The sequence below is a fragment of the Hyperoodon ampullatus genome (genome assembly GCF_949752795.1).
Source record: "Hyperoodon ampullatus genome assembly, chromosome: 14".
NCBI lineage: Eukaryota > Metazoa > Chordata > Mammalia > Artiodactyla > Ziphiidae > Hyperoodon > Hyperoodon ampullatus.
Genome location: NC_136927.1, coordinates 43,849,467 through 43,918,327, shown reverse-complemented (window position 1 = coordinate 43,918,327; position 68,861 = coordinate 43,849,467). Strand labels below are relative to the sequence as shown.

Genomic DNA, 68,861 nt, shown 5'->3' with positions numbered 1-68,861 from the left:
AATAAGTGAACTAATTTTAAAAGATGTGGAATTGTCACAAGTTCTATGAGGAAAATAACACAAGGTGATGAGAAAGAAGGTAACAGAGGGAGAAGGCTTTTCTGAGGAGGTGACATCTGAGCTGAGACCTGAGTAACAGCCAGCCATGGGAAGGATGCGGGGAAGAGCGTTCAAGGCAGAGGGAGCAGTAAGTGCAAAGGCCCTGTGACAGTTTGGCCTGTTTGCAAGGCAGAAAAGGCCAGAGTGGCTTTAGGTGGGGAGTCAGAGGGAGCATGGTGGATAATGACACTGGAAGAAGCAGGAGTCAGTTCATGCAGGACCTGGAGGGCATGGTAGGAGTTTGGATGTTATTCTAAGCACACTTGGGGGAGGTTTAAGCAGGGGAGGGACAAAATGTAATTTGTGCTTTTAAAAGATGGTGCAGGGTAAGAGTAGAAGATGAGTTAGAGGCTTCTGCAGTGGTCCAGGTCTAAGGTTTAGTCTGGGGTGGCAGTGGCTAAGGCCGGCAGGGGAGGAGTAGAATTGTGTCTCGATAAGTAAAATGTCCTTTTGGCTACTCCTTGGCTCAGATAGGGACACAGAGGTCTGGGTGAATCATCTGATGGGGTCTCTTCCCCACCATGAAGATTCCAGGGCCTAGCTGGGTTGACTTGTCTTTGGAGGAACTTCCTAGGAGGTGGGAGTTCATTGCTGCAAGGCCTGGGGTGTGCCCCTAAGAGAGGTGGAACCCATTGTCCTAGCTAGCATCTATGTGTGTGTGCCTGTCTTTGTGTCCTGTCCCCAGTCAGTGGAAGCCAGATGAGGAGCCTGGGCCCCAAGCCTGGCCCCCCAGGGAACGAGCAGCCCTTCAAGAGGAGCTCAGTGACGTCCTCATCTACCTGGTAGCATTGGCAGCCCGCTGCCGTGTAGATCTGCCCCGAGCAGTTCTCTCCAAGATGGACACCAACCGGCGACGCTACCCAGTGCATCTGTCCCGCGGCTCTGCCCGCAAGTACACAGACTTGCCCCATGGGGCCACCTCTGAAAACCAGGCTGTGGGGCCTGCAGACCTTGCCTGTGAGTCCACAGGTCAGGCCTCAACCTAGAAACATGGGCACAGAACCTGCAACTCAGCATGGCATCTGAGGAGCAGAGGGTGCTCCAGCCATGCTACCTCATTCTAGTCCTTTCCTAACAGATCATGGGCCTGGGGGCTACCCTTCTTGAGGTCTGAGGCCCAAGAACCTCCAGTAGGTAGCCTCCTGGTTTTTCCTCTCTCAATAAAAGTTTTGGTTAGCAACTTCTGGATTCTTCCTGGGGCAGCTGGGGAGGCTGTCTGTCTCAGCACATGCTGGAGAGGGGTACCAGGGATACCAGGGATACCTGTGAGCCCAAAGCCCATGTTTCTCTATTATACTTCCCAACTGCAGAGCAGAGAGATCTGATTTCTAGTAAGTTCTCTGTCTGACCTCATGCAAGTAAGTCCCTTCCCCTTCTCTAAACAAGACTGGAGGCTTTATTTAGTGTTGGATGAGAGCCCAGATTCTGGAGCCAGGCTGTCTAGGTTCAAATGCCATCTTTGATACTGGATGATGTTCTGGATTATATTGTCATCTTTCTGTACCTCCATTTCCTCATCTAAAATGAAAATAAGGGACTTCCCTGGTGGTCCAGTGGTTAAGACTCTGCGCTTCCACTGCAGGGGGCATGGGTTCCATCCCTGGTCGGGGAACTAAGATCCCACATGCCACGCAGCCAAAAATAAATTAATTAATTAATTTAATTAAATGAAAATAATGTTATCTACCTAATAGGGTTGTAAGGTTTAAGTAAGTTATTCTAAGTAGAGTGCTTAGGACAGTGTAAGTTTGCAGTTGTCATTATCTGTTTGCTTTTTCAACTCAAAACTTTCAGGGGCCCAGAGCAGGAAATTTCAACAGTTAAGGCAGGCATGGGCCTTGTCCATCAGGACCCCATCCCTGTGAGAGCTCTCTGCCCCTCTCCCTTGGCGCCCAGCACAAATCAGGGTCAGGTCTGTCTGATATGAAGCAGAACAGGGCTTCCTCTCTTTTGGGGCTTGGACCCCTTAGCCCCCTCCTTCTCTCCCAAGGCCAATTTGCTTGTTCCACTTCTACACCTAAAGATAGTGTTGGGTGTGTATGATTCACCCGATGTGTGACCCCAGGCACATCACTTTCTTTTCAGAGCTACCCAGGGAACTAGCAGCCTGCTTCCTTCACAGGGTGAAACCTGATTCCACATCAGTAAAATAAAGCATTTCCCTTTACTGGCCTCACTCCTCTTATTAATGACGTCACTTCCTCTTACCCAGTGACCTCTCTTACTTCCTAGGTAAAAGAGAATCCATCAGATTGGAACTGCTTTAGCTTTATCTTCCCAAACCCTCCTTTCCTCTGCCCACCAGTGATAGCAGGAGCCTTATCTTATTGATCTCTTATTTCATCCTGTCTCCTTGATCAATTATCTCCTCTCTCCTCCATATAATCCAAGTCTTTTCCTTTCCATTAGCCCTTCCCATTAGCACATAAAGCATACTTGAGGGCCTCCCTGGTGGTGCAGTGGTTGAGGGTCTGCCTGCCGATGCAGGGGACATGGGTTCGTGCCCCGGTCCGGGAGGATCCCACATGCCACAGAGCCGCTGGGCCCGTGAGCCATGGCTGCTGAGCCTGTGCGTCCGGAGCCTGTGCTCCGCAACGGGAGAGGCCACAGCAGTGAGAAGCCCTCGTACCGCAAAAAGAAAAAAAAAAAAAAAAAAAAGCATACTTGAGTCTCTTTCCTATTGACAAGACAAAACCAACAGAACTCCAGCTACTTCCCTCATGCTTTTCACAGCCAAACCTCTTGAAATGGAGCTACACCGATCCACTCTGCTTCTTCTCTCATTTCTACCCTAACCCACTCAACGCTGGCTTTCACCCCCCACCCCTCCACTGAAACTGTTCTCATCACTTTCCCTGAATTCATACACAGTGGACACCACAGCAGCATCTGACTGAGCTAAGTTTCCTCCATAAAACACTTTCCTCTAGATTTCCCAGACAAGACACTTCTGCTTTTCGACCTCTGGCTATTCTGTCACAGACTCAAGTTCTCTACTACCCTCTTCTGGATGTGGTGCCATGCCCTCCAGACCTGATATCCCCAAGGCGTTACTTCCAATTACCTCCCTGACCCGTCCACATTTACTTCACACTCAGTGTGTCCAGATTGGGGTGTAACAATTGTTGCCACTTCAACTCTGGTCCTGCTCCTCATCCTGTGTCCCCATCTCAATGACACTGCCTACGGTCACCCAAGCTGAGAAATGAAATAAGCCCCATCTCTCCTTTCCCCACGTCCACTTTAACTCCTATTAATTCTAGCTCAATAATATGCCATATGCCTCCCTCTCCTCTAATCACTCAAGGCTTCTTTGTGGCCTTGGAACCTTTAACCTGGCTTCCAGGGTCCTTAGTGGTCTGTCTCCTGCCAACGTCCTTGCTTGTTGTCCCTGCCTTCCACCCCAGAGGACACCTGCAAGCTCTAACAACTCTGGCATGCAGGTTCAGGGGTTCTCTCCATACGTCCCCAACCCCAACTCTCTTGACCTTAAGACCAGCTTAAATGCCACCTCTGAGAAGAGCCTCTCTAAACTCCAAGATTGCACTGAAGACCTCTCCTATCCAGCAACTTCCCCATCAGAGTTCCAATGACAAGGGACTGCATTTGCCTGTGTACTTGTCCCCACTGTGCCATTCACTGGCTGTCAGTACCTATTTACTCATCTGCAGAAATGGAGGTAAAAGAGTTACCTCACTTTGGGATGCTTTGAGGATGGAAATGAACTAATAATAATGTAGCACTGAAGTTCTTTAACCTAGTGCTAAAGTTTCCACTATTGCTTCTCTTTACTAGACCAAGTTCCATGAGGTTCATGCCGGCTCACTCAAAGCTCTGCAGAATGCAGTGCCTGTTGATCACAAATGCGCTAAATTTATGGACCCTTCTAGGTATGAGGTCATGAAGACATAACCAAGGGCCAAGCGTGGAATGACTCCACACACACACAAAACCAGTTCCTGTGACACTTTTGGGCTTATAGCCCCTCTTGACTCCATGACAATTCACCTAAATCACCTAAGCCTGGAGAGACCCCCAACTTTCCTCCTAAGTCACACCCCACCCACCTCATTCACAGGCACGGGTGGGGTGAGGATATAATACTTTATTCACTCTAACACGGGCCGAGAGGATGTAATGAGGAGGAGGTGGGCGCGTTTCCAGGAACCCCGGTAGGGGATCCTCCCTGTCTCCCAGTTCCAGGGCAACCAGGCCCGCCGTCCCACCCTATCTGAGACGCAGGTGGCGGGGCGGGGAGTTGTCCAGGTTAACGCAGCCCCAGGTCGGGATACTAGCGTGCCCCTCCCCAGCTCGCACCCCGCGGAGACAAGAATGGCGGTTCAACTGCCCTCACAATCTGGGCAGCGCTCAGTGGCAGTGGCTCCGGCGGGTAGCTTGAAGTCCCGGCCGCAGCCCGCGCAGATATAGAGACGGCGCCGCATGTGCGCGCGACGGTGGCGGATGAAGTGCGAGCTGAGGCGGAAGCGCCGGCCGCACTCGGCACATGGGTAGGGCCGCTCGCCTGTGTGCGTGCGCGCATGCTCCGCCAGGTTGGAGCGGTGGCCGAAGCCGCGGCCGCACACGGCGCAGCGATGCGGCTTCTCGCCCGTGTGCACGCGCCGGTGCTTGGCCAGCGCCGAGCTCTGAGCGAAGCGCGTGCCGCAGTCGGCGCATGCGTACGGCCGCTCGCCCGTGTGCGTGCGTCGGTGGCGCGCCAGACACGAACTGCCGCCGAAGGCGCGTCCGCAGTCCGGGCACGAGTACGGCTTCTCGCCCGTGTGCACGCGCAGGTGCTGTGCGTAGTTGGAGCTCTGCGCGAAGCGGCGGCCGCATTGTGCGCATGCGTAAGGCTTCTCGCCCGTGTGGCGCCGCCGGTGCTGCCGCAGGTTCGAGGCGGCCGAGAAGCGCTTGTCGCATTCTGGGCATTCGTAAGGCCTCTCGCCCGTATGCGTGCGGCTGTGTTTGGTCAGCGCCGACTTCTGCGAGAAGCGCCGGCCGCACTCGGTGCACGCAAAGGGCCGCTCGCCCGTGTGTATGCGGACGTGCTTGGCCAATGTGGAGCGGCGCGCAAAGGCACGGCCGCAGTCCCGGCACGCGTGTGGGCGCGCCGGGTCCGCCGACGGCGCTGGCGCCTCGCTCGGGACCTGCGGGGAGAGGGGGGACAGGGGAAAGGTCAGCCCTGACCGAGAGGCTCGGGAGCCAGAGATCTGGGGCTCTGCCGGCTGCAGCCTCTACGTCCCCCGTTTGTACAGTAGGAAAAGCCACGGGGTGCGCCTCTCAGGACGGTTGTGCGCGTTAAATGAGATTAACATAAACGCACATATCACAATGCCTAGTGTAATTCTAACTATTCTTTATTAATTCATCCAGTATTTATTGAACGCGTACAATGTGCCAGACTCTGTTCTAGGAACTGGGGATTCAACATTAAATTTTTTTAAAAATTCCTAGTTTCAGGAAGAATGGATAAGGAGTGCTGGTATTGGGGGGGGGGTGCTGCAAATTTAAATAGGGTTGAGGAACCTCGCTGATGTCACATGAGCGAAGACCTAAGGAGGTGAGACAGCAGGTTCCAGAGGGAAAAGCAAGACCCTGAGGCAGGAGTTTTCCTGTTATAGGAATGGCCAGAAAAGAGTAATCCATGGAGTCGTCCTGAAGGGGATATCTTAGCATAGGGCCTTGCATGTGAATGAGGTGAGGACTCAAGAGAGATGTTAGACGGTTTTGAGCAAGGAGGGGAACAGATTAGACTCATATTTAAAAAGGTTTCAGGGGCTTCCCTGGTGGTGCAGTGGTTCAGAATCCGCCTGCCAATGCAGGGGACACGGGTTCAAGCCCTGGTCCGGGAAGATTCCACAAGCTGCAGAGCAGTTAAGCCTGTGAGCCACAGCTACTGAGCCCACATGCCTGGAGCCCGTGCTCCGCAACAAGAGAAGCCCACGCATCACAACAAACAGTAGCCCCCGCGCAGCAACGGAGAACCAACGCAGCCAAAAAAAAAAAAAAAAAAAAAAGAATGACGGGGGGGGGAGGGGGAGGGGGAGGGGGGAGGGGGAGGGGGAGGGGGGAGGGGGAGGGGGAGGGGGGAGGGGGAGGGGGAGGGGGAGGGGGGAGGGGGGAGGGGGCAGGAACCCAGTGAGGAGGCTACTGTACTGCAAGCCAGAGAAGACAGTGGCTTGGACCCAGGTGACAAAGTTGGGAAGTGAAGGTGGTGAGAAGTGGTCTGCTTCTGGATATATTCTGCAGTTTGAGACAGCAAATTTGATAGTAGATTAGACATGAGGTGTAAAGAAAGGAGTAAAAATGACTCCAAGGATTTTGAGCTTAGCAACTGCACAGGTGAAGTTGCCATCTACAGAGCTGAGGGTGGAGGGAGGCACAAGTTGGTACCTACTATCCGTTTCTGATCTTATCTGCAGTTCTTGACACATCTGGAGCTCAGGAGAGAGGCCCAGGCTGGAGATGTTAATTGGGAAGACATCAGCGTGGAGGTCGTTTTTAAAGCATTGAGACTGGATGAGTTCGCCCAAGGAATAGGCAGAGAGAAATGGGGGTGGCAAGACGAAAAGCAGCCAGCAAAGGAGACTGAGCAGAAGCAGCCAGTGAGGTAAGAGACCAAGGAGAGCACGGTGTCTTAGAAACCAGGCCACCATCAAGTCCAGGCTCTCTAATAAACTTTCAAGAGCAAGCACCTATCATTTTTTAAGCTGCAAAAAAGGCAGCCAGGGTGAAACCCAAATACTATTCTGAGGCCTGAAATGAAAAAAATTCAAAAATAAGCCAGTTTCATGAGGTCTGGGTCTCTGGAGATAAAATCAGAAAAAGAAATGCTTTATAAGAGGCAGATGAAGGGAAAACAGTTTGTACTAACAGTAAAGAGGAATACTGAGGAAACATTGCTTCCTTCTTAGAAAAGAGAAGGCTCATCCTAGCAAAAGTGGGGTTGAATCTCTACTATGGACTAAGCAAATAGGATATTAATTCATGACCAAATGAAAAACCAGGCACATATTAAGGATAAGACAGTGTTAGCTTCTTTCTCCCCATATTCCATCTCCACCAAGTGATTATCACTATTCTTCTTTTATAGATAAGGAAACAGGTTAAGAGAGGGTAAGTGACAACTAGGGAGTAGCGAGGCCTCTTCTTTCTGAAGTTGTAAGGAGGGCACCTTCAGGGCCTTCAAGATCCTTTGTTAAAAAGACAGTAGCTTTTTGGTAACCACCTCAGAAATTGGAAAACAAGGCAGTTTGGGAAACTGGTCACCAGCCAAGGGAACTCTGGCTTAAATACTATTATCACGATAATGATAATAGTGATAACATTACAGTGTAAAGATTTGGCAGCACTGTGTTATGTACATTATTGTATTAAATCTTCCTGTCATGCTCCCTTGAGCCAGGCGTTATCTTTTGAGAAAACTGAGCTCAGAGAGATTAAATTCACATAGCCAGAGGGAGTCAGGACTGACCTTAGAGCTCTCACCCTTAACCAGTAGGCTACACTGCTTCCCTGCACACACAGCACGAAGATGTGACAGCGGCTGGACTCCAAGTGCCTGGCACTCTCCAAGAGGGATTCAAGGTTAAAATACAACTTGATACTTTAAATCAAGAAACTCCCCACAGCAAATTCGGCACAGTCTGAATTCAAGGTCACACTTTCCAGTCTTGCCCTGGTTTTGACATCTATTGGGTTTATTTCATCACGTCAGCCATCGTGGAGAGATTTTCTCATTATATCTATATTTTTCTGGCCCGTTTTTCTTTGGCACCCTTCTTTAAGGTGACTTTGACCAGCCTGAGGACTTCCTTATGCTGGATTCACTATCTTGTGAAAAAGAAATTCTTCACACAAGTACCTTTGGTATCTCCAGCTCCAGGAGGAGGGGCCTTGGGTGCCCTAGGAAGAATCTTGGTAAGAGGGGCTGAGTCTAGCTCATTAAGACCCCAGGCAAGTCCCTCCCTTCCCCTGCCTCACTGAACCAAGGAAGGCAAGGTAGGCTAGGTGAGATCAATATTTCCCGACTTGAGGTATGCACATCACAGAATGCAAGAGGATTCTAAGTGTTATGTAGGCTAACTCTTATCTTACTATGATCATTATGTATTTATTTTCATGGATATTAGAAAAACAACAGATCACATGAAACCCACAATTTCATCAGTATTATTGCTCAGATGAGGGTAAATTTATTTAACAAAACAATGTGAATCTATCTAAAGAAGAGCATTAAATAAATGAGCAAACAGGTAAGTGACTGAAGCTTGGCAAATACCAGACTTACATGCCTTTTAAATTCTACAGCTGTTAGATTTAAAAATTAGAATACAGGGTATCTGCACTATAACATGAGGGTACTAGGGGGATACATGTAGCATAAGAATATGATAATCCAAGTATTTAAAGTTAGTGATTTTGGGACTTCCCTGGTGGCGCAGTGGTTAAGAATCTGCCTGCCAATGCAGGGGACACAGGTTTGAGCCCTGGTCCGGGAAGATCCCACATGCCATGGAGCAACTAAGCCCGTGCACCACAACTACTGAGCCAGCGCTCTAGAGCCCAGAAGCCACAACTACTGAGCCCACGTGCCACAACTATTGAAGCCCGCGTGCCTAGAGCCCGTGCTCCGCAACAAGGAAGCCACCGCAATGAGAAGCCCGTGCACTGCAACGAAGAGTAGCCCCGCTCACCACAACTAGAGAAAGCCTGAGTGCAGCAACAAAGACCCAATGCAGCCAAAAAATAAATAAAATAAATAAATAAATTTATTTTAAAAATAAAAAATAAAGTTAGTGATTTTGTCTTCCTGCTTAAGGTGTTTTTGTTTTTGTCTTAAACCAGAGCAAACATTCCAGGTTTTTCCTCAGCCATTACTTTTCTAATTAATAACAATAACTACCATTTACTGAGCACTCACTATGCCAGGAAGTGTGGTAAGTGCTTTCCACCCATGTTCTTATTTTAAATTCTCACAACCCTTTGGGTTAGGCTGTATTAGCACCATTTTAAAATAAGGATATAAGACTCAGAAGTAAGTGATACCAAGGTCCTACAGCTAATCCATCGGCAGGGTCAGGGTTTACACTGGAAGTCTGTCATTGTCTAAAACACCTCTTCTCTCATAGAATGATGCAATTCTATCTCACTGACACGTTTAAGGTTACCTACACAGTTTGTCTCCCTCACCCAGACTTTTTTAGCTGTCAGAATCTCCCTTCTTTTGAGTACAGAGTATAAAATACAATCCCTATCCTCTCCCTCATTGCTAAAGGAAGTGTGGTCCACAGACCAGCAGCATCAGCATCACTGGAAACCTGTTAGAAATACAGAATCTCAAGTCCCCCCCATACCTACTGGATCAAACTTCAGTTTAACAAGATCCCCAAGTGATATGGACACATGTTAAAAATGAAGAAACCTGATCTAGGAGATGCACTACTCCCAGGGAAAGCAGGTGGGAAAGGTGAAGAGGGTTTTACAGGCTGAAAGACCACATGGGCAAAGTCTTCGAGGTGAGAAGGGTCAGGTGTGTTTGAAGCTGGGGCATGGGATGGGTGCTGAGTGACTAGAGATGAAGCCATGAGGTCAGACGATGAAGACCTTTGAATGCCAGGCGCAGGAGCTGAGGGAAACAGAATACCACTCAAGGTTCAATTTTAAGCAGGGAGAGACAGGACTGGATGTACATAGAGCCCTCTGAGAAAACCCGTCTATTCATTAAAGATAGTTTGGATTTTAATAGGCAGTGAGAGAATACTCCAGCTACTGAGTGCAGCATAATTAAGGCCTGTTCTGGACAATGACCTGCCATGGGACTGGGTGAGAGCTAAGAGTCACAGAATGTTGACACTAGAAGGAGCTTTGGAGACCACTATTTCATAGAAACCGAGACTCAGGGAGACCACACAGCAAGTTGATGAGCTATCTTGTGGGCACAGTGCTAAATCTTTGTGGGATGTGTGTGTGTAACTCTCATTTCCACCCTCCTCCAAATCCAATGATACTTAGACTGGATTTCAAGGATCTTACTTTCATTATCTCATTTTATAGATGAAAAAGCTGTCGAGGCAAAACTGGTAAATAGTGGTTAGGATTTGAGCCAATGCTTTTAACCGCTACATGATACCATTTAGAGTCTAGCTCTACAGCCTTCTCATGACTAGCCATGCCTACACCCACCCTTCCCATCCTTAGCTCCATCCAGTCCAATCAATGTTCCCCAAAACCCCCTTATTTCCATCTTCTCTCCCCTGCTGCCACTACCTTAGAGCAGGCTACCAGCCATACCTGACCTGGTCTCCCCGCAGCAGCCCACGATTCTTCTAAATAGAAAATCTGATCATGTCTCTCCTCTGATTTGAGGCTTCTGATGGTACCGCATAACCTAACAGAGTATGTCCAAATTCCTAACCTGGCTTTCAACACCTTTTACTCTCTGGCCCTGCCTACTTCTCTGGCCTTATCTTCTCTGAGCATTTGCTTTTGTTGTTTCCTCATCCTGGAATGCCCTTCCTCCTCCTCCATTTGCCAAATTCCCACTAAGTTTTCAAGGCCCACGTCAAAGTCATTTCCATGAAGCCTTCCCCACTGCCTTGAGTTATTTGCCCTCAATTCTCTGTCTAGGCCTCCACGTTCTAGGTTTCCCTGTTCACTCCCAGCCTCAGGATTCAGCCCAGAAAGGCCCTGATAAAGATGAGTAGAAAAATCTCCAGAAGGATGACCTAGCCCAGGGTCCTGAACTTTAGGGAGAAGAATGAATAATAGCAGCAAATACTTACATAGTGTTTATTGTGTGCCAGACACAGTTCTAACTCTTTACATGTATTAACTCATTTAATCCTCCCAACCCCAAGAAGTAGGTGCTATTATGATTTCCCTTGTACCAGGGAGGAAACTGAGGCACAAAGAGGTTAAACTTGCCTAAGGTGACACAGCTGGTAAGTGATAGAGTTGGAAGTCTACCCTAAACTCTGGAGTCTGAGTTCTTAACTTATAGGCCAAAGGTGGAGACCAGGGGATTCACAGGGCCGGAAGAGGCAGGCTGAGCTAGGAGGATGGGCCAAGGAGGCCTGAGAAAACAGAACTAAACGGGCCACGGCAGTGAAAGCGCGCAGTCCTAACCACTGGACCGCCTGGGAATTCCCTAAATAGTTATTTTGACTGGAAGAGGAGGCCACAGCAGCCAGCCCCCTCCCCCTAGGGCCCACCACACCCACTAGGGGGCAGCAGAACTTTCTTTTTCTGGGAACTGGCGCCTGTGCAGGAAGAAATCAGAGGGAGCCTGGGCCCACAAATCTGGCCCAGGAGTCCTCCAGCTGGACTCAGGGCTGCTCTGGCTGTGGGTGGGAGTCCTGTAGGGTTTGGGGAAGTAGAACTATACCTAGTGGCAGTTAGGGTCTCTAATGGGTAAATCTAACTCATATTTTGATCTCCTTAAAACTCCTCTCTTTAAACCTTCAACACCCTTGTCAGTCTAACCCTGCTAGACATCAAGCTCCACGAGGAACCGAGGAGAGCGTTTACTCTCCAGCACCCAGCACAGAGCCTGGCACAGTAGGCGTGACATCTGTATGATGGCAGCATGGACTGTGGGACAGAAGGATGGGTGGCCAACCCTGAGAGTCAAGGGAAAGTAGGGACAGGATCCCTGGATTCTGTCTGAGGGAGGCTGGACCTGCACCAGGTTTAGGGGCGACGGGACCCCAGGGTGTGGGACACGTACCTCCTTGTTGTCCATGGGGATCTTGAGTTTCACCACTTCATACTTCTCTTCACCCTCATCCTCCTCACCCTTCACCAGCAGCACCATCTCTTCTTGCATCTCCTCCTCCTCCTCCTCCTCTGTCTGCTGTTCACCGGGCATCTTGGTGTCCTGGGGCAGGGAGCTGAGTCAGAAGCTCAGGACCCGCCCCCCCACCATGGCCCACACAAGGCGGTGCAGCCGTGGCTTCTCCTGTGATCTTTGTGTCTGACCTTCTTCCCTCTATCCCAGCCCGGCCCTAGGCCCCAGCCCTATCCCGGGACCAGCTCGGAAGACTCTCGTTCACCCCTCATCCCGGCATTCAAGGCCCTGAACACTTCGAATCTCTAGCCCCAGTGAGTCACCACCCTCCCCGCGCTGAGTCACTCCCCGGTGCCTGGGTCCGCGGCCCGGAGCTCTAGGGCACGGGCTGGAGGCAGTATCGGGGCGGAGACCCTGAGGGGGTGCGCACTCACCAGCCGCAGGTTCAGGCGCTCGCGCTGCCCCAGGCCAGGGCGCCGGGCGGTTGGGCACTCTGCGACGCCGCGACTCCGGGGGCGGGGCGTAGGCGGGGCCTCGGTGACGACTGGCCATTGGTCAGAATACCTAACCCCGCCCCCTAGGGGAGGGGCCAGAGGACCCAGGCGTCCGGCCCAAACTGCCCCGGGAGGGTGGCGAGCCCACACCCAGTGTCTTCCACTCAACCCCGACTCCCAAAGACCCCGGGCTGCACTACTCGGTGTTCAAGGTCCTCACAGTCCAGTAGTGACCTACCTTAAATGCTCGTCTCCTGCGGCCGGCTCGGAGATCTCAGCTGCGGCCAAGCGCGTCTGCTCCGCCCGAAATAGGCCACGTGCGCTCCCGCCCCTGCCTGGGCCTCTCGCTGGCGCCCCGCCTGGAGGGCGGACCCTGTTGCCTCCTCACCTCTTCTCTTTCCTCTTTTTGCCTCTTCTCCCATCTTTTCTCCTTTCGCAGCGTCGCCTTCACGGTCTCCTGGTCTCTGGGATATCTTGCTCCTTGAATACATACTTAACCAACAGCCACCCAAGCAACCGCTGCTGTTTGTTGCGTGGTGTGCCTCTTATGCGCCATCGTTATGCTAAGCCTTTTGCACAGTCTGATCTCGATCCGCACAAAGGTGGGTCCATTTCACAGATGAGCTAATTGAAATTTACAGATGAGCTAATTGAAGCTAACTGACTTGCCTCAGTTACACAGTAAGTGTTGTCACAGCATCCCCAGCAACCCAGTAGCCTAGGTGGAAAATTATAGCACACGGACCAGATCCAGTCCACAGAAGTATCTTATTTGGCTCTCAAGTTTAAAAGTTAACTTCAAAAGAAGCACGAGAGGTCTTTTACAAAATTTAATTTCCAACATTTAAAAATTGAGGTATTTCATATAAAGATCTGTATTTTCCCACTTCTCTTGAAAAAGATACCTAATTCTCCCAATTTATGAATGGGGCAACGAAGATTCAGAAATGATGAAAGAGAAATTACATTCAGTAAGTGCTTACAATCCCTAGTTGTCTCTTTAAAACAACCCTGTGGGGATCAGTCATATTACCTTCCTTTGACAAATGAGGGAACTAAAAGCTTAAGTAATTTGCTCAAAGTCACATAGCTGGTAAGTAGCCAATTCCAAACCTCATGCTCTTCCTGTTGCACCAAATTCTCTCTCAGAAATGAGGTTACATGAGGAAATTGGTAGCAGAGCCAGGACTCAAGCCTGATCCTCAGTCTGCAGAGCCCAGAACATAATTTGGATGTTGGGATTACATCTGGTCAAAGTTTTGCTCTTCCTCAGAGCTGGGAAAAGGGGGTAAATGAGTGTGATACTCACCCTCAGGATCCCGAAAACCACTTTGATTGTGTTAATTCTCTCATCAAACATTTATTGAACCCTACTATGTGCCTGGCACTATTCTAGATATTGGAGATGCAGTAGTGAACAAAAGAGACAAAAATCTTAGCTACCATGGCACTTCTCAAGGTGTAAAAAATGTCAACAAGTAAATAAGATAATTTCAGGTAAGGATAGGTGTAAGAAGGAAATAGGGCCAGATGATGCAACAGGGAGTGGCTATGGTTGGGAGCTTCTTTAATGTGGGCAGGGAAGGCATCTCTTAGGATATAATATATGAGATGAAACTTGAATGATGAGAAAAAGCCATTTGAAAATCTAGATGAAGAATGTTCTAGACAGAACTACAGAGACTTTAAGGTGAGATTAAGCTTGGCATGTTTGAGGAAAAGAAAGAAGGCTTGTATGGCTGGAGCCAAGTGAGTTAATGGAAATGTAGTGTGGGAGCTGGAGAAGAGGCAGGCAGGGCCAGATTATGGCAGGAACTCCAGCGAAAGGCAAGGCATGCTTCCCCTAATTCAGAGAATCAGTGAGGAGACTCAGCTGGGAGCAGCGAAAGTCCCTCCTGGAAGGTCGTCCTACTGTGGGAGGACTTTGGAACAGATGCTTGCAAAAGGGAACGTGTACAAGTATCTATCTGGAATCAGAGCTAGTTCTTGTTCTTGAGAATCTCACAGTCTAGCAAAGAAGGTGATTTAAAAATATATATGTATATGATATATATATATATCATATACATATGAAAAGGAAACAATAGGTGTTCTGGCAACTCCCTGGAAGGGAGTGGATATTGGGTGCAGGCCTCACCAAAGAGATAAACGTAAAGGACCTTCAAAGAAGAGTGGGAGTTTGCCAGATGGACAAAGAGGTAGCAGTTTGTGGGACTGTAAACTCTCGTGAAGAGCACATCATATTCCAGGGACATCATAGGAGTGGATATTGGGTGCAGGCCTCACCAAAGAGATAAACGTAAAGGACCTTCAAAGAAGAGTGGGAGTTTGCCAGATGGACAAAGAGGTAGCAGTTTGTGGGACTGTAAACTCTCGTGAAGAGCACATCATATTCCAGGGACATCATTCACCAAAGTATTGAGTGAGACTTATTGTGTGCCAGGCCCCTTTTAGGGCTGGGCGGTAGAAAGTTGAATTTGGAAGTCTTTATCTTACTTTTCACTATTCTGCATTTCACTATTTGCCTTCAGCCTCACTAGAAGTTTACCTGAGTTCTTGAATCCCAAGGACTTGGTGCATAGAACATGCCATCCGCCATCCCATCTCCCACCTCATCCTTTCTTGGCTTGTTCCAAATCATTCTTTACGTCTTAACATAATTGCCACTTCTTTGGAGAGGCACTGAATCATGTGGGAGTCTCTCCTGCATGCCTGCTTCCTGCATAGTCTTTACCACGCTTGAAAATATTTGTTCAGTGTCTAGCTTCTGTGTAGAAACTGAGGGCAGAAACTTTGTCTTATTCATCTTTCTATGCCCAGTACCCAGCACACAGTAGGTAATGCTGTTGAGTGTCTCTTTATCCTAAAGAAGCTCTCGATGTGTTAAGGGAGCTTAACACATCAGATGAAGGGGGTTCTAACCCAGGCTGGAGGTTTAGGGAAGGCTTCTGGGAGGAAGTAACACTTGAGGTGTTTGGATAGGTTAACACGTTGGGAAGGGGGGCATTCCAAGTTACGAAAACAGAATATTTAAGAAGCACGGGTCTGAAACCACACAAGTGGAAGGCCTTGAATGCCATCTAGGAGTTAAGTTTTATGGAGAGGACATGTGCATATACGGCAGGGTTTTTAATAGGGGAGTGAAGTGGTCAGATTTTACAAAGTTCACTGCAGACTAGCTTGGAGGCCGACTTGGTAGGGAGGTGAGACACGGCAACCAGCAGGGAGGATCTTACCAAAGCCCCAAAGGCCTCCATTCAGGTCTATGGGTGTTTGTGTGCACTTAAGGACAGAAGCCGCTGAGAACTCCAGGCCTGAACTCAAAATTCTGGGATTTCGAATCTGTTTAACAACTTGGCAGGGGTGGGAGGACTGGGAGGAGCCGCGCTGCAGCAAGCTTTCATTGGTTTCTAAGGAAACCCGGCTGACGGCTAAGATGTCGCGATAACTTCTACCCGGGGACCGTTCCCGCACGCAAATTAGCTGAGATGCCAAGCCAGCGAAGTTGTAGGGAGTCTTGTACTTCATTTCTTAGATGGGTGAACCGCCCTAGTCTTTTTTGTCCCTGGCCAATCAGGTCAGTTCCTTTTTTCCTTTTCCTCCCTATTGGCGCCCTCCTCGGAAAAAGCTAGGAGTTGGAGTCCTGCACCTAATGACGCATAGGTGGCTGGGAAATACGGTTGCCTTTTCTGGGGGATAGAGACATCCCCTTGGCCCTGCCTTTGGGCTATGCAGCCAAATGACCTGTTTCTCGACAAATAAAAAAAGGGTCGCAGGGAGGTGGGGTTTCCCAGAAGGCAGAACATCAGTGTCGGGGTCTTCTGAGCTGGTACCAATTCCTGCCGGCCACGTTCCTCCCGGTACCTGTCGCCATAGCAACAGCGCTCGCAGAACACTCGCCCCCCCCCCACCCCCCACGCTCCCACCGAGTGTTTTTCCTTTTAAGGGTCGCGCTCAAGCCTGTGGCGTAGGTGGCTCCTGTGGGCAGCCAGAACTCAGGTCTGAGGCATCAGCTGACAGGCCTGGTGGCCGTTTTCTTAACCCGTTGTCAGCTAAAAAGCAGCTATGACAACCCAACTTCTTTATTTGACAGGGCTCAAAGAGAGCAAGTTTACAACATGGCTTGTGGGTTTTGCCTGTGGTGACCCTTCGGCACCTTTTTCACCCCTCACCACGCACACACGCACACAAGAGTCCAAGCCTCAGACAAGAAGCAGTTTATTGGCGAGACACATGGAGATGTGGCTGTCAGGCCTTGGTGCTTCCCTGGCTTCTCCTCACCCCTGTACTGCCCTTCTCCCAGTGTATCTCTGCTGCCGTCCACGAGGACCTGAGCTTAGCATCCAGGGCAGATGACTGCCCTTTCTGCTGTCTCTGACCTATTCTGCCGTGTCCAGGTGTCAGGGCAGTTTGGGCTTCTCCAGGGCACATAGGTCTGGTCTCTCCAAGTGTCCTCTTCCTGGCTAAGACCACGTCCAGCAGCCTGAGGCTGGGTACTGCCTGCCTCACAACAATACTCTCACCATCAGTAGGGTGGTCAGGATGGCCTTGCCTCACTCTGTCACCCTAAACCTCAGAAGTCTCATTGTTGCAGCTCATAGGTCTAACAAACCCTGGTTCAGGGTGCTGGTCTCCCAGGGGCAAGGTTGGGAGGGGTCAATTTACAGGTTAAGAGGCAGCAGGAATTTAGAGTTCTTTAAGGGCCCTCAGGCTAAGGTCAGTTTATTCATCAACAAATATTTATTGCCTACTGCATACTAGGCAGTGTTCTAGAAGCTGGGGGTATAAACCACACTGGCAAGGTCCTGACTGAGCCCAGCTAGGAGTTTCCTGAGCTCCAAGGTCATTGTCTCCAAATCTCTATTGCTATCTATCCACTCCTTTCTCCCATTTGTTTCTTCCCCTCCTTCTCCCTCCCACCGCCTCCCAGGCCCTTTCTTCTCTGCTTAAGCGGCAGATACCCCCCCTTTGGTCTCCTGGGCCTCCACCCTCCCTGGACCCCATCATTCCAGTCCCGTTGGTGGCTCCTCTTTGAGGGGCCTTGCCTGACCATCCCCTGTCCCAAAGGGCCTCAAGACCAGGTGCCCACGCTGGTGCTTGATGCGGGCAGAACTGTCACCAAAACCTTTGCCACACTCTGCACACTTGTATGGCTTCTCCCCGGTGTGTGTGCGCCTATGTTTGACTAGATCTGAGCTCCGGGGAAACTCCTTCCCACAGAAGCCACACACGTGGGGCTGGCTGGGCCCAGAGGGCTGAGCCCGGACTCGGGATCGAGGGGCCGTGGGTGCTGGGCCAGGGGGATTGTGTGGCCTCAGGAGAGTGGATGGTGGCGGTGGCCGAGCCCGTTCACCACGGTGGGTGCGGAGGTGCTTGACTCGGGCAGAGCTGTCGGCAAAACCTTTGCCGCATTCAGGGCAGAGGTAGGGTTTTTCCCCCGTGTGTACACGATGGTGTTTCACCAGGTCCGAACTTCGGCGGAAACCCTTGCCACACTCAGGGCACTTGTGGGGCTTGTCACCCGCCAGCGGTGGAGGCGGCTCCCCAGCCTGTGGGCCCCCAGGCTCCGGCTCCAAGCCAGGCAGGCCGAAAGGGCTATCACCCGAGTGCGAAGGGCTTCGAGGCGTCAGCGGGGGGCCGGTGCCGAGGGGAGGTGGGGGTGGGCTTGAGCTGGGGGGTGGGCTGGGGATCAGGGGGGCGAGGGGGTAGCCTGGGAAGCTGAAGTCCTGGGGCTCCGCGTGAGTGAGGCGGTGGCGGAAAAGGGTGGAGCTGAGGCTGAAGGTGCGGGCACACTCCGGACAGGCATGAGGCCTCTCGCCACTGTGGGTGCGGAGGTGCTTGACCCGGGCGGAGCTGTCAGCGAAGCCCTTGCCACACTCGGGGCAGAGGTAAGGCTTCTCTCCTGTGTGCACCCGCAGGTGCTTCACCAGATCTGAGCCCCGGGCAAACTCCTTTCCACACACATCACAGCCAAAAGGTTTGGGCCCCAGGTGACTGCGCTGGTGGCTCAGGAGGCTGCAGCTGAGCACAAATCTTTTGCCACAGTCGGTACAGATATATGGCTTGTCCTGGGCCTTAGGTCCCTGTGCGGCTGCCGTGGCTGCTCGAGATGGCAGCCGTCGGGGCACCACGGGCCGAGGGGGCTGCTCCCCACGGTGTGTCCGCTGGTGCTTTATGCGGGCAGAACTGTCACCAAAGCCCTTGCCACAGACCCCGCACTTGTAGGGCTTCTCGCCCGTGTGTGTCCGCTGGTGTTTCACCAGGTCAGAGCTCTGCCGGAAGCTCTTGCCGCACTCACCGCAGATGGTGGGGCGCTCACCAGCAGGGATCCTGGACCGAGGAATCTTTGGGGGGCCCTGGGCTGGTGGCCGGGCTCTGTAGGGCTTTTCACCACTATGAGTTCGCTGGTGTTTAATACGGGCAGAGCTATCCCCAAAGCCCTTGCCACAGACCCCGCACTTGTAGGGCTTCTCCCCTGTGTGGGTTCGCTGGTGTTTCACCAGATCTGACATCTGCCGAAAGCTCTTGCCACACTCGCTGCACACAGCAGCCCGATCGCTAGCCTGGCCCCAGCGTGGTTCTCCCAGGAGCCGAGGGCCTCTGTCCCGGGCCTGTGGTTTCCCAGGTCCCACTCTCTGGACCCACAAGTCATCCCAGGTCTGAATGCCTTCGGGTTTGAGAGAGGCATTTCCTACTTCATGACCTGAGGCCAAATCTTCCTCTTCCTTGAACCCCAAGTCATCCTCCTGTGGGGCATGTTCAAACTCATCTGGCTGAGAAATCTCCACGTTCTCACTCCCTAGACCTGGGGAAAGAAAAAGGAGTTGTAGACCCTGCCCTTTGGCTCAGCCCCTACCTTTGATAGCAACCTCCCCAGAAAGGCGTCCTTGACCATCTGTGGTTGCAAGGATCTCTCTTGCTCTCTCTCCTCTGAATTTCTGAAGCACTTATTATTGTCTGTGCCTCTCAGTAACAGTAAGTTCCTTTCACCGTGCCCTTCATATGTGCCAATAACTTAACCAAGCATTACTGAATCCTTGCAAACAATCCTATGAGGTAATACTGTTAACTACCCCCATTTTACCAACATGGAGACTCCGAGAATTTAAGTCACTTGCTCAAAGTGAGTTATAAAGTAGCAAAACCAGGTTTCTAACTCAGGTCTGTCTGATACTCAAGCCTGTGTTAAGCCCTACATTATATTGCCTCTATTTGGAAAGCCTGGTATTTGCTAGTTACATTATATCTTTTTTATATTAGCCCAGTCTGTAATTTATTACTTCAATCATCTTGTGCGTACCTGAGAGGACCCAGACACACACCTGTCCCTCAGGATGGGTAGGAGAGATAAGGCACAAAAAATTATAATTGCAGGCTCAGAATAACTGTGCTGTCACGAGAGAGAGGAAATAAAGAGACAGGGCTGGGCTTTCACAGCAGAGAAAAGAGTAAACCATGGAAAGGGATGCTGAGACTAGATTAAGCATGTAAGATCTGGATTGAACACTAGGCTAAGCCTTTTAATTAGTAGCAGAAGGGAGCTAGGGAAGGTTTTTGTGAAGGGAGACAGGATTAGATCTGGACTTAGATCAATGTGGCTGCACAGTGCATCACTGGAGAGAAAAGGGCTGAGGGGAGGCTGCTGCAATTGCCGGGATGAGACAGAATGAGGCCTGAAGTAGGGCAGAGGCAGCAAGCCTGCTGATCACTGTCGGGGACGGGGAGGGAGTCCTTGAAATGATGCCCCTCAAGGCCTGGCGCATAGTAGGTGCTCAGAAACACTGGCTCCATCCCTTGGCTTTTGCTCCCCTCCTCCCCGCCCGCCCCCCCACCCCCACCCCCGGAAGCACAGTTCATGTCCGATTTTTCTGGGTCTGGGCCAGGCAGAGCCCAGCACCGGGGTCCTCACCCGGCCATTACCTGCCCACGGCGGTGCACCGCTTTGGCCCTCACCTGTGCGGGTGCCTCTCAGCTGCTCCCTGTCCTCTGAGCCACGGAGATCCGCGCCCCAGGGCCCCACCGAGCGCTCCATCGCCGGCACGCCGCCCTGAGCAAGGGGACAGACACAATTTCACGGTCACACAGCCATGTGCGGACGGCGGCGCCCTGCCCTCTGCTGGCCGGCCCGGGCACCGGGCAGCGTTCGGGTCCGAGGTGCGGGGCGCGGCTCCCGGTGATCCCCGCCCGCGCCGCCAGCCGCCCTTGCACCTGCTGCTCCTTCCGGCGCGCAGCCGCTCCCCTTCTCCTCCCGCCGCCGCCGCTGCAGCAGCCGCCTCCGCCAACCCGGCGCCCTCCGGAGCTCCTCGGCGGGGCTCCGGTGCCCGCGCCGCCGACGGCTCGAGGATGCGGGCTCGGCGCCAAACGGGGAGGGGGCTCCGTCCCAGGCGTTCCCCTGGGGCGGCCGCCGGGGGCGGGGACGGGAAGCGGAAGCGCCGGGCGGCACCCGGCCGCTCTAGGACGTTGGAGGAGCTGCACGCTTGTGGGGGCCGCCCGCGTCCTCCAGAGCTCTGTGGCCGGCGGGCAGCCGCGTGCCGCGGAGAGGGCTACTCTGAGCCGAGGACAGTTGCCCGAACTCGGTGGTATTAACCGTGTGCCTCCTGGTCTGGAGCTGGATGTGGTGGGCCGAAGACTTCCTAATTGTCGCTGTGTCGGGCCACCTGCGCCGAACTCCGGAGCTGGCCGACAGCGCCAGCCACCCCGGCCTAGAGAAACAAAGAGAGATCCAAAGGCCGACCCAGGGAAAGGGGTGGGGGAAAGACCAAGGCAGACAAAGGGCGGCAGAGGGCGGCGGAGACCCCAGATGGGGCGGGGGCGGGGCGCCGAGAAACGGGAAACAAAGCGGGACCGGTCGGCGAGGCAGAGGGCCGCGCGTGGGGGCTGGGGCTGGGCTGGGGGAGACCGAGGCAGTAGCGGGAGCTAGTGGCAGACGCCAGATAAATGCTGAGGAGAGGCAGGCCGAGGGACACAGACCTGGATCCGGAGTCGTAACCTAAGAACCCTGAATCAGAGAGGATGCAAAGGCAGAGAGACAGAGACTGCAGCAAACCAAAAACACAAGAGCAAAAGATTGGCCGCCAGAAACAAACACGTGTAGAAACAGATAAGAGAGACATAAAGTCGTTGAAGCAGAGTCGGAAGAACTACAAGAAAAGCCAGGGAACCTGGAGAGAAACAGAGGCAGAGGAACGAAGAGTGAAACAGGCAGAGACAAAGAGAGACAGGGACACAAAGAAAGAGGCCATGGGGAGACTAGGGACAGGTCTACAACCCTACCAGGGGAGCCCAGGGAGAGGCTAAAACATTAAACCCCGTTTCCCAGCTTGGTGGGGCCCTGGCTGGGGCTGTGTTCCAGTGGTCCCAGGGGTGTGATCCCCAGTATCTGTACTCTGGGCAAGGTTGCCTTTGGGGAGGGGGTGGGGTGCCTGTAAGTGTCTGCAGCCCATCTAATGATGGAGAGGGATAACCAAGGTTTGTATATTAACATTTATTAGCACCTCAGTGATATGTCAAGAGTTTGATTAAAGAGATGAAACACGTGTAAGAGTTGTCCTCGGGGTGCTACCAGTTTAAAGGGGCAAGCACACAAATCATGATAAATAAGAAGTCTAAGGGCGTGAGAGAGTTACGTTCACCGATTCAAGATAGTAGGAAGAGTTCTCATTTGTGGGAATGAATCTGTGGTTTTGTGTACCTTGTATGCATGAATGTTAGACACGGATAAACATGGAGCACAAATCAATCAACACATACTTATGGATCATCAACCATAAGTCTAGACCCTGGAAACACAAAGAAATCCCTCAGGGAGCTCTCTCTGCTCAGTAGAACATGGAGACGTACAGATGATGTGACAGATTGTATACCAAGCTAATAAACAAAGATGTGATAGGAATGTAGTACAGAGAGAGAGAGACCTATAGAGTTTAGTGGCTGTAGACACTGTCTTTAAGTTCATTCATGCAGAGTTTGATTCCTGACCTTGTCATTTGCTCCCATTTAACCTTGGGTGGGGAAGTTACTTCTGTTTCCTGAACTGTAAAATGGGGATAATACTTAATTTGAATGGTTGAGGTGTAAAGTAATTAGTAAAAAATATCAGTTATTACTCTTTGGGCTGAAATAACCAAGGAAGAAGGTGGCATTTTTGAGCTGATCCTTTCAGGACGTAAGATTTCAGCCAAGTCCAGAGCCTGGCTGAAGTGGGCCTGAAATGAAGAACTCCAGGCAGAGGGAATGAAATGAACAATGGCCCACATACTAATTGCAAACCTACTATGTGCTAGAAGCTTGGGATCCAAAGATGATTAAGATCTATCCTCAAAGAGGAAGATAGATAATAGTTCTGTTTTAATGTGTCAAAACTTTACATAATAGGAAAGTAGTGGAAGCTGCAGATGAGATGGTAAGTTAATCATCTGTTCCACAAACATTTCCCGGGGGTCCAATATGTGCCAGGCACATGTGCTGGGAAACAGAGGTAAGAGGGTACCAAAATGGCAAAGAGCCAGCCCCTCTTGGAGGAAACCCCCAAAGGCTGGCCAGCCCACATGCCAGACTCACTTGGAGAGGTAGCTCTGACTTTGAGAAGACAAAGCCTGGAGTTATTGGGCCTGAACCTGAACTCAGGTCTAAAGACATAGAAACCCTTCCAGGGATGTCTGGTAGGGCCATAGGTAGCTATGAAGATATGATGGAGAGATGAAAAAGAACTAATCCAGATGATTATTAAATGGGAAGACTGCTGGCTACCATTCACTGCCCCATAGGAAACTCAAGGTGGGATCTTCCTTTCTACAAACAGGCCCCAAGCCTTATCACAGGAATGATTGGGCATAATTTGTTGGAGGTAATAAGCATGTAAATGGAATATTGTGTCACTGCTAATTCATATCATCTCTTCACTTAACCAAGCCAAGAGCCTTTTCTGAGGGCATTTATTAGTATGCACAAATGCCTTAAATATGTGACTTCCTTTGACTCAGTAATTCCCCTTATAGAAATGAGGCCCGAGGAAATGGTTGGACAAGTGCACAATGATAGCACCACAAACACAGTCATCCCAGCTCAGTGTTGTTTATCACAGGGAAGAATGGGAATCAGCCTGAATACTAAGCATCTAGAAAAATGATAACGTAAATGTGTATTTATGATCATAGACATAACATATAAGGTGACAAAAACAGGTTTCCAAAGTTATGTTATGATCCTAGTTTTGTGAATATATATTTATTCATATGTATAGGCATATGAGAAAATCTAGAAGGATGAAAATCAAAATGAGGATATATCATGGAATGATATTAGATGTAAAATTTTCTAACCATTTGCATTTGCTAATTTTTCCATGAGAATATGTATTGGTTATACAGTAAATAAATGAATATAAATGGCATTTTTTCTTTTTTTTAATTGAGGTATAGTTGATTTACAATATTATGTAAGTTTCAGGTGTACAACATAGTGATTCACAATTTTTTTTGTAAATATTTATTTCATTTATTTTCCTTATCTTTTTGGCTGCGTCGGGTCTTAGTTGTGGCACACGGGATCTTCGGAGACATGTGGGATCTTTCATTGTGGCGTGCTGTCTCCTCTTTGTGGCCCTTAGGCTTCTCTCTAGTTGTGGCGTGCAGGTTTTCTCTCTCTAGTTATGGCACGCAGGCTCCAGAGCGCGTGGGCTCTGTAGTTTGTGGCACGCAGGCTCTCTCGTTGAGGCACGAGTGCTCAATAGTTGTGGCATGCGGGCTTAGTTCCCCCGAGGCATGTGGGATCTTAGCTCCCCGACCAGGGATCAAACCCACGTCCTCTGCATTGGAAAGCGGATTCTTTACCACTGGACCACCAGGGAAGTCCCAGTGATTCACAATTTTTAAAGATTATACTGCATTTATAGTTATTATAAATTGGCTGTATTTCCTGTGCTGTACAATATATCCTTGTAGCTTATTTTAGTTTGTACCTCTTAATATCTCAGCCCTATCTTTCCCTTCTCCTTTCCCTCTCCTCAGTAGTTTATTCTCTAGATGTGTGAGTCTGTTTCTATTTTGTTGTATTCGATAGTTTTAAAAATTTTTTTATATTCTATATATGAGCGATAATATATAGTATTTGTCTTTGTCTGACTTATTTCACTAAACATAATACCCTCCAAGTTCATCCATATTGTTGCAAATGGCAAAATTTCATTCATTTTTATGGCTGAGTAGGTAGTATTCCATTGCGTGTGTGTGTGTTTGTGTATGTATATATATATGTATATATATTTTATATATGTATATATAATACCACATCTTCTTTATCCATTCATCTGTTGATGGACACTTAGATTGCTTCCATATCTTGGCTATTGTAAACACTGCTGCTATGAACATTGGGGTGCACGTATCTTTTTGAATTAGTGTTTTCGTTTTCTTCAGATATTTACCCAGGAGTGCTATTGCTGGATCATATGGTAGTTCTATTTTTAGTTGTTTGCAGAACCTCCATACTGTTTTCCACATTGGCTACACCAATTTACATTCCCACCAACAGTGTACAAGGGTTCCCTTTTCTCCACATCTTGCCAACATTTGTTATTTGTGGTCTTTTTGAATGATAGCCATTCTGACAGTTGTGTACATGTTATTTTCTTAAATATTATTGAATAATTCAGGGAAGAGCTGATTAGAGTCTGAATCCAGGGCAGGGGCAAGACGGTGAAGGGTGTAGAGAGGAGGGGCCAATTTTTCTCATGGATAGAAAGGACTTGGTAACCAATTGGATATACTTGTGGAGAGCAAAGGAGGGAGGAGTTCAGAGTTTTAACTAGGATGGTAGGGCTGCTCAGCCTGGTGAGAAATGCAGGGGAAAGGGTTGTGGTGCAGGGGGAAGGGTATAATTATCCCTTCCCTTGGCTTCTCAAAGTACTCTGTTTATCTCATTACACTACATTTTTAGCACCAGTGCTGTGTGTCACACTTGCTTGTGGCTGTCTCTGTCTCCCCAGAGGGTGGCAACCCTGGCTGATTCACTCTCTCTGGATTCTCAGCAACTAATCCAGAAGAGCAGTCGCTAGATCGGAGCTAGTGAGTGGCACTGTTGCACCCCTCAGCTCATGTAATAGCAATAACTAGCGTTATGTGTGAGCTCATCTTTTATGCACTGCTAAGAACTTTATATGTGTTAGATATATAATCCTCATCATGTCCCGATGAAGTGAAATTATTAATGGCATTATTTAACAGATACAGAAACGAAGTCACTGAAAGGTTAAAGATGCCCAAGGTCACATGGCTCTTAATTACTATATGTCTTTATAATCATGAAACTTGAACAACTTCTGTGAATTCAGTGTGGTGGGAGCGTCCAATCCCATATGGTAAATGAGGAAAGTAAGGCCCAGAGAGGTGATTTTTCCAAGGTTACATGAAAGGAGCAGTACTAGAAATGAGGTTGAAGTAAGGAAAAGGTGGTAGCATGGATGGATCTTAAAAGATAGCGCTGATTGAAAAAAATTAACAAACAAATACATATTAATATATACATATATAGCTATTTGTGTAAACATGTACTATGCACTGCACATTTTTCAAAATGTGTACAAACTAAAAAATTACACATTAAGCACATTAGAGTGGTTGCCTTAGGCTGAGGAGAGGAAATGAGTGAGCTATGAGGTGGTATAACAGAGCACCGCAGACTAGGAGTCTTAATCAAAAGATGTTTATTTTCTCATAGTTCTGGAGACTGGAAGTCCAAGATCAAAATGCCAGCAGGGTTGGTTTCTGGTGTGGCCTCTTTTCTTGGGTTGCAGACAGCCACCTTCTCACTGTGTCCTCTCATGGCCTTTCCTTTGTGCATGCGCAGAGAGAGATTGCTGGTGTCCCTTCTTATAAGGACACCAGACCTATAGAATCAGGGCCCCACCCTTCTGACCTCATTTAACCTTAATTTCCTCCTTAAAGGTCTTACCTCCAAATATAGTCACATTGGGGGTTAGGGTTCCAACACATGAAGTGGGGGGTAGGGGGACACAATTCAGTCCATAACAGGAGCTAAATGGGAAATAATAAATAGAACCATGAAGAATAGAGAAAGAAAATGGGGTTGGAGCAATAGGCAGGATCCAGATTGAGCAAGGCCTTATAGGTCATACTAAGGGGACTCGCTTTAAAGGTTCAGAGAGGTCACTCAGTTCATAAATGCTAAAGCTAGGGTATGTGTGTGTGTGTGTGTGTGTGTGTATATATATATATATATATATATATATAGTATATTGTATACATAACTGATTAACTTCAAAGCCCATGTCATCCGAAACCACTCTGAGTCCTGATAACAAAATATAAATGTGTGTATTTCATCTTACTATGAAAAAAAATGGAGTTCAGAGAGGGCAAATGACTTGCCCAAGGTCACACAGTAAGTGGGAGAGCTGAGGTTTGGGAAGTTCTTTCTGACTCCAAAGCCAAGCTCCTTTTACAAGTTCTGCAGCCTGCCAGCCTTTGTCCCGGACTAACTTCAATCACTCACTCTTTCATGCATTCATTTATCTAGTGTATTATTTATTGGCACCTTCTTTGTGCCAGGCCCTGTGCAAGACACCAGGGATATAGAAATTAGAAGACATGGTCCCTGTCCTCAGAAAACTCAGCCGGGAGTAGAAGAGACAGCCAGATAAGCAAAGGTGGGCATTGGAGGGGACTGTGAAAGGTGCTGGGGAGTCCAGAGGATGGAAAATGACTCTGCCTGGGGTGGGTGGGGAAGGTTTCATAGACGAGGAAGAAGAGCCCTTTGAATCAAACCCTAGAAGGATAAAGAGGAGTTCACCTGGTGCAGAAGAAGGTAAAGTTCAATATACACAGAGCCGAGGATATGGGCACTCACTAAGGGTGAGTGAAAGACGGTGTGATGAGGTCAGATGGGGGAGGCTTTGGCTGCCAAGTCAGGACTCAGAATTGATTCTGAGATCACTGGGAAGCCCATGAAGGGTTTCAAGCAGGGGAGTGCCTTGGCCAGGATTCTGAAGGACAGTCTCTCTGGAAGTGGTGTCCAAAGACCTGAAGTCCTTTTAAGAATCCAGTGCAAGAGCTGGCGAGGAAAATTGATTGCCCCTCCCACCCTCAATCTTTGTTATGGCTTTTGGTCCACTCAGACCCTTGGAACTTTTTTTTTTAACCACCTCTGTCAAAGCCTTCATCTCACTTGCTAGAGAGACCAACCCACTTCCTTCCTCTCTGCTTACACCCTACCTCCCACCAGGGTGATGGGGTTACAATGGGGCTTGGAATAAAGGTGTACAGAGAACAGAGGGGTTGAAGCTTCCTATTGGGGTTATGGGCAAAGGTATCCAGGAATTGAGGACCACAGCTGTTCTTGGTCTCGGCTTTTCCCACCTCTCTGGGCCAGTTTGAGCATCTCAGCTTCCTACATTGCCCGCCCCCTTGTTTGCCGCCCTCAACTTCCTGCCCCACCAGAGGAAGTGGGGAGAGACAGCAGGTGCAGCGACAGCTATCGGGGCCATGGTGAGTCTTTATGCCCCGGAATCTAGGCATCTCTGCCCCCAGTCCCCAACCCCCAGGTTAGCCAGGTCAACCCACAATAGGTTGACTTCTCCTAGCCTCTGAGATCAGGTTATCCTGGGGGCCCTGCCTGCTGCCCCCAGCAGCCTCATATTGTCCACCCCCTGCCAACAGGACAAGGAGTATGTGGGTTTCGCCGCCCTCCCCAACCAGCTGCATCGCAAGTCTGTCAAGAAGGGGTTTGACTTCACACTCATGGTGGCAGGTCTGGGGGTTTTGGAGAGGGGCGTGGCAAGGGGTCCTCAAGAGACCTTGGCTGTCGCCTCACCTGACCAGTTGGGCCTGTCTTGTCCACAGGGGAGTCAGGCCTGGGAAAATCTACCCTCATCAACAGCCTATTTCTCACCAACCTCTATGAGGATCGGCAAGTCCCAGAGGCCAGGGGTAAGACCCCCTCCCCACCGTGCTCTCCAGGCACTCTGACCCCCTCCTCCCATGTCCCTAGACTGCACTCTCTTCCTTTCCATCTGGGTTTCCCATGACATTCTGGGGGACTCAGGCAGCTCACTGCTTTTCTCCGAGACTCACTCTCCTCCCCTGAAAAATGGGTGGAGGCAACTGTGAGTCTGAGAAAGGAAATTAGTCCTGCCTCAGGCCCCTACCCAGCTCCCTGACCTCTCCCCATCCTCATAGCTCGCTTGACACAAACACTGACCATCGAGCGCCGGGGCGTGGAGATCGAGGAGGGGGGTATTAAGGTGAAGCTGACCCTGGTGGACACACCTGGCTTTGGGGACTCAGTGGACTGTTCAGACTGGTGAGGAATGGGGGAGGACCTGGGGCTCAGCTTCCCAATGTGGCTACTCTGTGGAGACTGAGGGGTCAGATTCTGGGCTGGTCTGCCCTGCCCTACCCCCCCGCCCCCGCCAAAGGTGGGGCCTGTTTCTGGTGGCCTTGTGGCCCAAAGTGCCCTGTGCTTCCCGACATCTCACCTGCCAGTTTCCTCTTATGTCTTTGGTTGGAGCCAAAGAAACTACTTCCCACACCCACAGTCCTGGCTAGCCTTGTCCCCTTCCCTTGCTGTGGTCCCTGTTCTCTGACTTTCCGCTCTCTCCCCACACCCCAGCTGGCTGCCCGTGGTGCGCTTCATTGAGGAGCAATTTGACCAGTATCTTCGGGATGAGAGTGGCCTGAACAGGAAGAACATCCAGGATTCCCGTGTCCACTGCTGCCTCTACTTCATCTCACCCTTTGGCCGGGGGTCCGAGGGGCACCCTGGGGAGTTGGGACATTTGGGGAGGGCTGGAGGGGGAGTGTCTCTGTGCCCTGAAACTGAGCCCTGACCCATCCCTGGGTGCAGGCTCCGGCCCCTAGATGTGGCCTTCCTCCGGGCGGTGCATGAGAAGGTCAACATCATCCCAGTCATTGGCAAAGCAGATGCCCTGATGCCTAAGGAAACACAGGCCCTCAAGCAGAAGGTGTGTGCGGTGGCCTCTGACATTTGGCCTCACATGAAGCCAAAAGTCATGATCAAAATCGAACTCAGCTTTGACTCCTTTGATCTTGGGGTAGCCCTTTTGGAGCATGATGTGTCAGGCTAGACTGGAAGAAAGTTTCTGAGGAAGGTGGGTCATAAGCTGCCTAAGGAAGCCATGTCTCTGGAGGTTCGGAATAGAATCCCTGGGCTGGATGCTTGGCTAAGACCTGTCTGAGGCCAGGGGTGTAGACATAATGACCAATATTATCCTTCTGGCCCCAGGATGCTGACTGCCACCACCCCCACCTTCCCACCTCCCTGTGTCTTCAGAGCCCTTTCCCACTGTTTCCGCTTATGCCTCTCTCTCCTGGTCTTTTGGTGTCTGCTCATATTCAAAACTTCCCAGGCATCAGTCTTCCCATTAGGGTAACTGTCTCAGTTTTTCACCATCTACGTCTCTGTCTCTCGTCTGAGATTTTGTTTTCAATCATCCCGTATGTCCATCTTTCACCATCTCTGTCTTTCACGTCTTCCTCTCTGTCTCTTCCACCCCGTGTCTGCATCTATATCTCACTGTCTCTGGTCATGCAATGTCTGTGGTTCACAGTCTCTGTGTTTCTCACCATCTCTGCATCTGTCTCCTCCAAGATCCGGGAACAGTTGCAGGAGGAGGAGATCAATATCTACCAGTTCCCTGATTGTGACTCTGATGAGGATGAAGACTTCAAGAGGCAGGATGCGGAGATGAAGGTGCAGAGGCAAAGGAGGAAGGGGCAGAGAAGCCAGGGGAGGCGGATGTGGAGGCGGGAGCTGAGAAAGAGGTTTCTGCCCAAAGGGGGCCAACAGTGATCGCTGACTCCTGCCCTCTAGGAAAGCATCCCTTTTGCCGTCGTCGGTTCCTGCGAAGTAGTGAGGGACGGCGGGACCCGACCAGTGAGGGGACGCCACTACTCCTGGGGCACCGTGGAGGGTGAGTAAGGCCAGGAACGCATTGTGAGGCCAGCAGGGAGCCCAGGACGTCTCCGAGTCAACCGCACCCAACAGGTGAAGTTGGGGAGAGTTATGGTCCCGGGGGTCCTAAAAGTCAAAAGAGGGGTCCTTGGGCAGCAGACCCGACCCAAGCTCCCCGACTCTTGCCGGTCCGCCCCCCAGTGGAGAACCCACATCACTGCGATTTCCTGAACCTGCGACGGATGCTAGTGCAGACACACCTGCAGGACCTGAAGGAGGTGACGCATGATCTGCTCTACGAGGGCTACCGGGCGCGCTGCCTACAGAGCCTGGCCCGGCCTGGGGCGCGTGATCGAGCCAGCCGTAGGTGAGAGCCAGAGCTGACTCCTAGGTGCTTCCAAGGTTCCGCGCTTACCATCCATGACCCCAGCCTTCACCTTCTAGACCTCTCTCCCGGAGCCTTTCTTTCCCCACCCACTTTGCTTATGGCCCTAACCTGAAGGACATGGTCCCGCCAAACCCCAGGTCCTGCCTCGCGGCAGTGACTCATAACCACGGTTCTCGACTTTGATTCCTGTCCCTTTCCCCCACCCCCTAGCAAGCTCTCCCGCCAGAGCGCCACAGAGATCCCGCTGCCCATGCTGCCTCTGGCCGACACGGAGAAGTTGATCCGCGAGAAAGACGAAGAGGTGAGCAAGCACCTCTCTTTCTCCCAGATCAAGGCCCCAAATCCTCTTCGAAGTCCCTTTCTGGCCTTGCCCAGTCCCACCGCCTGCAATCTTGCCCCGCACAGCTGCGCCGCATGCAAGAGATGCTGGAGAAGATGCAGGCCCAGATGCAGCAGAGCCAGGCTCAGGGCGAGCAGTCGGACGCTCTCTGAGACCCCCGCCCGGACCCTACTTTACCTCGCCTCCGCCTTCAGTTGGTCTCTTGTCCTATCCTCGAGCCCCAGGCTGCCCGGCGCTTAATCCCGGAGCCCCAGCCTGTAAGGCCCGCCCTTGCAAGGGGTAGCGGGCTAGCAGGCTCTCCCAATCCTGGAGTGTGTAGCCCCGCCTTTGGCTCCGCCCCGACCCCGCCTTGGCTCCGCCCCAATCCGCCTCGGCCCACCTAGAGAGCCAGAGCTTCCCTCCCATCCCCTAACTCTCCCAGCCCCTAACTCTCCTACCCGCGCCCCACTTCACCCAAACTGCGACTTCAATAAAAACTGAGTTTCCCTGAGGCCACGCAAGTCTTCTCTTTCCCAGCGGGAATAAGCGGCGGGCGTAGCGGGTGGAACCGTTCCACCCAGGCCTCTGGGCCACTATTTATTCATTCATTTGCTGGGCACTCGTTTCGTGCCAGCTGGTGTTTCAGCGCAGCCTCCCACCTGAGCCCTGCTCACACAAACGCACTGAAGCCGTCGCGGATAAGAAACGAGACCAGTTCAATTTATTAGGAGTCGAGGTGGGGTGGTCGCACTGGCAGGAAGGCGTTGCCCAGCAGAGGCCTTAGAGGGTCCGCTACTCCTGGTCCTTGGCGTCGCCATGCGTGATGACGTAGCATATGTTCTTGTAGTCTACGTTGCCGCCCACGTCGGGGGGGAAGGCCGCCCACATATTCGTGATCTGGGGAAAAAACGCAGGGGTATCTCCAACCGGTTCCTTACGTTCCCCTTCCCCCATCCCTCCACTTCTAGGCCCTTTCCCCACTCACCTCTGCCGGGGAGAAGCGGTCACACTGCGTGGTAAGCAGCTCCTCCAGGCTGGAGAGAGGTGACAGAGATTGGGCTTCGTGATTCCTTTCCACTCCCTCCCACCTCATCCCCGTTGCCATTCCCAGTCTTGCCTTGAAAACCAGGGCTACTCTGGATTCCTCTTTGGTCTCCCAAACACTCTGGCTTCCCCCCTTTTGCCCTTCCCCCTATGTGCTGTGAAAATTTAATCCCATCGCCACGGTCCTAATTTTTCCCTTATCTCTGGCAGTGCCTAACTCTTGGTAGGAATTTAAGGAGGCTTTCTGTGTGGGAGCAGCTGGAGGGTGTCACTTACAACTCCTTCTTGATGGTGCCCTTCCCCTCAGGGTCCAGGACCTTGAAGGCTCCAGTGATCACATCCTCAGGGTCGGCACCTGGGGGGGGTCAGAGGGCACATGAAGCTGAAGGGTTGCTAAAGGGTCAGTCCCTGAAAGGTCTGGGGAGAGGCATCTGGGGGTTTGGATCCAGGACACTTCATTCACCTTTGAGCTTCTCCCCAAACATGGTCAGGAAGACAGTGAAGTTGATGGGCCCGCTGGCTTCCTTCATCATGTCATCTAGCTCCTCATTCTTCACATTGAGACGCCCTGGAACAGGGTGGGGGAAGCATGGAGTGGAGGGGGTCTAGGGGCCAGGGAATAATGCTTCCCATAAATTCACATCGTCCCATCCTTTTTTTTTTTTTTTGTGGTACGCGGGCCTCTCACTGTTGTGGCCTCTCCCGCTGCGGAGCACAGGCTCTGGACGCGCAGGCTCAGCAGCCATGGCTTACGGGCGCAGCCGTTCCACAGCATGTGGGATCTTCCCGGACCGTGGCACGAACCCGTGTCCCCTGCACCGGCAGGCGGACTCCCAACCACTGCGCCACCAGGGAAGCCCCCCATCCATTTTTTATCTGGGTAGACTGAGGCCCAGGGTGGACCTGGCAGGGCTGGAACCTAAGGCTGCTGAATTCCCAGGACTCTGCAGCCTTGAATCTTTACAGGTGGAGTAGGCTCACCCATGGCTGCGAAGGTGTCCCGCAGGTCTTCCTTGTCGATAATGCCATCACGATTCTGGTCAATTACTGTGAAGGCCTGTGGAGGGCCAGGGTAGGGAGAGGTTAGGTCCCCCATGGCCAGGCTTCAGCATCCTTACTCTAGGCAGATCAGATTCTGAGATTCTGGCCCCCAGCCAGCCATCCACTTACACTCCAAGCAGGGAGGAGAACAAGGAATTCTAAACCCTTCCCCTCCCCCCAACAGGTGCACATTCCAGGGAGGGGTGGGGGAGGGGCAGCAAGGGGAGCCTTTGGTCAGCCTTCAGTCTCCCTTCTCCCCGCACTTACCTCCTTGAACTCCTGGATCTGGGTCTGATCGAACATGGAGAAGACATTGGAGCTTCCGCCCTCTGCCACTGCCTTTCTCCTGGCCTTCTTGGGTGCCTGAGGGATGAGGGTTGGGCAGAGGGGTTCATGGACCAATCCCTACTCCTCTCTAGAGGCGTTGGATTAGATTCAGGCTTCTTTGAGTCCATTCTTCTAAAGCAACTCTTCTGGCTCTAGGCTTCCCCTTCCTTATGACCTCTTTGCTGAGGAGACCTGCTGCGGTTGTACCCCCGAATTCCTCTGTGTAGCCCTCAAGTCCCCATCCTTCCATCCTACCCAACAAGTGGAGTGTACCTCCCCTTCTCAGTGCCCTGAGCCTGCCTCCTCTGAGTCCCAGACTTGCTGTGTGACCCTGATCACTCACTCACCTGAACCTCTACTTTCTCATTTATAAAATGGGAGTGGGAACACTTGTCTGGCTGGTCCCGGGGGTTTTAGGAAGATGGAGTGCAGGACGGCATGGAGCATGCTTTGAGAGGGACTGGGCTCCTGCGAGTGGAGTGTCTAGGCAGATTATCCTTGGTTGGATCCTTTAGGGCATCATTCTGTACATTCCCCATTAGTGATATCAAGAAAGGGAAGATTCATCTTTTTTCCTCTTGCCAGACTGGGAACCAGCTACTTTCTTTCAAAGGATGAGGCTGCCCTGAGGTCTGAGGGATCTGGGCAGGGGCTGGGGGATTCTCACTCACCATGTCTTAGGTCTCCTGGGGGCCAGGCAGTGGCTCTGGCTGGAAAGGAGCAGAGAGTCAGCCTGGGGCGGTCCCTCTGGAGTTATATAGTCCTGCCCCAGGGAGCCGTTAACATACCAGGGTAACCTTAGCCCTGTGGGTGCCCACCCCAGATACCAAAATAGCCCAGCTCAGGGCCTCTCCTTTCTTGGGCTGGCAACAGCTGGAGCCCAGGGAGGGAGGGAGGAGGGAGGGAGTCTTGGAATGCAGGTATCACTAGGACCTGGGCAGGAAGGGATGTTCTTTTTTCCCAAAGGAGGCCGGAATGTGCCAGAGTTCAGAGAGGGCCCAGGCTGAGACACAGGACTAGGAAAGAGATGCACCAGGCTCCTGTACGCCTGTGTGGGGTGGGCCCAGATTTAAACCCAGTAAATTTATTGAGTACCTACAGTGTGCCAGGCACTGGTCCATGCTTTGCAGGTGCACTTTGACAAACACAGTCCCCCCCTGTGTTTGTCTGTGAACTGTGGAGTTCACAGTCAAGGGTATGTACATGTGGGGGTAGTGACAGAGGTTACAGGTGGGAGAGAGCTGCCTGGGGAAGCTGAAGGATCAGGAAGTCTTCTACATCCCCTTCAAGAAGAGGGGGGATTTTGTGAGGAAAGATGTGGGGCATGGAATCACTAGGTATGAAGAGACTAGACAGCCTGGAGCAGAGAGCCTGCTCTGTGACCTTGGGCTTTGTGCTCCAACTCCCTGGGCCTTGGTTTCCCCCTCTATAACATGGGTACGTAATTTCCATCCCACAGAACTTGTGGAGGTGAACACTATTTGGAAACAGTTAGTGAAGTATAATCATTATTTTTATTTTTATTTTTTGGCTGCGCCACATGGCTTGTGGGATCTTAGTTCCCCGACCAAGGATCGAATCTGGGCCCTTGGCAGTGAAAACCTGGAGTCCTAACCACTGGACTGCCAGGGAATTCCCACAATCATTATAATTAATATTCAGGCCCTGCCTTGTTAGAACTTACAGTCTAGCTGTGGAGACAGGGTAAATGCAGAAAATGACAAACCAGCTGGTCAGGAGTACAGAAGTAGAGGACATAGCAGCCCTATCTAGGAGTATGGGAATGACGTTATGAAGGCTGGTAGAAGTGAGTCAGGTGAAAGTGGAGGAACAGAAATGCTAAGTGGTGGGCACAGATGGGCAAAGGCCTGGAGAAGTGAAAGATCAGAAGTGTTCAGTTCACCAGAATTGGGATGGGGCTTGAGCAGAGGATACAAGGGGCTGGACATCAGATACCGGAGGGTCTTCAAATGCCACGCTGAGGGCTGAGACCTTGGGAGCCGTGGAAAGGTTTGAAACAGGAGAAGGACATGGTCTAGTGTGAGTCTATAATCACTTTTTTGGATACTGGTGTGAAAGTTGGAACTCAGAGGAGGGGAGTCAAAGCCACTCCTCGGTGGCTGGGATGGCCAGTGGCTTCTCTCTCCAATCTGGGCAAGAACCAGCTAGGCTGACTGTGTGACTTTGAGGTATGCTCTCCCACCCCTCTGAGCCTCGGTGCCCCAGTCCATTCTGTACAGTGGAGGTCTGCGGAAATTGTGGGTGAGGAAGCCCCAGGAGGCCCAAGGTTGGCAAGGACACCCGTGTCTCCTCCCCCTCCTGTTCCCTCTAGGACCTGATGTCCTGAGGAAGTCTCCTCCTCCCCTCCCCCTCCTCCAGCCTCATACCAATGCCTCTAAGACATTTGCTTTTCTGGTCACTGGGGTCCAGGCACCTGTTGTCTCTAAGAAGAGAGACAGAGCCACCCTAAACTTAGCAGCTGCCCTTGGCCTCCTGCACTGGCCCCTCCCTGCCTCAGTCGACAGCTGCCTCACCTTATACGGTTACCATGGGGGTCCAGGCCCAGGGAGGAGCCCACTTATTACTGGGTTCTGGGAGGGGAGGAGGACTCCAAAGAGGGCGATGGGGGAAGTGCTTAGGAAGCTTGGGCCAGATGGAAAGTGGAGAAGTTGAGGAGGAGGAGATCGGGAGTGGCATATCTCAGACACTGGAGTTCACAGGATCTGAGTCTGAGCTGGGATTAAGGAGCCTCAGAGAACTCAGCAACCAAGTAACTGGGAAGCTGGGAGCTAGGCCTGACTGAAATTTCAGGATGGTGGACTTTGTATGGAAATTGGAGCCCTCCTGGTGCTGAATCCTGAATCCTGGACCTCAGGGGAATGAGGGCCAGAGAGAGGAGGGGCTGGTAAAGTCAGGGCTTTGTGTTTGTGGTCTAGGGTAGCCTGGAGGGCTCATGAAATTGGGGTCTGATTTCTTAGCAGAGAATGAGGAGCACAGAGGGGTGTATCGATGAGGAGAGAGGAGTTGATGGAATGGGTCCTGGATCCCCAAAAGAATAAGAACACGGATGTGGGAATTCATGGTATTGGGAATTCATGATTTGGGGTCTGGGATCCCCACTAGAATGGAGGGGGCACTCAGAGGATGAGTTCCAAGGAACTGGAGCCCAGATCCTGGGGAAGAGCTCAGATAGAAGGGGCTGAGGAGAGGGACTTGGGGATTGGGATACCCACAGGAAATGGTGGATCCAGAGAGATGAGTCACTTATAGGATTTGGGGGCTCTGGTTATAGTCGCCTGGGATTTGTTGCGGGCTGGGACGAGAATTAGAGGCTGAGTGAAGGGCGAGAGTACCTGATCAGAGCACTGGATCAAGTGCCCTGTGGTGGGCTTGGGAGCTGAATAGAGAATGGGCCCCACGAGAGGGCTCAGGCAGGGCAGCGTGGCGCTCTTATTGGCTAACGGTTGCACCCATGCCCCCGGTCCCCGCCCCCTCTCCGCGCTGTCCCCAACTGTCACCCCCACCTCCCGCGCTTGTCTCCGGTTGTCACCGACATCCCTGGCTTGGCACTGCCTGCTGGCAGCACCCCTTCCCTTTGGATGCTGCATTGGCTGAGACAGCTGTCTATCTTCCTCCTGTTGCTAAATGAGAGAATGCATTCATTGGCTGACAAGGTAAATTAATCGCAAATTTGACCCTCCCTTCCCAGCTGTCATTTCTTCCTGACCTTCTTGGGAGACCCAAAGAATCCCTCAGCTCCTATCGACTGCGGATGCTGTCTTGTCACCGCCCAAATAGACATCACTGTCTGTCAATTTGACCTCCGCCTACTCCCCTTTTCATTGGCTCCCTTTTAACCATTCCTATTAGGCAGGCCCGCCTCTTCTCGCACAGCACCCGCCTCCTTCCACAGTCTTTCACTCTTCAGCCATCTTTATTGGCCAGGAGTTTCATCTTCCTGCTTTTCTATTAGTTATTCACTTCGTCCCGCCTCCTCCTGCCTTCACTCGCCCTCTCATTGGTTTTATAACCTCCGCCTTCTCTGTTTCTTCTTCCCAAATTACCCACCCCCTTCCCACCTCCAGCCCCACCCACACTTCCAACGATTGGCAGAAACCCAGTTCTCTCTCTCCTATTATTCGTCCAAGCCCTCTGACGAGGCGGGAGAAAAAAGGAGCGCGATGGGGCCCCCCGCGCGCAGGCGTGAAGCGCCGAAACGCTGGCCTCTTGGCCGGCACCGGGGCTTGTGCGCAGGCGCGAGGTGGGCCGCTCGCCCGAAGCGGGAGGGAGGGGGTGGCAGCGAGAGTGCGAAAGGGGGGAGAGGGCGCGAGCGAGACCCCGGCGCCTGGCGCCCCGGGACCCGTGCCCTGGCTCCGCGCGCCGGGTGGCCGCCCGCGCGCCAGCAACGACCCCGGCGCGCGCCGGGCCGCGCCCTTCGCCCTTTCCCCTTCCTCGGCGGGCGGTGGGGAGCGGCCTGAGGGGCGGCGCCTTTTGCGGCCGCCGCGGCGGGGGGATGTGAGGGGCGGCCCGCGGTCATGGAGACGGGCCCGGCGCCCCTGGTGGCCCCGCCGCGCCGTCATGGCGCCCCCGCGGCCCCGTCGCCGCCGCCCCGCGGCTCCCGGGCCGGGCCCGTCCTGGTGGTAGCTCCGGGGCCGCCAGTGACCACGGCCACTTCGGCCCCGGTCACCCTGGTGGCCCCCGGGGAGGCGCGGCCCGCAATGGTACCGGGTCCAACCCAGACCTCGGACTCGGCCCTGGCCCCCGCCCCGACAATCACCGGCAGCACGGAGGTGGGGCTGACTCTGGAGGCCTCACCCGAAGCCCTGAGGGCGCAGGTCTCCGACCCAGAGCCCTTGGTGCCCGAGGCTGTGGCAGGAGCCGAGAGGTCCATGGCTCTGGCCCCAGGGGCAGACTCTCCGAAGACGGAGGAGGCCAGAACCTCACCCGATCCTGGGCCAGGTACCCTCACCGGGACCTGCACCAGGACCCCTTCAAGAACGGCTCCTGGGGCCCTGACCGCCAAACCCCCGCTTGCCCCCAAGCCGGGAACCACAGTGGCCTCAGGAGTGACTTCACGGGTTGCAGCAGTGACAGCAGGACAGGTGACAAGTGGACATGGAGCTGCAGCATCAGCATCAACAGGACAGGCTCCAGAGGACCCCTCAGGGCCTGGCACAGGCCCTTCAGGGACATGTGAGGCTCTGGTAGCTGTCGTGACGGTGACCCCAGCTCCGGAGCCTGCTGAAAACTCTCAGGACCTAGGCTCCACGTCTAGCCTGGGACCTGGCATCTCTGGGCCTCGAGGGCAGGCTCCAGACACTCTGAGCTACTTGGACTCCGTGAGCCTCATGTCTGGGACCTTAGAGTCCTTGGCGGATGATGTGAGCTCCATGGGCTCAGACTCGGAGATAAATGGGCTGGCCCTGCGCAAGACGGACAAGTACGGCTTCCTTGGGGGCAGCCAGTATTCGGGCAGCCTGTGAGTACCCAGTGGGCACCCAGCGGGCCTGCTTCAGTGAAGTAGAGGTTGCAGGGTGGGGGGATGATACACCTTGCCCACACTCTCGCTGCCCATCCTCCTCTGAGGATCCACGGGGTGATTAGTGGGAATGGGAATGCTTAACAATCCATATCATGCCTAGAGCTTCCTGAGGTTTCTGTGGCACCAGCGTGTTAGGGTTTGAGACCAGGTATCGGGAGTTCTGGGTTTGAGCCTAAGCCTTGCCTTTGGTGTGTGTGTGCCCTTGAGTTCGTGCCTTCCACATATGAGTTAGTGCCTCGCTTTCCTCCTCTGTGAAGTGAAAGGTTGAATGAGATGATACCTCAGGTTGTCCCAGCTCCTTGATGGGAAACTCCAGCTACAGGTCAGATATTCTGGAGGGTTGGCTGGACAGGGGTTCTGGTAGAGCTCTTTGGTTCCTTAGGGAGAAAGTCTGGAGGGATGCAGGCAGCTCCCTTCCCCCATAGCCCTAGGTCTGATGGGGTGGTGAGGTGGGGAAGTCTGTCTGATGGAGGAGAGACTCTGAAGGTAGGGCCCCTCTGTGCAACAGAAGAGCAGTCTTGTGTTTTCACTGAAGGAAAGGGGGTGGAGGAGGCCTCTTCCCCATTTCCTCATCTCCCCAGCCGGGCTTACTCTTTCCTGGTTCCCTCCAGGGGCCTGAGTCACTTCTGAGGTGAGGGTGTGATTGCTTCTGACTTCTTCCTTCCCTCTCTTTGGATCATTGTTGCTGTACCCCTTTAACCTGCTGGTCAGTTCAGTTTACAGCACTGCCTGAGAACCCCCAGTGCCGGGCCCTGTGCTGGGTACTAAGGATAAAATAATCATTTCAAGGTGCTCATCATCTAGAGGGAGAGACAAATACTTAAACAGTTGGTTTCAATATAATATGTTAGGTTCAGCCTGGAGATCATCACAGGGTTTTGTGAGCAGCTAGGGAAGGGATCTTTTGCCCAGTCTGGGAATTCAGCTGCACTGATCTGAATTGTGAAGAATGAGTAGGATTTAGTCATGGCTGTGCATGTTGGGGTGAGGGGGACCTGCCTGGTGTTGGGGGGAAGCCCTGTGGGAGGGATTATAGTCCAACAAAAAAATCAGAAAATCTTTGAGTACCAACATTCTCGGTCCTGTGTGGGGAGGGCAACTTAAGTTTGACCCTGGTGCTTTCCCATGCATGAGGGATGCATTGCTGTACCTAATTTATAGATGAAGAAACAGGATTAGAGCAGTTGAGTGAATTGCCCCACTCAAATAATTTGGATCTGTGTGACCAATGGCACTCTCCTCAATACTCTGCTGCCCTGAGGAACTTGGATTGAATTGGATTTTAGTGAGCCCCTCTTGTGTACCAGGCACGGTGCTGGGTGCTAATTCTCTGCTTTTAATTTTGTCTCTCTAAAATCCATCTTCCATGCTGGCAGAATCTACTTCTGAGGCAAGGCTGACTGTGGCACACGTTACCTTAAAAGCTGTTAGCAGCTCCGCACTGTCCACAGGATAAAGTCCAAGCGCTTTAGCCTGCGCACAGGCTCCTTATGTTCTGGCTCTGCCAGCCTCTCTGGTCTTCTTTTCCACCGCCTTCTCACCATGCACTGTGTGCTGTGGTCCTGTTGAAGTGATTGTAGTCTTTCTCCCTTCATACTCAGGCTGTACCATCAGCCAGGAATACCCTTCTCCTGGTCTTTCCCTGCCATGTTCTACTCAGTTCTTCATGGCTTACCTCAGATGTCCCTTCCTCCAGGAAACCTTCCCTGCTACCCATTGCCCCTACTCCGATTAGGTGCCTCTTCTGTGCATCTTTGTCATTGCATTTCCCTCACATATTGCAATTATCTCCCTAGCTTGTGACCTTTTTTTTTTTTTTTTTTTTTTTGGTGGTACGCGGGCCTCTCACTGTTGTGGCCTCTCCCGTTGCGGAGCACAGGCTCCGGACGTGCAGGCTCAGCGGCCAAGGCTCACGGGCCCAGCCGCTCCGCGGCATGTGGGATCCTCCCGGACCGGGGCACGAACCCGTGTCCCCTGCATCGGCAGGCGGACTCTCAACCACTGCGCCACCAGGGAAGCCCCGCTTGTGACCTTTTGAGGGCAGGAAAGGTATCTTACTCTTCCTGGCCTTTAGTAGAGTTTGGGATTGCCTTATGATAGAGATTAATGAGAAATAACCTTTTTTTTTTTTTTTTTTTTTTTTTTTTTGCGATACGCGGGCCTGTCACTGTTGTGGCCTCTCCCGTTGCGGAGCACAGGCTCCAGACGCTCAGGCTCAGTGGCCATGGCTCACGGGCCCAGCCGCTCCACAGCATGTGGGGTCTTCCCGGACCGGGGCACGAACCCGTGTCCCCTGCATCGGCAGGCAGACTCTTAACCACTGCGCCACCAGGGAAGCCCGAGAAATCACCTTTTAGTTTAAGGAGCTTCTGGGACAAAAGAAACTAACTTTAAACCTCCCGTGTAACAGTCCTTTATATACAGTTTCTCAATAGTCCTCTCATAACTTTGTGATGTAAGTGGTGGCATTCCTTTTTACATTTATAAGGAAGAGACTTAGGTTATCACTTGCCAAGACTCCCCAGCTTCTAAGGGACAACTGGGCTTTGAGCTCAGGTCTATCTGGAAACCCAAGCTCTTTCTTCCATTCCACTCACCTGGTACTGGCTCCTACAACTAACTGTTTCAAGACTGATGGGGTATCTTGAGTGCGAAGCTCTGCTCTGACAGAACAGTGAGCAAACAGTGCAAGGAGAGCTTCATTTGCTTGGGAATGTGGGGTGATTTCAGGGAGGAGGAGGTAGCGGAAATTGCAGAGGTGCAAGGGATCTTGAGTCTGGTAGAAGGAAACTCAGACAGTTGCTTCTAAGGGGACAGGGAAGTATGTTTGTTATGTATTTTATTTTATGGATAATAATTGCTGTTACTTACTGAGTCGCTGCTATGTGTTATCTCATATAACCTCTTAGGTAGATACTGTTTTTCTCTTCATCTTACGCATGAGGAAATTGAGGCTTAGAGAGTGACTTGCCCAAGGCCACACAGTGAATAGGTGGCAAACCTAGAACTTGAATCCAGGTCTAATGCAAAGTGTAGCTTTTCAGTATTCCGTGCTCTCTCCCCAAACTTGTATGTGTCTGAAATGGGATTTGAACACAGCCTCTGTATAGCCATCCAACATGAGAATGCGATCTCTGTGCAGAGATTCCAAGGAAATTCCATTTAGCGTGGTGAACTAGGACCTTGGATGGCCAGAATGACCAGACGTCCTAATGTTTGGTATTGGTAGCTCACAAAATGCTTTTATGGTCTGATCTCTCATTTTTGAGCTTGGGGAGGTGGCTTGCCTCAGTTCCCCCAGCAATCTAGGTTTTATACTACTGCTACTGACCTCTTCCGTACTCCCCATATCCTCAGAGAGAGCTCCATTCCTGTGGATGTGGCTCGGCAGCGGGAGCTCAAATGGCTGGAGATGTTCAGTCACTGGGATAAGTGGCTGTCACGGCGTTTCCAGAAGGTTTGAGAAGGCTGTGGTGGGCAGGGCAGTGGACATGGTGCGGGTGGGGAGGACAGGGTGGGCCCATGTGCTCTGGGGAAGCCCAGGAACCTGATAGTATCTGCTCTCCGGACCACGTTGGGGGTAGGTGCTACTTGGGCCTGGCGGGAGGAGTAGCTTTAAAGATAGAAGGCCAGGCGGGTTCCAGTGGAGTGAAGCCCATGGGATGTGGGACGAGTGTCCCAGGGAGCCCAAGGACTGCTGGGGAGACTTGGAGGCTGTGCCTGCCACTGAAGCTGTTCCCCTGCCTGCCACTCTGCCTTAGGTGAAGCTGCGCTGCCGGAAGGGGATCCCATCCTCCCTCAGAGCCAAGGCCTGGCAGTACTTGTCCAATAGCAAGGAACTCCTGGAGCAGAACCCGGGCAAGTTTGAGGTGCGCACAGCTCCAGGGTGTGGGGACGTGTGACAGGGTCTGTGTGAAGGGTATCATCAGTTCCCCCAGATCCTGAGATAATCTCAGCTGTCCCACTGCAGGAGCTGGAACGGGCTCCTGGGGACCCTAAGTGGCTGGATGTGATTGAGAAGGACCTGCACCGTCAGTTCCCTTTCCATGAGATGTTTGCTGCTCGAGGCGGGCATGGGTAAGGCAACTTGACTATGTGAGTCAGTGGTGGATACAGGGCTGGGTTGAAAGCAGTTCTTGCCTTCCAGAACTTCTACAGGAGTGGTCCTTAATGGATTGAGTGTCTAGCCATGTTGAAGGAAGTCTCCTGGGAGGGAGACTCTGATTCAGGGTGATGGGGGTGGGGTGGGGGGCTGGTGAGGGGAAGGGGAGGCACATCAAGGGCTCATTGAGGAGGTTGCATTTGAACTAGGTTTTAAAGGATAGATGGGAGCAGAGCAAGGGGCAGGTTTTTCCTGGCTTGGGGGTTATGTAAGCTGTGTCTGGGCAGTGGGGTTGGGTAGAGCTGAGGCTGGAAAAGCAATTAAGGGCCCTTAAATGCCGTGCCCAGGCCCTTCGATCTTTGTTCTGTTTGCCTGGCTTCCTCACGAAGGCTTCCTAGTAGTGTGCGATGTTTTTAGGTGCTTCTCAGCTCCTTGTGGGAGCATGTGGATGGACATTTTTTTAACAGTAAGTTCATCCTTTCAGCAAATATTTGTCAAGCGCCTGCTACCTGCCAGGTACTCTTTTAGCTACAGATGACAGCTACCCCCTCAGAGCTTATATTTTAGTAAGGATAGACAATAAATAAAATAAAGAATGAAAGTATGCTGTATGTACAATGGTGGTAAATAGAAGAGTTTAAAGCAAGAAAGGGGAAAAGAGAATGTGAGCCGAGATGGGGTTACAAGTGACCTGATCTGACTTGTGTTTTAAAAAGATCATTCTGGGACTTCCCTGGCCGTCCAGTGGTTAAGACTCTGTGCTTCCACTGCAGGGGGCATGGGTTTGATCCCTGGTCAGGGAACTAAGATCCCACATGCTGCGCAGCGTGGCTGGAAAAAAAAAAAAAAAGGATCATTTCTGGCTGCTGTGCTGACAATAGACTATAGGAGACAAGGGCAGAAGCAGAGAGACCAGGTAGACTATTTCCATAACCCAGGAAAGAGATGATGATAGATAGACCAGGATGGTAGCTGTGAAACTGGATATATTTTGAAGGTAAAGCCAAAAGAATTTGCCAGTGGATTAGATGTGGAGTGTGTGTGTGTGTGTGTGTGTGTGTGTGTGTGTGTGTGTGTGTGTGTGTGAGTGAGAGAGAGAGAGAGAGAGAGAGAGAGTAGTTAAGGAAGACTCTTAAGGTTTTTGGTCTTAGAAACTAGAATAAATGGAGTTGCAATATGCTGATATGGATGGGAAAACTGGGGGGAAAGTAGGCTTGAAGGGATATCAGGAGCTCATTTTTGGAATGTGAAGTTTGAAATACTCACTGGATATCCAGATGGAGATGCCAAGTAAGCTGGATGTACAATGGACACAACATCCAGGGAGAGGTTTAAACTGGAGACAGATTGGAAATTGAGAGTTGTCAGGCTCTACATGGGACCAGATCTCACCCATGGGACTAGATGAGGTCATCAAGGCAGCAAGTGTAGATACGAAAGGAAGCTGTTCAAAGATTGAGCCCTGCAGCTCCAACATTTCAAGAATGGGAAGATGAGAAAGAACCTGTAAAGGAGCCTGGAAGAAGCTGGTGAGGTAAAAGGAAAACCAGGAGAGTGTGATTCCTGGAAGTAAAGTGAAGAGGGGTTTCGAGATCAACTGTATGAAATGCTGCTGACGGGTCAAGTAAAGTGAAGTCTGCAAATCGACCTCTGGATTTAGCAATGTGGAGGTCATTGGTGACCTTGATAAAAGCAGTTTTGTGTGGAGCAGTGGGCTAAAGCCTGACTGGAGGATGGGAGGAAAGAAATTGAAGATAGCAAGTCTGTACTCTAGGTGGGTTTGGCTGAATAGGTAGGAAAGAAACGGTGTGGTATTCAGAGGGGAAGGCTGGGTAGAGAGAGGTTTTTGTTTGTTTGTTCTTTGGCCATGCCCTGTGGCATGCGGGGTCTTATTTCCCCGACCAGGGCTCGAACCCACACCCCCTGCAGTGGAAGCATGGAGTCTTAACCATTGGGCCGCCAGGGAAGTCACAAGAGGTGGTTTTTTTTTTTTAAGCTAGAAGAAATGACATGTTGGTATGCCAGCCTCTGTAGTTAGAGAAAAATGGATGACGCACAAACAATGGGAAGGTTGCTGGAGGGATGGCCTGTGTAGGCGAGAGGGGATGGGACCCAGTGCCCAAGTGGAAAGGCTGTGGTTGGCCAGGATCACAGATAGTTCACCCATAGCAACAGGGGAGAAGGCAGGGGTGCAGAAGCAGGCAGGAGGCTGAATGTAGCATGGGAGCTTAGGGAAGTTACATGTTTATTTTAATATATATTAGATGAAATAACTAGTATATCAAACCTGTCATTTCTATTACAAAGTGGAGAAAAAATAAATAATAGTGGGGTGGTGTGCAGATAAAGCACAAATGAAGATCACACTTCAGTGACTGAATTTTGAGAAACACTACTGTAAGCAGTGGTCAGGAGTGTGTGACTGGAGGCAGGGAGAGGGTCTGGGAGGTTATTATATCGTCCTGGTTAAGAGATGAAGGTCTGAGCTGCTCAGTGGCTGTGGTGGCAGAGAGAGGGAATAGACGTGAATAAAATTCAGAAGGTAGTGTTGATACGACTTGATGATTAGCTGTGGGGAGTGATGGAAGGCTCGCTGTTTTCTGATGTGGGGCTGAGGGGATGGGATTCCCACACACAGCGATGAGGCACCCTCAGGGAAGAGGAACAGATTTAGGGCAGAGAGTTTATTCTTTCGGATGCAGAGACAAGAGAAAGGTCTGAGGCACAGCTGGCTTCCCAAGCCTACACCGAGAACCAGGGCTCTGCCCGGGGGTGGGGGGGACTGATGAAATCCAGACAGATAAGGCAGGGCCTGCCCTGGGAGAGCGCCTGCTCTGGGGCAGTAAAAGCATTCAGACAGTGCCAGAGGAGGGCTGATGCTGTTGAAAAGCTTCCTGAAGAAGATGACCTTGAAGATTTACGGGATCGGGGCAGACAGAGCACAGCCTGTGTGGGGACATGGGTGGGGAGCACGTGGGTGTGCAGGCAAGGGCAGAAGCCTAGAGCCTGGAACAAAGCTTAGGTTATGGTCTGAGTCTTTGGCTTAAGCTTGATAGGCAGGATTAGGAATGTGGATAGAGGTGTGTGGTGGTAAATCTCTGGGGTTGATCTGCCACGGGATATAGGGGGGCTCTGGGGGGGGTGCGGGTTAGTTTGGGGGCGAGAGCTCCCAACTCCTGTGACTTTCCTCATGGTCTTTCCCCATACCCACAGGCAACAGGACCTGTATCGAATCCTGAAGGCCTACACTATCTACCGGCCTGACGAGGGCTACTGCCAGGCCCAGGCCCCCGTGGCCGCAGTGCTGCTCATGCACATGCCTGCTGAGGTCAGCAGACGCTGGACCTGGTTGGGGAGGGGCTGGGAGGATCTTGGCCTGCAGTGGTGATGGGGGAGCTCCCTCCTCTCTGTTTCTCAGGCCCCATCCCTCCCTCCTTGTTCTTGCCCTTCTCAGCAAGCCTTTTGGTGCCTGGTGCAGATCTGCGACAAGTACCTCCCCGGTTACTATAGTGCAGGGCTGGTGAGTGTCTGGAGGCTGGGTGCAACTGGGGCTGTGACTTTTCCCCAAGACTGCAGGGTGGTCCTTGTCCTGACCCACGCTGTACCATTCTGTCCCTCTGTTCTGGGCCTCTCTCACTGAGGTGAGGATCCCACTTTGTGGATGGGTACTGACTACCAGGGCTGGTTCTACCCCAAGGGTCCACAGCAGGCCTCTTCTCATGGTTTGTCCCACTTCCAGGAGGCCATTCAACTGGATGGAGAAATCTTTTTTGCGCTGTTGCGCCGGGCCTCCCCACTGGCACATCGGCACCTGCGACGGCAGCGCATTGACCCCGTGCTGTACATGACAGAATGGTTCATGTGCATCTTTGCCCGCACCCTTCCCTGGGCTTCAGTGCTACGTGTCTGGGATATGTTCTTCTGTGAAGGTACTTCTGTAGCCATTCAGGCCATGATGGGGCTGCGGTTTCCATGGTGGCTGCCAGAGGGTGGCCTGCTGACAGAAGGCTTCACTGGAAGCTCTCTTGGGGCTGGAGAAACTGAGGGCTGATCTTGTTGGCTCTGCCACCAGCCCACAGCTTGCTTTACCTCCCAGGAACCTAAAACCCATGGCAGCTTGTTTCCCTTCTTGGGGCCTCAGCTTCCTCATTTGTGAGGTTGGCAGTAGACAGGGATGGGGGCTGTGAGTCCCTCCTAAATGGGACAGGTTGAGATCCCGGGCTGATCATCCAGCCTCTCTTCCTTGGACCCTGCAGGCGTCAAGATCATCTTCCGGGTGGCCCTGGTGCTGCTGCGGCACACACTGGGCTCTGTGGAGAAGCTGCGCGCCTGCCAAGGCATGTATGAAACCATGGAGCAGCTGCGCAATCTGCCCCAACAGTGCATGCAGGAGGACTTCCTGGTGCATGAGGTAGGTCCTAGCCTTAGCATACCTCACACCTGCTTTGGCCCATCTCCATCCCCAATCTTGTTCTGGTACCTGTTTCTTCTCCATCTAGGTGACCAACCTCCCAGTGACAGAAGCACTGATTGAGCGAGAGAACTCGGCCCAGCTCAAGAAGTGGCGGGAAACCCGGGGCGAGCTGCAGTATCGGCCCTCACGGAGACTACACGGTTCCCGGGCGATCCATGAGGAGCGTCGGCGGCAGCAGCCGCCCCTGGGCCCCTCCTCCAGCCTCCTCAGCCTCCCTGGCCTCAAGAGCCGAGGCTCCCAGGCAGCTGGAGGGGCCCCCTCTCCACCCCCTCCTGTCCGCAGGGCCAGTGCTGGGCCTGCCCCAGGGCCTCTGGTCACCGCTGAGGGACTGCATCCATCCCTTCCTTCGCCTACTGGCAACAGCACCCCACTGGCTCCCAGCAAGGAGGCCCGGAGGCAGGAGAAGGAGCGGCAAAAACAGGAAAAGGAACGTGAGAAGGAGCGGCAGAAGCAGGAGAAGGAGCGGCAGAAGCAGGAGAAGGAGCGGCAGAAGCAGGAGAAGAAGGCTCAGGGCAGGAAGCTCTCGCTGCGTCGGAAGGCAGATGGACCCCCCGCACCCCAGGATGGCGGGGACAGGTCCTCAGCATCAGAGGCCCGGCAGGATGCTTACTTCTGACGTCTGCCCTGGGGCTGGACTGCAGGGCCCCCTCTTTTTCCCTCAGCCAAGAGCAGGCCTTGGCCTGGGGTGCTGCTCCCGGCCCCCTTGGCAGGCTGTCCCTCTTTCTGAGGAAAGTGGCTTGATTCCCCGTCTCCTTGCCAGCTGCTGACCCCTGCACGGCCAGGACAGCCAGAGTACGTGGGGCAGCTGCATTTCCCTGGGGCAGCAGCGAACAAGTCTGGACCCCTCACCTCCAGTTAGGCCCAGCTGGGGTCTCTGTCACTCCTGCCCCGATCCCCTCTGGGATCCCTTCCCAGGTGCTGTCCTGATTGGCCTTTTGTCACCACAGGGGTGACTTCTGGCGATGGGAGTCAGCGGTTTTCAGATTCTTACACTCCAGTCACTCCCCTTACCCATGAAGTGGAGCTGGGTTCCTTTTCCCTTCTTCAGTCCTGCCCGTCTTCCCCCCACTTCCTGGCGGGGGCCCAGGCTCTTCGTGTTCTCCTTCTGGACATCTCTGTGTTGTAATTATGTACGGAGGACCCGGTTGGCCCAGGGTGGGGGTGTTCACTCTCTTCTGTCCTTTGGTTTTCCTCCATCATGTTCTTGCACGCTGGTTTATTTAAGGGGACATGCACTGGAGCAGGAAATGTCCCCCACTTCCCCACCACCACCCTCCTTGCTCTCCTTCCTCTTCACCTACCTTTCTCTGTATTCTCAGGCCTCCCCTGCTTTGTCTCACCAGGGCTCCCACCTTTCACCTTGTCCCCTTCCAACCCTCCAGCCCCTACCTGGGTAAGGGGTCTTCCCTTGAGCTCCAGGGGGTGGAACCCAATGTTTACATTTTCTTCTGTCTCTGCCCCCACCCTGTGCGGCGCTTTGAGGAACCGGAAAAGAACCTGCTGTTGTACCTGGGTCTGTCTCCTGCATTGTTATTTGATGAAGGGGGTTAGAATAAGGACAAGGAGGGAGGGAGTGACGGAGCTAGTCAGGATCTGGGTGTCTCTTGAAGCAATCGGCTGGTCTCCTGGTCTCGGCAGGTGGGTACCTTTTGGCCTTTGGTCTGTTAGTCACTCATCAACAGACAGTGGTTGAGCTCCGCTTCACCTCTGCCTGGGATCCGCTGCCTCCGTTGTTACTGGCCTCCTGGAGCCGTCTGTGCGCCGCCTGCAGCACCCGGATCTCCTTCCCAAAGTGCTCGTGCAACTCCTGCAAGCTGGAGAGGTACTGCCCTCTCTGTACTGTGGGGAGCCACAGTCCTCTGGGGGTGAGCTGGTCTCTTGTCCAGCTGCCTGGCACAGCTCCTGGTGCTGGGCCTCCAGGGAGCGTAGCAGCACAGCCAGGCTCCCAGCTTCTGGTTTTCTGATGCCGGCTTGTAGGCCTGCCCACCTTCTACCCCTGGGGTCAGGATGGTAAAGGTGTAGGGTTCTGTGGCCCCAAGGTGTGGCTCCACCTGGCAGTTCTCTAACAGGATGAGGCTCAGGGGTGTGTGGGCCAGCCTGGTCAGGGGTGTGTGGGCCAGCCTGGTGTTCCAGGTAGAAGAGGAGGTTTCCCCGGAGGATGAACCAGCGGTGCTGGTAGCTGGTATTTCTGGCCCCCTTCTTTAGTAGGATGCCCTCCCGGTCCACAGCCTGTGTTCTGTACCCACGGAAGAAACTGAGCACGGACTTGTGGTGCAGTTTCATGGTTGTCCAATCTGGGAGGAAACCCTAGGGGCAGGAAAAAGGAGGGGTGGTCCATCTGGTTATCCTAGGGACCGCAGCTGCCCCCAGTGCCCTCCTCTGGCTCCAGTAGGCTCTTTCTGGGCCCAGCCTTGGCCTACTGGGATTCAGACTCTGAGTATCCTCAAGAGGTAGAGGTCTTGTACCCTGAGCAGTGGGACCTACTCCCACTTCCCAACCCCAACTCTGCCCCTTGGGACAGGTTACAAAACCTGGGCAGGGGCTGCTGGGCTGGGGTCCTGTTTGGGGGGGTGGGGCACGGGTATCCACTACTGCCCCTTTCCAGGCCTACCTGAGATGAGGGCACAAGGGGCCTCTGGCCTCGGTACTGGGCACAGGTGCCACTGCCACCTCTCCTATTATGGCTCTTCCCACCTCAGAAACCAGGAAATCGCCCAGGGGGTAGGCGTGGGGTAAGTGACTTCCCCTGGGTCCTAAAAGGAGCTGGGTTGGGAAAGTACGCCAGGAGAACCGAGCAACCCCTCTGGGACAAGAGCAAGGCCGCACCTCGAACTAGGAGAGGGCGGACAACGGGACGCTGAGAGTAGGAAGGCAGGATCTCTAATGAGATGGTGAAAGGCGCAGAGCCAGCCCTGGAGAAAACGAGACTCAACCGGGGAAAGGGAAACAAGGGCAGGGACCCAGCGGCCCTGCTGGGACTTTGTCCCTTCATCGTGACTCTGGGCGCCCCTTTAGGTACAGCGCGCTCCGCTTTCTCCCCAGAGCCTCTACTGCTGTAGGAGGGAATCGAGACCACTTCCGGCCATCCCTCTCGTCCGATCAGGGTTTAGGCGTTCATACGCCCCCTCGGCTCGCCGTCGTCGCCCCACACGGCTCACGTCACTTCTGGGAGGGGGTGTCTTTCCCCGCTCAGCGCGTACGTACTTCCGCCCGCCCCTTCAGTTAGTCCTCTAACACGAGTGAAGCCACTTCCGGCCTTCCCTGGCGCCTTCCACAGTTCTCTTCCGGGTGGTGGCGGGCGGGTGCCCCGGATGTAGCCTTGGCGAAAACCTGTCTCCCTGTATTCCCCCACCTTTCCTGGGTCTTTAGGTGAGCGCGTGCCGGCTGGATTGCTGGAGTCCTCGTGGCTCTGCCGCCTCTTTGATTTGTACACAGCCCAGGACAGTTGGGGGTCACCCCACGGAGTCGGGAGCTCGGCGCAGGGAGGAGCGGGGCTGCCAGGGTTCCAGGTCCTGGGTTCGCCGGGGCCCCGCGGGCTACGAGGAAGCTGGAGGTGGTTGAGCGGGTGTCTGCTCTCGGAGCAACATCGCGCCCAGGACTGCGGGGGCCGGGAATGGTGGTGGTCACGCGAGGGAGCGCGTCTCAACGGGGGGGGGGGGGTGCCCGTGGGGAGCTCCTCCGCGCGTCCACCTCCATCCCCGCTCCAGCAGCTCTTTCGGATGCCAGACCAAGTCCTGGGGGCCTCTTGGCTGCCAGCTCCCCTTTCGGCCCCTGATTCTGTGCTCCCTCCCCTCCCAAACTGGATCCAGTACCGACCAAGGGAAAGATTTGTTGTGCGGGAGACCCTCTCGCGGTGAGTATTCTCCTCACCCAGTTCCTTTAATCTGCACCCTTTTCCTCGGCTCAGCTTGAGAAAGGCCCCTCTGTCCAGTCATGCCAAAGAGGAAAGTGACCTTCCAAGGCGTGGGAGATGAGGATGATGAGGATGAAATCAGTGTCCCCAAGAAAAAGGTGAGGGGGCCAGATTCTTGCGTTCTGGGGAGGAGTGAGGGGAGGAAAAAAAGCTAGAAGGCAGGAGGGAAATCTGGAGGGACAAAGGAAAGGTGGAAAGGGCTAGCTAGCTTTTCTATGTGCTCTGAGAAATGGGTTTGCAGGATTTTCAGTTTGAGTCTAGATTCTAGAGTTTTTTTTTTTTTTTTTTTTTTTTTTTTTTTTTTTTGTGGTACACGGGCCTCTCACTGTTGTGGCCTCTCCCGTTGCGGAGCACAGGCTCCGGACGCACAGGCTCAGCGGCCATGGCTCACGGGCCCAGCCGCTCCGCGGCATGTGGGATCCTCCCGAACCGGGGCACGAACCCGCGTCCCCTGCATCGGCAGGCGGACTCTCAACCACTGTGCCACCAGGGAAGCCCCCTAGAGTATTTTGAGTAATAGCCAGTAACCTGCATGTCTCTCGATTTCTGACTCCTGCCCACAGTTGGTGGACCCTGTGGCTGGGGCAGGAGGTCCTGGGAGCCGCTTCAAAGGCAAACACTCTTTGGACAGCGATGAGGAGGATGATGATGAAGGGTCCAGCAAATATGACATCCTGGCCTCAGAAGATGTAGAAGGTGAGCTATAGCCAAGAATTGACTTTCCGCTGGAGGAACAAATGGGGGCTTCTGAGGTCACAGAGCACAGGAGGCTCCTGTCTCTTTTTTGCATTCCTAGCATGGGACGCCTGTGTCTTTGGTGCAGGTCAGGAAGCAGCCACACTCCCCAGTGAGGGAGGTGTGCGGATCACACCCTTCAACCTGCAGGAAGAGATGGAGGAAGGCCACTTTGATGCTGATGGCAACTATTTCCTGAACCGGGAAGCTCAGATCCGAGACAGCTGGCTGGACAACATTGACTGGGTGAGGTCCAGAGGCTGGCATGGCTGGGCCTGGGCCTTGCTGGCAGTTTGTCAGAAATAAAACCCTTCCATTTTCACGTTGCAGGTAAAGATCAGGGAGCGGCCGCCTAATCAGCGGCCGCCGTCAGACTCAGAGGAGGAGGATAGCTTGGGCCAGACACCAATGAGCGCCCAAGCCCTCCTGGAGGGCCTTCTGGAGCTGATGTTGCCAAGAGAGACAGTGGCTGGGGCACTGAGGCGCCTGGGAGCCCGAGGAGGAGGCAAAGGGGGCAGCAAGGGACCTGGGCGGCCCAGTTCCCCCCAGCGCCTGGACCGGCTCTCCGGGTTGGCTGACCAGATGGTGGCTCGGGGCAACCTCGGAGTGTATCAGGAGACAAGGGAACGATTGGCCATGCGGCTGAAGGGGTTGGGGTGCCAGACCCAGGGACCCCGTGACCCCACAGCCCAACCCTCCCTGGACATGTTTGCTGAGGAAGTGGCGGAGGGGGAGCTGGAGACCCCAACCCCTGCCCAGAGAGGAGGTAAGATTGAAGGGCAGAGGAGGGGTGTTGTGGGCAGGGGCAGGCCCCTTGATGCCCAGATGGCTCTGCCTGTTATTTTAGAAGCAGAGTTGCCCGGAGATGGTCTGGCCGATGTGATGTGGGAATATAAGTGGGAGAACACAGGGGATGCTGAGCTGTATGGACCCTTCTCCAGCACCCAGATGCAGGTAAAATCCTTTCTTCTTCACTTTGCCTCTTCTCTCCCTCCCCCGACCCCATTAGTCCTCCCCCAGCTCTGCCCTCTCTTCTTGCAGACCTGGGTGAATGAAGGCTATTTCCCGGACGGTGTTTATTGCCGGAAGCTGGATGCCCCCGGCGGACAGTTCTACAATTCCAAACGGATTGATTTTGACCTCTACACCTGAGCCTACTGAGGGCCGAGTTTGGTGGCCCCTTCTTTCCTGGATTTTGCGGAGGAGGCCCCGGCTGCCTTAGGCAGTGAGGATATTGGGAGCCACTTTTCAGTTAACTTCCTTTTCCCAATAAAAGCCTTTAGTTGTATATTAGGGCCTTGGCTGGGCTGATGGCCAGAAGTCGGGAACGTTTTCCAGACCCCTTTGGACTTGCTTTGGCCCTTGAGTGTTTCCTCTCATGAAGTTCCTCCTTGGGAGTTTGTCTCTGGTCCCTTGAACCACTTCACCTTTGTTTACCAGTCTTTGGGGCAGAGCTGGGCCTGTCAGGTGTCCTGTGGCCTCCCAACCTGGACTTTGTTCACCATCTAAAAATCTCTCCACTCACATGCCGTTCTCCAGAATCCTCTGGCGGTTCTTGTTTTGCTGTTCTTAGGTCTTTGGCTTTTAAAGACCTAAGATGCTCTGCCTTTCAGCCAGTGCAGGACAGAGCCCCAGAAGTGGAGACTTTAGGCCTGGAAAGGCTGGGACATCTGTTGGGAGTGAGCAGGAAAGCTGATACTCACTGGCTCCCCACTGCCTCAGCCTTCTTCGAAGTGGATAGAAACGGCCTCTTAGGTAAAGTCTAGACTCAATATTGGCACTTGAAGGACCTTTCAAGGCCACCTGGGCCAGTCATGCTTTGTACAGGCACAGAGATGGGCAGTGTCTCACTGGAGGTTACACAGCACATCAGAGGGCGGGCCCAGACCCAGTGGGCTCCCTTCGAAGACCTTTCTTGGCACCAGGGCTTTTCTGTCTGGCCTTGGAAGCCCTGTGGCTTACGTTTCCTGGGCTCCCACAATGTGTCTGACACTGGTTAGTGCCTTGAGGGAACTGAGAGAACTGGGCTGGTCCCCTCCCAGGAATTCAGAGTCGGGGAGGGATTGGGAGGAAGACTGATACGCATAATTGTATAGTCTGAACCAAACACCTTCCACCTCCCACCGGTGCTGCCTTATGCCTCTCCTCACTCACACCAGTTAGTTCTCCACCTTGGCTCTCTGTTGGAGTTTTATGGGGAGCTGTAACATCACTCCGCAGAGATTCTGAATGAATTGATCTAGGTAACGGCCTGGTGTTTGGGGCTTTAAAAAGCTCCCAGGTGTTTCCCACGTGCAGCCAGGTGGAAAACCACTGGGCCTGACTCCAGGACTGAGGTTACACCTGGGGAAAGGGGCTGTTTCGTGGACCCTGCTGTGGTGGAGCTGAGCATGGGTGTGGCCGGGGCTCTGGTGGAGTCTGTTACCTATGGGAGAGTCAAGCACCAGAGCCATGGGGGCAGATGGGAGGGTGGAAGGAGTCAGGCTTGGAACCAGGAAAGGCTGGAGGGCAGCGTGGGGATACTTGATGCTCTAGTGAGGCACCCAGCTTATATAATAATTAACTACTATAATAATTAGGCCCATTCTAGTGCCAGCCCAGACCTGGATTTCATTGACTTCAAGATGCCTTCAGTTGTAAGATGTCTTACTTTATGTGTCAGTTAGAAAGAAAAGCCTGCGCATTGCAGTTGTAAGATGTCATTGATTCAGAGCTGCCTCCTGATTTCAGAAATGTTTCAAAGTGAAAAACAGATGTCTTAGAACCAGTGAAATACAGTGTTCACGTTTATATCCCCAGTGACCGACTCATGGGAGGTATTTAGTGTTTGGTGAATAGATGGACGCCATGGGGGGCAGTTCCCCTGGATGTCCCAAAGGCACCCCGGGCTCCACAATCCAAAGCTGACCTCACCTTCCCCACCCGTACAGCCTCCTGTGTTCACCTCCCCGAAGACACCATGTGTAGGCAGAATAATGGCCCCCAGAGATGGCCACTTGTGAATATATGACTATATGGCAAAAGGGACCTTGAAATGTGATTATGTTAATGACCGAGATGGGGTGATTATTCTGGATTATTGAGGTGGGCCCAGTGTAACCACAAGGGTCCTGTTACATGAAAGGGACTGAGGCGGGTCAAAGTGAGAGGGAGATGAAGACGTTATACCCACGGCTGGGTTTGAAGATGGAAGAAGGGGCCATGTACCGAGGAATGCAGCAGCCTGTAGAAGCTGGAAAAGGCAAGAAAACGGGTTTTTCCCAGAGTCTCCACAAAGAAATGCAGCCCCACTGTGGGTTTTAGCCCAGTGAAAACCATTTTGGACTTTTGACCTCTTCTAGAACTAATAAAATTGTGTTGTTTTAAGTTGTTAAGTTTGGGGTCATTTGTTATAGCCTCAATAGGAAACTAACACTCCATCCAGCTGAATGCCTCTCCTTCATGAGCATCATGGAGCATCATGAAGCATCAGTAAATTCTCTCTCCCTTCACCTTGTCCCTATTTCAAGCCCCTATCAACAACTCCCTTGCCTTTAATTGTTATATAAGCTTTGTATATCTTACAATAGTTTTGTAGATTAACAGGAAATTTACAAAAATAGTACAGAGTTCACCCAGCTTCCCCTGTTGTTAACATCTTTCAGTAGTACATTTGTTACAACCAATGTACCAATGACCTTGCTATTTTTAAACAGCTTTATTGAGATAGAATCCACCCATTTAAAGTACCATTGTTTTTAGTACATTCACAGGGTTGTGCAACCATTGCTACAATCATTTTGGAACATTTTTCTCTAAAAGAAACCCCACCTGTCAGCAGTTCCTCCCTATTCCTCTCCATCCCCCCTCACCGTCCAGTCCCTGCCAACCTCTAATTTACTTCCTGTCCCTGTAGATTTGCCTATTCTGGACATTTCCTACAAATGGAATCATACCATACGTGGTCTGTGTTTTCTGTGTCTGCTGCTTCTACTTAGCATGTTTTCAAGATTCATCCATGTAATGTGTAACAGTACTTTATCTTTTTTATTGTTGGCTAACATTCCATTGTATGGATGGATTACCGCTCACTAAACCTCACACTTTATTTATATTTTACTAGCTTTTCCCTAATGCCTCTCTTCTGTTTCAGTGTCCTGATCTGGGACACTGCAGGACATTTAGCCGTCATGTCTCTTTAGCTTCCTCTGTTCTGTCTGGTCCTCAGACTTGTTTTAACTGACCTTGACCAGTTTGAGGGGTGCTGGTTAGGTATTTTGTCAAATTCCTAAAGTTTGGGCTTGTCTGGTATTACCCCCATGATTAGATTTGGGTTATGGGTTTGGGGGAGGAAGACCACAGAAGTGAAGTCCCTTGCCTTTCACTGAAACTTTTTTTTTTTTATAGGCATCACTTTTTTTTTTTTTTAATTTATCTTTGGCTGTGTTGGGTCTTCGTTGCTGCGCGCGGGCTTTCTCTAGATGCAGCGAGTGGCGGCTCCTCTTGGTTGTGATGCGTGGGCTTGTCATTGCGGTGGCTTCTCCTGTTGTGGAGCACGGGCTCTAGGCACGTGGGCTTCAGTAGTTGTGGCTCGTGGGCTCTAGAGCGCAGGTTCAGTAGTTGTGGCGCATGGGCTTAGTTGCTCCGCGGCATGTGGGATATTCCCGGACCGAGGCTCGAACCCATGTTCCCTGCATTGGCAGGTGGGTTCTTAACCACGGGACCACCAGGGAAGCCCCTCACTGAAACTTTTAAAGGCTCCTCATTGCCCTCAAAGTTCAAAAGCTTGAAGCTGATAGAAGGTTTTCCATGGCCTGGCCTGAGCCAGCCCCTCCGCCTCCACAGCTGCCTTTGCTTTCCTTCCTCCCGGCCTCCCCCGACGCCAGGCTCTAGGTTCCAGCCTGCTCCCAGAACAGGACAAATAATTCACTTCTCCAGCCTGGCCAATGATGCCCTTCTCTCTTTTCAGACTCTCCAGGGAGACCAGTGACTATGTCTGTCGTGCCTTAGCTCTAGGCCTCCTTTTCCTAAGGGCTTCCTGACTCCCACTCCCACCTCCCAGGTTGGTCAGCATTTCTTCCACAGCACCCAGTAGCACAGATGTCTGATGCAGCACCCAGAGCGGTTTTTCCTGGCCTGTCTTCACCAGTTAGCCTGAGACAGGGAATCAGTGCTGATGAATGAATAGGGAATGAGCCATTTCTTTCCCCCTCCTGTGTGTCAGGGGGACAGCGCCTTCCTGAGCCAGACTGGGGAGTGGGAACCTGTGGGGCTGTTTGTTGCCCCAGAGGGGGTGAGGTGTGACCTGGATGGGCAGTGTACAGGTGTCTAGACCCAAGCGTCCCCCAGAGGGGCAGGATGGAGGGGTCTTTAGGGTCATTCTAACTCCTGGGGGAGTCACTGAGCCATGGGAAAATTTATAGGAGGGGTTCAAGGTCAAAGCTGCAGGTGTCATCACTGCATCTGGGACACCAGACCCTCTGAAAGGCAGCCTCTTGCCTTTGGCAGGCCATTTTCCAGAAGAGTAGCGAGAGTGGGGGAGGGTGAGTCTAGACACTCCTGGTGGAGGGCTGGGGTATCACTCTGCCCTGGGCATCTGGTGGGACCCTGGGGGAGACAAGGACTGGGAAAGAGCCCAAAAGGAGTTAAGATTAATGAAGAATCAAGATCCACAAAGCCTGAGGAGTTTGGGCACCTTCAGACCTTTGACACACCTGCCACCCCTTCCAGACCCGCCCGGCTGGCTGGAAGTCTCATTGCACAGTCACTGAACCCCAAGCTCCCAGGCAGTGGGGAGACCTGAACCTGGCAGCTTGCCTTCCACTCTGATCCCAGCCAGAACCAAGCTGGAGCCCTGGAGATGCCAAGCTGTTTCTGGTGCTGAGACCCGAGAGGAATTCCTCTCAAGGGTGGATTGATTAATTAATTAATTAATTAATTAGCACACCCCGCGGCTTGCAGGATCTTAGTTCCCCGACGAGGAACTGAACCCATGTCCTCAGCAGTGAAAACGTGGAGTCCTAACCGCTGGACCGCCAGGGAATTCCCTCAAGGGTGGATTTAGTAGCAGATGTTTTGTGCAGGATTCCAGGGTGGATAATGTTCCTTCAAGTCAGTAGCCATTTCTGAACTCCCTGTGGAGGCTGGGCTGCCCCTGGTCCTTTTTGGCCATTCCCCAAGTTCAATGATACACTTTCATAGTGGTGGGTTCACCATTTCCCAGACCAGCTTCAACCTCCTCCTGGGGGAGCTTCCCAGCACACATCTCCAGCTGGCTGGCTGGGGACTGCTGCTGCCCTGTTCTCTAGGAGACTTGTCTGGCTCAGCCTGCCCTGTAGGTAAGACCCCATCTCCCTGTGTAAATACTGCATGTGACAAGTATGTAAAACCTAGCTGCAGACGCTGATGCTGAGATTTGCTTAGGCAGCCTCTGGTTTTCCTGTTCTGATGCTATCTATCATCCTTGTTCTCACTTTCCTGTTTTCCACCCACTACGCCTCGTATCTCTACCCCGAGTATCTCTGCAGCTCTCAGTGGCATCAGGCCCTGCGGCTCCCATGCCCTATTTTGGACACATTTCTCTGTCTCAGCCTCTTCACACTCACTTGGACACAATGTGGGCTTTTGCCCTCTGGCCTAAGGGCGCTGCTGCCTCTTATCTGACCCAGACTTCTGAGGCTAAACCCATCTCTACTTAATAAGAGAAGAGGAGGGTGTTTGACCTTTCTTTTTTTTTTTCCCGGTCGTGTGGGGTGAGATAGGGGTAGAGGATTAAGAGGTACAAACTACTATGTAAAAATAAGTAAGCTAGTGGTTAAGAATCTGCCTGCCAATGCAGGTGACACAGGTTCGAGCCCTGGTCCAGGAAGATCCCACATGCCGCGGAGCAACTAAGCCCGTGCGTCACAAGTACTGAAGCCCGCGTGCCACAAGTACTGAAGCCCGCGTGCCACAAGTACTGAAGCCCACGCATCTAGAGCCCGTGCTCTGCAACAAGAGAAGCCACCACAATGAGAAGCCCGCACACCACAACGAAGAGTAGCCCCCGCTGACTGCAACTAGAGAAAGCCGCGCGCAGCAACAAAGACCCAATGCAGTCAAAAATAAATAAATTAATTAATTAAAAAAAATAAGTAAGCTACAGGATGTATTGTACAGCACTGGGAATATAGCCAATATTTTATAATAACTTTAAATGGAGTAAATCTATAAAAGTTTTGAATCACTGTAAGGTACGCCTGAAACTAATATCATATTGTAAATCAACTATACCCCAATTAAAAAAATAAAGTGACAGGCTGGTACTCAGATCCTCTTATTCTATTTTTTTATCTTTTTTTTTTTTTTTGGCCATGTTGCGAGGCTTGCAGGATCTTAGTTCCCCAACCAGGGATTGAATCCAGGCCCTTGGCAGTGAGAGTGTGGCGTCCTAACCGCTGCACCGCCAGGGAATTCCTGACATTCCTTAAGTATCTAAATAAGTTAGGAATATTATGTTTAATCTTCCCGACTACCTACTATTTAGTTACATATTTTCCCCATCTTGCTGATGAGAAAAATGAGGCTTAGAGAGATGAGGTAAACTGACCTGCCCAATATGGCAAAGTCTGAAAATGGTAGAGTCAGGATTTGAACCCAGGCCTGTGTGATCCTAAAGTCCAGACAGAATTTTTGGTGAGCTGTCTGTTCCAATTTATGGCCTATTTTTATATTGGGTCTTTTTTTTTTTTCTTTTTGCGATACGCGGGCCTCTCACCGCTGTGGCCTCCCCCGTTGCGGAGCACAGGCTCTGGACGCGCAGGCTCAGCGGCCATGGCTCACGGGCCCAGCCGCTCCGCGGTACGTGGGATCTTCCTGGACTGGGGCACGAATCCGTGTCCCCTGCATCGGCAGGTGGACTCAACCACTGCGCCACCAGGGAAGCCCAAATTGGGTCTACTTATTGAGTTGTGAGACCTTAATATATCTCAGATACCAGGGCTTTTTCAGATACATATTTTGCAAATATTTTCTCTCAGTCCACAGCTTTTCATTTCATTTTTAAAAATCAGTATCTTTTGGGGCTTCCCTGGTGGCGCAGTGGTTGAGAGTCTGCCTGCCAATGCAGGGGACACGGATTCGTGCCCCGGCCCGGGAAGATCCCACATGCCGCGGAGCGGCTGGGCCCATGAGCCATGGCCGCTGAGCCTGCACGTCCAGAGCCTGTGCTCCGCAACGGGGGAGGCCACAGCGGTGAGAGGCCCGCGTATCGCAAAAAGAAAAAAAAAAATCAGTATCTTTTGAAGAACAAAAAAATTTTTAATTTCGATGAGTTCAATTTGGTAATTTTTTTTCTTTTATAGTTTGTGCTTTTTGTGTCCTATTTAAGAAATCTTCATCAAACCCGGGGTAACTAAGATTTTCTATGTTTTCTTCTGGAAGCTTTATAGTTTTAGCTTTAACATTTGGGTTTATGATACATTCGACTTAGCTTTTGTATATGATTCTTTTTTTTTTTTGCATATGGCTATCCAATTGTTTCAGCACCATTTGTTGAGAATATTCTCCTTTCCCCCATCGTATTGCCCTGCCACCTTTGCTAAACATCAATTGACCACATATATGTTCATCTTTTTCTGAATTATTTATTTTATTTCATTAATTTGTATGTTTATCTCTACACCAAAACCATGTCTTGATAACTGTAGCTGTATAGTGAGTCTTGACGTCATGTAATGTACTTCCTCTTTTTCCTTTTTAAAAATTGTTTTGGCTAGTCTATGTCTTTGGCTTTCTATATAAATTTTAGAATCAGCTTGTCAGTTTCTCAAAACCTTGTTGGGATTTGACTGGAATAATGTTAAGTCATGTAGAATTGATATCTATTTCTTCCTAATAATATTTATTGATATTATTGAGTTCTTCCTTAAATATTTGGTAGAATTTACCAGTGGAGCCATCTGTGCCTGAAGTTTTCTTTGTAGGAAAGTTTTTTTCCTTTCCTGAATATTTACATTTATTACCTCCAGTTTATGGGGAATGTGAAGGAATTCAACTGACTTTACAATGTCACCAGGAGAGAAATGCTGGAAACCTGAGGGTGAATCCTTTATGCTTCCAAATATTTTGAAAGTTGGCTCATGTAGAGACAAAAACAAATACAACAACAGCAAAAAACACACCCCAAAACCCTCCAAACCAAGAAATTTTTTATGATGAAAGAGTATTTCTGGGAATGAAAAAGAAAAAACTTTGCCTCTCAATGCCTAGAGGTCTGTGCTAGTTTTGAAGATAAAGCTTTTATTTTAGGCACAGTGCTCAAATTAATTTCATAGGAAGGTTTAACTACAAATTGTTTCATTAATTATGTAAGGCTAATTCGAGTTTTCTTTTTTTTTAAATATGTATTTATTTATTTAGGCAGCGCCGGGCCTTAGTTGCGGCATGCAAACTCTTAGTTGTGGCATGCATGTGGGACCTAGTTCCCTGACGAGGGATCGAACCCGGACCCCCTGCAATGGGAGCATGGACTCTTACCCACTGGATCACCAGGGAAGTCCCCAGGTTTTCTATTCTTGAGTGAGCTTTGGTAGTTTATTATTATTATTTTGCGGTACGCGGGCCTCTCACTGTTGTGGCCTCTCCCGTTGTGGAGCACAGGCTCCGGACGCACAGGCCCAGCAGCCATGGCTCACGGGCCCAGCCGCTCCGTGGCATGTGGGATCTTTCTGGACCAGGGCACGAAGCTGTGTCCCCTGCATCGGCAGGCGGACTCTCAACCACTGCGCCACCAGAGAAGCCCTGGTAGTTTATTATTTTTAAGGAATGTTTCCATTTCATCTATGTGGTTGAATTTACTGGCACAAAATCATTTATGGAACTGCTTTCTTTCTTTTTCTTTTTTCTTTTTTTGCTGTGCAGCTTGTGGGATCTTAGTTCCCTGACCAGGGATTGAACCCAGGCCCTCGGCAGTGAGAGTGTGGAGTCCTAACCACTGGACCACCAGGGAATTCCCTGGGATTGCTTTCTTAATTTCATTTTTGAATTGTTTATTGCACTTTGCATAAGTCATTCTACTACCTTCTGATCTCCATTGTTTCAGATGCAAAGTCGACGTATATCAGTATTGATGCTGCCCTACACATGATGAGTCTTTTGTATTTGCTGCTTTTATGATTTTTCTTGTTGTCTTTCAAAAGTTTGGCTATAATGTGTCTGACCATGGATCTTTTTGTATGTATCCTACATGGTATTCATTGAGTTTCTCAGATTATTTTTTCATCAAATTTGGGAAGTTTTTGGCTATCGTGTCTTTTTTTTTCCTTTTCCCTGATAAAGTACTTTATGTTACTAGTTTCTACGAAGACATATTCCATGAGCAAAGTGATTAAGATTTTGGTTTCTTAGTCAGATAGTCCTGAGTTTGAATTCCAGCTTTGCTACTTATTAGCAGCAGACAAGTCACTTCATTGCTTTGTGTCTAGATTTTTGTTTACCGGTTTATTATACAGAATACTATAAAGGATATAGATGAACACCCAGATGAAGAAGTACATAGGGCAGGGTCTGGAAGGGTCCTGAGCACAGGAGATTCTGTCCCCATGAAACTGGGTGTGCCATCCTCCCAGTATGTAGATATGTTCACCAACTGGGAATCTCTGCCATTGTTTCTTCAAATATTTTTTTCTGCCCTTTTCTCTTTTTCTTTTCCTGTTGGGACTCCTACTATGCTTATGTTGGGACACCTGTTGTTCCATAGATAACTGAGCAAAGACTTATTTTTTTAAAAATATATTTATTTGTTTATTTATTTATTTAATTTATTTATTTTGTCTGCTCCAGGTCATTGTGGTGCACAGGATCTTTAGTTGAGGCATGTGGACTTCCTAGTTGTGGCATGCAGGTGGGATCTAGTTCCCTGACCAGGGATAAAACCAGGGCTCCCTGCATTGGGAACACAGAGTCCTATGCACTGGACCACCAGGGAAGTCCCACGACTCATTTTTATTTCCCTTTTCCCTCTGTGTTCTTCAGATTGGATAGTTTCTACTGACCCATCTTCAAGTTCACTGATTCTGTCATCTGTCATCTTAAATCTGTTGTTGAGTCCCTTTAGTGAATATTTCACTTCAGTTATTATTGTTACTTTCAACTCCAGAATTCCTTTTTTTTTTTTTTTTTAATGATGGGAGTATGGTTTATTAAGCTGCACCTTAGTACAGGCGCTGGGGCTTGCCCATGGCGCTCTTAATGTATAAAGCCCGGATGTTCTGCCAATTTTTCTCGAGCAATGACACCAGGAAGTTGACAGCTAACTGTATGTTGTACACAAGCTCATCATCTTTCACCTTCATGTGGCCAACAGCCACTGCCAGACACAGTACCTTCTTTATCTGGAACTTGATCATGGACTTCACTTCATCAACTTTGGCCTTCATGTTCTCATTGTGGGTCAGTTAGGAAGGGAACTTGCCAGACTTATTCAGGCCTGGGCCCAGGATTCATGGGATCCACTTGATCAGAGACTCTGAAGCCAAAAACGCATCATACTTTTTGGCCAGCTTCTTGACCAGTTTCTTATTCTTGTTGAGTTTCTTCAGCACCTTGATGTCCATTTCCAGAAGTTTTTCATCATTCCAACAGACACTCTGTACCCTAACTAAAAAACTCCCCATTCCTCTCTCCCTCCAGTCCCTGATAATCTCTATTTTTTCTGTTTCTATGAATTTGCCTATTCTAGGTACCTCATATAAGTGGAATCATACAATATTTGTCCTTTTGTGTCCAGCTTATTTCACTTAACATACTATTTTGAAGGTTCATCCATGTTGTAGCATGTATCAGAACTTTTCTTTTAAAAAAAATACATGATTTCTACCCCCTTATCAAGATGATCTATTTTTGATTCATTGTTGTCGCACTTTTCTTTGAATCTTTGTTTTGCTGTCACACTTCTTTGTTTAGTTCTTTGAACATATTTATAATAGCTACTTCAAAGACCTGGTCTATTGAATGCAACATCTGGGGGCATTCAGAGACAACTTCTACTGATTACTTTTTTCCCCTGAGTTTGGACTGGATTCTGATGCCCCCTAAAGGTTATTGTTGTCATGGTATGTTTGTTTGTTTAATAATTGGCCTAGGCAAAATCTGTGAAATCTGCCTCCTTCATGGTGTGTGGCCACTGACCTTTCTACCCTGTTTTTTGTGGGTTTTTAAAGATTAATTAATTAATTAATTAATTTTATTTTTGTCTGCGTTGGGTCTTCGTTGTGGCACGCGGGCTTTTCATTGCAGTGGCTTCTCTTGTTGCGGAGCACAGGCTCTAGGCGCGTGGGCTTCAGTAGTTGTGGCGCATGGGCTTAGTTGCTCCACAGCATGTGGGATCTTCCTGGACCAGGGCTCGAACCTGTGTCCCCTGCATTGGCAGGTGGATTCTTAGCCACTGCACTACCAGGGAAGTCCCTACCCTGTTTTTAAAAATCCTTTTTTTTTTTTTTCTTTAATTTTAAAGTTTGGGTTCCTAGGTAGACCTCTGTGTCAGTGTAGCTTAATGGTCAGCCAATTATTGGATGGAGGTTGTACTCAGTTACTTTGCGTCAGTGAGAATTCTGTCCTCTGCCAATGGATCTGTGTGTGGGTAGGAGAGCACAAAGTTCCAGCCGTTTTCAAGTTGGCCCCAGCCTTACTTTCCACTGAGCCCTTCTGAGTCTTCTCTGTACATGTAGCCCCAGGGTTAGCCAAGCGTGTAAGGGTGGAGCGGGCCCTCTGCCCTCTGCGGCAAATGCACACAGCCTCAGCTAGGAGTATGCTTGCCTCGTCCACAGCCACAGCGTCAGGCTCTTCACTTGCATGCCACATATTTAGCTACATATCGGCAACGTCGCTTGGCATCTGGGTCTCTAAATCCAATGAGTCCCCTTCAGCAGTGAAGCTGCTGGTCCTCAAGACCTGCCTCACCTTGGCAGAACATATCAAGCTGGGAAGGGGGCAAGATGGAGCAACCCCAAGCAAGAACACCACAGACTCTCACTGTTCTAACTCAGAGTTGAGCAGTTTTCAACCCAATTTGCTTCTTGGATTGGGGTATGCCTTTGGTTGATTTCAGAGCCCTGAAGTGGCTGTTTTGTCTAGTTTGCCCAGATTTACAGTTACTTTTGGAGAGAGGACTTGCTGACCTCCTCACTCAACCATAGGTGGAAATCTCCTCCTCCTTTTTTTGGGGCAGGGGTAGCTGTGCCACACAGCATGCGGGATCTTAGTTTCCTGAACGAACCCATGCCCCCTGCAGTAGAAGCGCGCAGTCCTAACCACTGGATCACCGGGAATTCCCAGAAATCTCCTCCTTTATATATTATGAACTTTGTTCTGGTAAACAGTTATGTTACTTGGCCAAGCAGTTCCGGGGAGTCTTAATGCCTTGGAAACAGTTTGATTCTTTCAAGACTTGCTTTTACAATTTGTTAGGACCAGAATAGCCTTTAGACCAGGGTTAGTTTGGCCCCCATGCTGAGGCAATGCCCTTCTGAATCCTCTACCAGTTGCCCATGTGTTTGGAGGTCTTTTCACTCTCCCCAGTGGGACCAGCAGCTACTCCCACTCTGCATGAGCCCTGGAGATTTTTCCCCTGCTCAGTACTCAGCTGAAGTCTCATGGCAACCCTCTGCCAGGGTCCAGAGTTCCTTCTTGGTACAGTTCCCTCCTTCATTACTCTGCCCTGTGAATTCTGATTGCCGTGGCCTCCACAAATTCTCAATGTCTCCTCCTCAACTCAGGGAGACTGCTAGAGTCTATTTGGGTTCTCTCTTCCTGTGCTTCCTGGGAATTCTGTCCCAGAGAAGAATAAGCTAGGGCACAGAGCTCACCATCCTGCACTGCCTGTTGTCCAGTGTCTGAAAATCCTAGATTTTGGGTGGCTTTTTACTTGTTTATAATAGGTAGGTATATCCAGCCCTCACTACTCCATTGTGGTCAGAGCCCCAGTCAGGCTCTCAGATTACACTATGCTGCACCCCAGCCCAGCCCCACCTTGTGCCCCAGTATCAGTGGCAGAAGAGGCAGTAAACAGCAGCTTCTGGTTTTCTAGAAATGTCTCCAAAGTTCTCCATGGAAGTCAGCAGAAGGGCCCATTCTCTGTGTTCATGAGCACCCATGCAATGTGGGTGAGAGGCAGGCATGGGGGAGCAGGGTGGTGGAAGGACCCGGGCCTTGAATGTCATGGCCATGGGCTTTTTACTGAATTCAGGTAAGGCTGCTCATTGCTCAAGAGTCCAATACTTAGAGACAAGTGTTGCGTAAAAGGAAAGATAGCTTTATTGAGGAAGCCAACAATCCTGGGGAGGAGGTGGACTCATGTCCCAAAGAACCACTCCCCATTCCCCAAGTTTTGCTTGGAGATTATATAGGGAAATGAGGAAGGGGCTACATGCTGAGGAGAGGGTTGCAGGGTGCATGATCATTTTGTGGACATTTTTCTGATTTGTTGGCAGTGAGGTAACCGGGAGTCAACATCATCAACCTTCTGCTTCCAACCGGTCCGGGGTCAAAGTTCTTGGGGCAACATACAGTTAACTTCTTCCACCTGGTATCTGCAAAAGAGCTCAAAATATTATCTATAGCCCTTGAGGAGGAACTAAAGGTCCTTGACTTTGTTTAATGCCTAAACTATTATTATTTTGTCTTGCTTGGCTATTTTCCTTTGTGTCTGCATTTTCTCATTTCTCTGACTAAATTTATTCTTTGGAACTTGGGGAAGGCCAGAAAGCTAAAGTTTTTCTATAGGAAAGAGGCAGGCACAGGATGGGCAAGGGGCAGGGAGCTGTCCTGGGAAGGCCCCATAGGGTCCTGCTCAGTTACAGGCTCCCTGCAGTCCTTCTGCCACCAACTATACTGGGATTCACGAGGAGGCAGGACATGTAACATCTACCTGAAACCCACAGGAGGTTTGTCTTCTGGGGAGCAGACTTTGCTCTGAAGTTGTCTTGGTGATAATAATAATAGCCTACATTCATTAAGTACTAATAATGTGCATTTAGGCACTAGGCTTAATTGTACATACATTAGTCCTCATGATAACACGGGGGCAGGATGTACTATTGCTCTTCAGGTGTGTTAACCTATCAGTAGCCAGAATGTGGGCCCTTCTGGAGTTTCCTGAAGGAGTAGCCAGAGTGCCTGGTGTGGGGGTTACTGGAGGGATTTCTTGGGCCAGTGGCTCTTTTTAAATTTTTTTTTTTTTGGCCATGCCATGCAGCATGCAGGATCTCATTTCCCCAGCCAGGGATCGAACCCGCGACCCCCTGCAGTGGAAGCGTGGAGTCTCAACCACTGGACCACCAGGGAAGTCCTGGGCCAGTGGCTCTTTATGTAGAGGTACAGAACTATTCCAGTATCTTAACAATTGGAGAGCTGCACCAGTGTGTGCCGACTCGACTTTTGTGGGGAATCTCAGGAAGACACTGGTCTTTGCAAGTTCTAACATGAGCAGTAAATGGCAGGGCACCAGCATGACACTGCCTGGGGTGCCATTACTGTCAAGGCTGCCTGTGGATCCCAGGTCTGTGACAGAATAGGAAGCTTGGCAGGTTTGTTATCACCTGTCCTAACAAGGCCCTCAGGCCTGTGTTTACTGCTCACAGCACATCCCCCACCCCACATGCCAGTCACAGTGAGTTGCTTCCACCAACTTCTACACCAGAGGCTCCTTATTGCCTCCAGGCCTTTGCTAAAGCTCTTACCTCTTCCTGGAGTTCTCTACCCTCTTCTCTCTGCCTGGTTCACTTCTATTATTCATCTTTCAGGTACAGCGAATGTATCTCTTCCTCCAGGACGCCTTCCTTGATCCTCAGGTTTGAGTAGGGGCTTCTGTTATGTGGTCTCATAGGTCTGTGCTTCCCCTTCGTAACTCTTGTCAATGGCTGCAGTAAGTTCCATGAGAGCCAGAAACCCTGCAGAGCCCGTGTACCTCCAGCACTGAGTGCCATGCCTGGCACACAGTAGGTGCTCAGTAAATATTCATTGAAATGCTTTTGAAGAGTGGTCTGAGATGGAGGCCAGGCCGGCTTATAACCCAGCAGTCTCAGCAGATAGATAACAGCCCAAGGGAGGAAACTGAGACCTGGGGTCCAAGGGACCATGAAAAATTGAGAATTGGGATTTTGTTTATCCACGAATTAGTTGATGGACATGTAGGTTGTTTCCACTTTTTGGCAATTAGAAATAATGCACATTGTGAACAAGTTTTTGCATATGTATAAGTTTTTATGTTTTCAGGTCTCTTGGGTATATACCCAAAAGTGGGATTATTGGGTCATATGGTTATAAACGTTTAGTATGTAAAGGAACTGTCAAATTTTTCCAAGGTGGCTGCACTGTTGCATGTTCCCGCCCTCAGTGCATGAGGGTTAAACATTATGTCTTCTTTTTTTTTAGGAATTCATTTATTGGACTTCCCAGGTGGTGCAGTGGTTAAGAATCCACCTGCCAGTGCAGGGGACATGGGTTCGAGCCCTGGTCTGGGAGGATCCCACATGCCGCAGAGCAAATGAGCCCGTGCGCCACAACTACTGAGCCTGCTCTCTAGAGCCCACGAGCCACAACTACTGAGCCCGCACGCCTAGAGCCCATGCTCTGCAACAAGAGAAGCCACCGCAATGAGAAGGCTGCGCACCGCAACAAAGAGTAGCTCCCGCTCACCACAACTATAGAAAGCC

The 68,861-nt window shown here is 51.3% G+C and overlaps 5 protein-coding genes and 2 pseudogenes across 9 annotated transcripts in view; 4 read left to right on the top strand and 3 right to left on the bottom strand.

Moving 5' to 3' along the window:
* Nucleotides 1-1,232, top strand: part of DCTPP1 (dCTP pyrophosphatase 1) — a 3,009-nt gene extending 1,777 nt beyond the window's left edge. Inside the window, exon 3 of the mRNA XM_079719284.1 lies at nucleotides 785-1,232. Within this exon, the coding sequence (XP_079575410.1) occupies nucleotides 785-1,085 (301 nt within the window). The 3' untranslated portion in view covers nucleotides 1,086-1,232. The remainder of the gene's footprint in view (nucleotides 1-784) is intronic.
* Nucleotides 1,233-27,878: 26,646 nt separating this feature from the next.
* Nucleotides 27,879-31,347, top strand: SEPTIN1 (septin 1; the record flags this gene model as incomplete). The annotated part of the gene is made up of 11 exons (XM_079719044.1): nucleotides 27,879-27,937; nucleotides 28,022-28,143; nucleotides 28,236-28,322; nucleotides 28,572-28,695; nucleotides 29,005-29,139; nucleotides 29,239-29,356; nucleotides 30,004-30,105; nucleotides 30,226-30,325; nucleotides 30,508-30,673; nucleotides 30,905-30,995; nucleotides 31,100-31,347. 11 exons carry the CDS (start codon nucleotides 27,879-27,881, stop codon nucleotides 31,184-31,186), a joined length of 1,191 nt encoding a protein of 396 aa, XP_079575170.1. The 3' UTR covers nucleotides 31,187-31,347.
* Nucleotides 31,348-31,805: 458 nt separating this feature from the next.
* On the bottom strand, nucleotides 31,806-33,455 carry MYL11 (myosin light chain 11; the record flags this gene model as incomplete). Its single annotated transcript, XM_079719624.1, has 6 exons — nucleotides 33,366-33,455; nucleotides 33,039-33,114; nucleotides 32,521-32,625; nucleotides 32,334-32,412; nucleotides 31,999-32,047; nucleotides 31,806-31,910 (listed from the first exon to the last, which is right to left on the bottom strand). Exons 1-6 carry the CDS (start codon nucleotides 33,399-33,401, stop codon nucleotides 31,806-31,808), a joined length of 450 nt encoding a protein of 149 aa, XP_079575750.1. The 5' UTR covers nucleotides 33,402-33,455.
* Nucleotides 33,456-37,960: 4,505 nt separating this feature from the next.
* On the top strand, nucleotides 37,961-49,056 carry TBC1D10B (TBC1 domain family member 10B; the record flags this gene model as incomplete). The annotated part of the gene is made up of 9 exons (XM_079720147.1): nucleotides 37,961-38,904; nucleotides 42,325-42,424; nucleotides 42,729-42,836; nucleotides 42,938-43,044; nucleotides 46,283-46,397; nucleotides 46,524-46,589; nucleotides 46,809-46,998; nucleotides 47,326-47,480; nucleotides 47,569-49,056. 9 exons carry the CDS (start codon nucleotides 37,961-37,963, stop codon nucleotides 48,157-48,159), a joined length of 2,376 nt encoding a protein of 791 aa, XP_079576273.1. The 3' UTR covers nucleotides 48,160-49,056.
* A 162-nt stretch (nucleotides 49,057-49,218) lies between these two features.
* Nucleotides 49,219-49,826, bottom strand: LOC307063055 (sesquipedalian-1-like; annotated as a pseudogene). Its single transcript has one exon. The product of its transcript is annotated as a sesquipedalian-1-like (transcript).
* A 1,650-nt stretch (nucleotides 49,827-51,476) lies between these two features.
* CD2BP2 (CD2 cytoplasmic tail binding protein 2) lies at nucleotides 51,477-55,565 on the top strand (the record flags this gene model as incomplete). Of its 3 annotated transcripts, none has more annotated exons than XM_079719704.1 (6): nucleotides 51,477-51,554; nucleotides 52,020-52,152; nucleotides 52,280-52,437; nucleotides 52,522-52,957; nucleotides 53,039-53,145; nucleotides 55,122-55,565. In XM_079719704.1, 6 exons carry the CDS (start codon nucleotides 51,477-51,479, stop codon nucleotides 55,191-55,193), a joined length of 984 nt encoding a protein of 327 aa, XP_079575830.1. In that variant the 3' UTR covers nucleotides 55,194-55,565. The 3 variants fall into 3 exon arrangements, with proteins under 3 accessions (XP_079575830.1, XP_079575829.1, XP_079575828.1); XM_079719703.1 differs by lacking the exon at nucleotides 55,122-55,565 and adding an exon at nucleotides 53,233-53,478; XM_079719702.1 differs by lacking the exon at nucleotides 55,122-55,565 and adding an exon at nucleotides 53,212-53,478.
* A 7,797-nt stretch (nucleotides 55,566-63,362) lies between these two features.
* On the bottom strand, nucleotides 63,363-63,764 carry LOC307063402 (large ribosomal subunit protein uL1-like; annotated as a pseudogene). Its single transcript has one exon. The product of its transcript is annotated as a large ribosomal subunit protein uL1-like (transcript).
* Between the last annotated feature and the right edge of the window lie 5,097 nt (nucleotides 63,765-68,861).